Source organism: Triturus cristatus, chromosome 4_2, assembly GCF_964204655.1.
Source record: "Triturus cristatus chromosome 4_2, aTriCri1.1, whole genome shotgun sequence".
Classification (NCBI taxonomy): domain Eukaryota; kingdom Metazoa; phylum Chordata; class Amphibia; order Caudata; family Salamandridae; genus Triturus; species Triturus cristatus.
In genome coordinates this window covers 479,216,291-479,288,379 of record NC_140586.1, presented here as the reverse complement: position 1 = coordinate 479,288,379, position 72,089 = coordinate 479,216,291, and the positions used below count along the sequence as shown (strand labels likewise).

The 72,089-nt window shown below is 42.1% G+C and overlaps 1 protein-coding gene across 16 annotated transcripts; it reads right to left on the bottom strand.

Moving 5' to 3' along the window:
- Positions 1–34,309: 34,309 nt before the first annotated feature.
- On the bottom strand, positions 34,310–67,895 carry FUBP1 (far upstream element binding protein 1). Of its 16 annotated transcripts, none has more exons than XM_085601978.1 (21): positions 67,752–67,895; positions 66,432–66,543; positions 66,220–66,258; positions 64,023–64,062; positions 63,841–63,890; positions 63,661–63,732; positions 60,168–60,225; positions 59,521–59,683; positions 59,334–59,432; positions 59,145–59,246; positions 58,476–58,578; positions 54,445–54,545; positions 53,750–53,888; positions 52,365–52,534; positions 51,936–52,087; positions 51,769–51,848; positions 49,127–49,255; positions 48,616–48,690; positions 36,497–36,562; positions 34,994–35,181; positions 34,310–34,658 (listed from the first exon to the last, which is right to left on the bottom strand). In XM_085601978.1, exons 1-20 carry the CDS (start codon positions 67,851–67,853, stop codon positions 35,000–35,002), a joined length of 2,034 nt encoding a protein of 677 aa, XP_085458104.1. In that variant the 5' UTR covers positions 67,854–67,895; the 3' UTR covers positions 34,310–34,658; positions 34,994–34,999. The 16 variants fall into 16 exon arrangements, with proteins under 16 accessions (XP_085458104.1, XP_085458103.1, XP_085458106.1 ...); XM_085601977.1 differs by having other exon boundaries at positions 35,006–35,181; XM_085601980.1 differs by having other exon boundaries at positions 66,447–66,543.
- Between the last annotated feature and the right edge of the window lie 4,194 nt (positions 67,896–72,089).

Sequence of the window (72,089 nt, the reverse complement as noted above, 5' to 3'; positions counted from 1 at the left end):
CACCCTGAGAATTAACTCCATGTTAGTTATGAGCACACACATATTTTAGACCTTTAAAACCGAATGGCTTGCTTTTTTTGTCCCTAGAATAACGCCGATTTATTTGGCACTACGTGTCATTTTTGGAATCTGTTTTCGGTTCAATCATCTAGGCCTGAGTATTTCCAATGCCTACCTTCTCCAATTGCTGTGAAGCCTTTCTTTCTGTGTTTCCTTAATTGACCTTAAGTCTTAGTCCTTGATAATCCACTGAGTATTGATGTGCCTCCCATTATTGTTCAGTTCTGTACCTGCAGTGTCCTACTTGTTCATGTACCTGGAGCGACCTAGTGCCAATTGCTAATACTCCTCTGTCGATCAGACAGTGCTCTACTGATGTGAGCTTCATTGCCATATCCTTGTGGTCACGCACCTTCCCCCCCCCCCCCCCCCCTTACCCTGTACTTTTATTAATGGTAATTCCACCTACCTTGTCGGTTGCTCCTCCAATTGTCCTAATGAAGACCCGTTGTAAGGAACGAATCACCTTCTTCTAGTTTCTGGGGTCGAAACGTCGACTTTGCTTACATACGGACCTGTTCTTACCCATTCAGCCCAGAAGCGGAGAACTTATCATGCATTCATGACATCGCATTACTTGGATAGTTTAGCCAGTCTTTTAATACATTGTTAAACAGGTCGTTTTCATCTTTGTAAATATTGCAAACATCTTTACTATCACATCCCCATCCCTTTCACGAGCACTACCTCCAGCACCTTACTCACCTTTTCACTTTGGAGCAACCATTGAAATTGCAAATTTGTGATTAAATCTTATTAGAACATTGGAATGTTGGAAGCTCTATTGAAAACAATGGAGTGCTCCGGGCTTATAATGGCTGGTATAAGCCCGGAGCACCAACATTCCAATGTGTCTTTGTTCACAGCTCTGGCTGTGAACAAATGCTTCAGGGAGCCCGAGGGGATTTGAATCCCCTCGCGCTCCCTGAAGGCTTTATTTGTTAGAACATTCTGCCCTCTAGTGGCTGAATGTTCTAATAGCCTTATAGCCCTTCGTAGCAGGGCTATACCGGCTTTTAAAGTCCCTCTGCTTTGTTAAAGTCCCTCGCCTTCGGCCTTTAACGATGCAGCGGGCCTTTAATAGCCGGTATAGCCCGCTACGGCGGGATATAAGGCTATAATATCAACCTTTTTGATAAACAAGTTGACCTGGTCAATGTTCTATTCAATTATTGAGGGGTGTTTTCTAATTTTGCTTTCCTCCTCGAGAAGTTCACCGGTCAGTTGGACCTCCTTTAGTACATACTATTATTGGCCCAGGTCCAGCTGGATACTGGATATACCCTATTGTTATGTAGCAATCGGTAAGGGAATATAGGCAGAAGGAGAACACAAGGCCTATGGACAGTATCCATGGTGGATATTTTTTTCTCTTGTATCACATCATTCCTTTTGGTTACTAAATTGTATTCCAATTCAGTAACCAAAAAAGGTACATTTTTATATTACAGATGACCCTGCTACAATAAAACATCAGCTATTCTCTTTATTGTATTTTTCTCAAATATACATTTGTGGAGCTCCAGGACAGAGGATGCTGCAAACCTACGTTTCTACATGCATGTTAAGTGAACTGTCAGCATCACTGGAAGCAGCCATCTTCTATCAGCATGGGCTGCGCAAACATAGGCTGCGTCGTTCCTGAGGAAGTTGGAAGACACCACCGTACTTGTTGGCTTCGATAGGCAGGGCAGTGCAGGAAGCAACCCAGGGGATCTTCCACAGAATACTTTAGTGACACCGCCCCAAATACATGGCTCATATACCTGGGCAGATCTAAACTCCTGAGACATTCCCGAACCTGCAACCATAGCAAAACAAATCTCCACAAGTCAGGCCTTGGCCAGTCTATCATGATACACTAAATCTAAAAGTACACTACCTCTGTGTAAAGGTGGCAGGGATGTTTGCATAAGATAAGGAAAAGAATAACCATTGAAAAAATGCACTAAAAATAACATGAAATTAACGTGTTAGCTTATCATCCCTAGACCTGAAGAGAACTAGAATATAGAAAAATACCATCAGCCACAAAGAAGAGGGACAGAGGCTGAGCAAGTGCAATATTCAGTAGACTCTGGCAGACTGAAGAAAAATGTGACTAGTACTTGAACAGACCTAAGGATGACATTGACTGACCGAAAAGAAACTACATACCTGTATCAAGTTTTGCAGCTTGTGACTTCTGGATTCACATACTATGCATATATCCAGTCAGCTAATGGTTTGAATCGCAAAGTGTTACTTGACAACCATTTTTATGGGGGGAGGGGTGTTAAACTAGATCCTTCCAGTTTGGGATGGAAAATATGTTTGCAAAGTGTTGTGATTGTGTGTGATAGTTGACTAAGCACTGTGATTTTATTTTATATGTTATTTGCTACTATTATTTTTTGGGGGTAGTTGAACATGTACAACTTCCATATGAATTGTGAGCTGCTAATGAAGAAGGGCCTGTAAATCCTTTTGTGCTATATTTTAGCCTTCCCCTTTTGACATCAGACACCTGCTCTGGAAGAATGTTTGGCCACCATCTTCAGATCCCCCCCCCCAATGTCTCTCTTTTTCCCTATGGCGGCTTTCTCTCATGGAGGTTCCATACCCCCGCTGTCTACCTGTCCTTTTTTCCTTGTTTTCTGAGCTCCTCCTTTCTGTGGTAGTCAGTGGGTCACACATGAATCCAGAAGATTCTTCAAGCTGCAAAACTACTCCTACAGGTAACCATTTCAGTTTGCAGCATGAATTTTCTGGATTCACGTGCTACTCATGGACTATGTAGCAGTATTTCACCCCTCTTCCCGGGAAGGAGAGTTGAAATGAATTTGAGGAGAATAACAGGTGTTTCAATTACTTGTATGGCCACGCACTAGTGTCTTGTGAATCTTTGCCCTAATGCCCATGTGGCTGCCATGCAGATGTTCTTGATGGAAACATTAGTTATGAATGCCCTTTCCCCCTGTAGAGTGCACTCTTGGTCTTTGTGGTAATTCTGCACCAGCGCTGTGTAGAATGTTTGGATGGTTTGTGCTATCCATTTAACAATGGTTCCCTTGTTAATTGGTTAACCCTTGTTGTTTGGGGCGCACGCCTAGTTTCTTGATTTTTGCACATTGTACAAAAGTGCTCTTCTTACATCCCAAGTGTGCCAGGTACTTTCTGATTGTGTCTTAAAGAGTTCTGGTAGCTGTTGTATCTGGTTGACATGGTAATGAGTGATGACTTTTGGTAGGAGCAGAGTTTGCCAACCTTACAACTCCGTCCTTATTTATCTGCAAGTATGGTTCCAGTATTTTGAGATGCCTGTAGCTCACTAACAATCCTTGGGAAGGGGATGGCTATCAGAAAAGCAGTTTTTAGGGTTAGATGCTGGATATCAACTTTGTGCAAGGGTTCCAATACACAATGGTCATTTGTTGTGTCTGCACCAGGTTAATGTTCCACAATAGGAGAGTACCACTCTCAATGGGGTTATTTTCTTTGCCCCCTCTTGGAATCTTTTTATGACCGGTACTGTTAAGAGGCTTGTGCCTTTGTTCGCCCTAGTATAGGCCACTATGGCTGTGAGGTGTACTTTAACAGAAGCATAAGATAGTCTCTCATCCAGGAGTTGGGTGAGGCACTGAACCATAGGGGTCTGCTGTGCACATTCTTTGTGTAGCTTTTTTCCTATACCAGTATTTGAATCTTTATTATTTTGCCACATAGCACCTCCTTGTGCAACCTCTTCTGGCCTCCTTGAATATCTTAATTGTCCATTGTGGTAGTCCCAGGTGGCCAAGCTGTCCTCAGAAACCATGCTGCTACACTGATTATTGGCTCTGGGTAGTAGATCTGACCTTCCATCAAGATCAGATGGTCCTGTTGGAAGAGCAATCTTATTAGTTAATTCTGAGCCATCTCCACCAATTTTGACCATCAGGTCTGTCGAGCTTACTGTGGGGTGTTTAGTATCGGGGGTCATGTGTACTTGTTTACAGCTAGTCACTACTATTGGTATAATGAGATTGAGGGAAAAGTGTGGAAAAAATCTCCCTCCCCAGTCTCTTTCCTCTGGTGCCGGTACCTGGAGGTGAAACTATGGCATTTTGCCTTCATCTTGTCCCAAATAGGTCTATCAGTGATGGTCCCAAATTCTGATCAGTTTCCATTTGTGTGAGGGTTTCTCTTGCCTGCTCAATGTGTCTGCTCGTGTGTTCTGTAACCTGGGGAGGTGTACTGCCATCAGTGATATCCTCCTCTGGATGGTCCACCTCCAAATGTGCTGTGGCAAAGGGTGTGATTGTGTTCCACCGTCTGCTGAAATAGAACATTGTGTTTGTGTTCCTATCAGGACTACCTTTCCCTTGATGTGCCTTTGGAAAAGCCTTTCTTCAGCTCCAAGATATTGAAGATATTTATGAGTTTCACTCCTGTGATGTTAGGCCTCTTATGTTTAGTTTCTCCATGTGCACCCACCACCGTGTGTGGATGCCATCTGTTGTGATGGTCACTGAGGGAGATGGGCTTTTAAAAGGTCTACCTAATGTGCTTTTCTTTGTGTTCCACCACTCTACCTTTTTCTGTACTTTTGTAGTTACAACCACTAGATAATCCCACATCCTGGTGGCCTAGGACCATTGCGCTTGTAGTTACTCAGAAAGATCTCATGTGCAGCCATGTGTGTTATTAGGGAAACTGCAGCAAACTATCATCCCCATTGTTATACCTACAGTCCTCACTATCAGAGACCATACCTTCTGGTATACGCAAGCGTGTGGTATTAGTTTCACCGTTCTCTTGTCAGTCACGAAAGCCTTGGCTTCTATTGAGTTCAGTATTGCTCCCAGGAAAACTTTTGCCTCCGTGGCCTTGGTGCAGATTTTTCCCTCTTTAATGAGAAACGAATAGTTTCTTACCAGTCCGTGTAGTTTTGCATCTTGACAAATTTTCTGGATTGACATGCTGCACATTGTTCCGCCATCTAGTGGTTGGGTCCGGAATTGTTGCATTTCCTTTTTTTTTTTTAGGTCTCGCCTGAACCAGCGCATGGGCTGGGCTGGCGAGACTTTTTGTGAGGGTTTAAAAAATGCTACCATGGCCAGCCTAGAGCTACAGTGCATGTTTGCGGGCACGCGCTTAGGAGCAGAGGCTGGCAAACCTCGTCATGCTCATTAAGCGCCCGCGATCACTTTCGCGGCATCCCTTTGATGTTCTTGTTCAAAGAACATGTTGCTGTGTTTATGCTTTGCTGCGCCCGTTTGACTTACGTGCTTTCTCTTTCCACAAACTCGATGTTTGTGTTCCTTTATTTTGAGATGCTTTTAGTATTACTGTTTTGTGACTTAAAGAACATTAAGGAAATGTTACTGTGAAACTGGACGTTCAATGTTAATTTCTGATCGCAGCAGCTTCATGTCCGTTGCACCGTTCAGGGAGTCCTTTCGTTGGCGCTTTCATGAAAGCACATGAGAAAGCTGGAAACTTTTGGCACATTCTCTTTAAAAGCACAGCATTATGGCGACTGGTTAATCGATTAGACCTACGTAGCGCTTTAGATCTGAAAGCGCTATGGTGGGTGCAGGTTTGAGTGCACATCGGCTGCAATTGAACTTTTAAGATGATGGGCTGTGTATATCCATTATCAGTACTCAGTCTTCGCTAAGTGATCTTGTTTGTTTTGATGTTGTGTTAATGCCCGTTTGACTTACAAAGTGCTCTTTCCACAAACTCGATGTTTGTGTTCCTTTATTTTGAGAAGCTTTTAGTATTACTGTCACATGCACAACCACACACCCACCCAACCGCACACAACCACACACATCCAACCAACCACACACACAACCACACCAAGCATTGGCATAGCCAATAGGTCTCACCTTTGGGACCTTATAAGTGTTTAGCCACGCAACAGTTGATGTGTTTGCAGACAGGACTCCTCCTTGCTTGTTTATGTAAAACATGGTGGTTGTGTTGTCTGTTTGTATAAAAACCTACTTTCCGAAGAGCTCTTTCTGAAAAGCTTTTCATGCTAAGAATACTGTTTTTAACCCCAAGATGTTGATGTGCTTCACTGCATCCTGCTGTGTCCACAATCCCCTCACTTTGAGGTTGTTTAGGTGTGCTCCCCATCCTATTTGGGAAGCATCTGTGATGGTCACTGTCGGAGTTGGCTGTGTGAAAAGTCTGCCCTGTGCTATCTTTGCTTTGTTCCACCATGCCATCTCCTGATGAACTGTCTGTGTGACAACCACTAGATCCTCCCAACTCCCTGTGACCATTGTGTTTGGAGCCGTTCCTGAAATGGTCTCATGTGTAATCGAATCTTGGGAATTAAAATAATACATGAAACCCTCATCCCCACTGTTAAGAGGTTGCCCCTTCTGGTATAGACGAGTCTACTTCAATAAGGCTAATCTCCTCTTTTTGCTTGGGATCGCTTTTCCTAACACTGCATTTAATTCTGCACCTAAGAACATTTTAATGAGGTCTGGTTGTTGATGATTTTTCCCCCAATGTATAGAAAAACAAAGTTGAACTAGTTATCACCTGTTGTATATGCTGTTTGCAGAGACTGTAGGCGTTTGCTCTTACTAACCAGTCATCTAAGTATGGGTAAACATGAATTCCTTGCCTTCTTAGATGAGCGGCTACTGCTGTTAGGCACTTTGTGAACATTGTTGATGCTGATTTTAGTCCGAATGCAAATACTTTGAATTAGTAGTGTGTTTTGTTGACACACAACTCTTAACAGATTCTTGTGTCTTCTGTTCATAGGTCTGTGCAAGTATACGTCCTTTAAGTCTATGGTTGCCATGTAATCTCCTTATTGCAATTGAGGTAGCACCTCTTGCAGTGTAATCATCTTTAATCTTAGTGTTTTTATAAATTTGTTTAGAAACCTCCGGTCTAATATTGGGCGTAATGTTAAGTTTACCTTTGGAAATAGGAAGTAGGTGGAATAAACTCCATTGCTCTTTTCTTTGTGTGGTACATGCTCTATTGCATGCTTCCTTTGAAGTTCCTGCACCTCTTGGAGTGGTCAAGATAATTCTCTTTTTAAATGCATCTTCTTGTTTGGTCTCCTATTTAGAGCTTGTTTTGTTAGCTCTATGCAATAACCGTACTGTAATCCATTTGTCAGAAGTGGTGTCATTCCATTTTAGAAGGAAAAGTTTTAGTCTGCCTCCTACTGGTGTTCAATGCTGGAGGAAATGTAAACTTACAGGATGTTTTTGTATAGGTTGTTATTGTGGGCACACTCACTATTCTTGGTGAGTGTGCATGATTTCGAATGCAGTCACTTAGTTGAGGTCCGCCTCTTTGTGTCTGGCCTCTGCCACGGGGACGCCCTCGAAAACATTGTCTTCCTAGTTGATACTGCCAGTTCTGCTGCTGCCCCTGGCTTGCTCCTAGATATGTTTGTTGTGAGATAGTAGGTTGGTGGGCACCTCTACCTGCTGGTCTTCTTGATGCTGTGCCCTTACGCATGCCTCTGAATTGTAGGGTGCCCATGGACCTAGCAGTCTCGTTGTCCTTTTTTAATTGCTTGAGTTTGTCGTCAACTGCAGTTGTCCGCCATTGAATGCTGAGTTTATGATATTGCTTTGCACATCTGACTTGAAACCGGATATTCTCAGCCATGCATGCCTCCTTTGTGATGCCAATCATCATTTGTCTGCTTGATGTCTCTGCAGCAGCAAGGGCAATGATTTTTACCCTCTTCCACCAAGTGGCTAGCTCTTCTTTGTAACTGCTCAGGTTAGTTCTTTAACTGTTCTACCTCTGCCCAAAGTTGATAGCTAATTCAAATGCATTACTAAACAGACATGCTATGCGCCATTGGTTTGCTGCACTTCTACCTTTCTCCCGACAATGTACATCCTTTTGCTTTCCTTGTCTGGAGGTGGACCCACCGTGGTTGGTACATTAGCTGTTTTCCTAGCTGTGGAAGTAATAACAGAGACGGCTGGTACATACCCTCTAATTTATACAGGGTCTTTAGAAGAATGCTTGGACTTCTTTTCTGTTCTTGGTATGATAGCTTTGCATGTTGCAGGTTCCTTGAAGGCCTCCTTTCCCTGATCCAATACTTAGCAGCATTGGAAGGAATTGATTTCTTGAGTGTGCTGGCATCAAAGTCTCTAATAGAAAACATGATCGGGTGTTTCTTCCTCCAGCTGCACTCCATGTTTCAGCAACCTTTTTAATAACCTGATTATACATCCTGATGTCATCTGGTGGCGATGGCCTCGAAGGATATGTTTCCACAGCCTCTTCAGGTGATTCGGCATCGAGATCTCACCATTGCAGGTCACGGGTCTCTGCGATCTCACATGTGTGTGTTCTTAGTCTTCCCCCCTCTCCTCCGAAGAATTCTTCATTGAGTGGCTCGGGTGTTGTCAGAGGCATTACTTCCTCGACGACCTTCTCTACTTCTATTGTACTTTTCGGCAGTATCTTGAATTGTTTCAAGCTTTTGTCGAAAATCTTTTACGTTGTAAAATACTTGCCATTTCGGTTTCTAGCCTTTTCCTCTTCTCCATCTCGGCCGCGTGTATTTCGGCATCGAGACCTTAGGCGTTCCTCTTTGTGCTAGTCGACGCCGATCTGGCTGAAGAAGCCTGTTTTGACCGCTCCTTTTTCGGCGCAGAGGCGTTTTTTCCGACTGTCTTTCGCCGTCTTAGATCTTTCAAGAGTCTTTGCCGCCACGGAGTCCTTGTTCAAGGTTCCGATGGAGTGTTTGTCTTTGGGTCGTCGAGTGCTTCGACGCCGAAGCTCCTTTTGCGGGTCTAGAGTCTGTTTTTCGAGACTTACTTTTTTGGGGAAGTCGACAACTCTTACCTCCTTCGATGTCTTCTTCTCAAACTCCACAACTGAAACGTCTTTGTCCTTGTCACCTTCTGGCCCTGCAGCAAAGTTTTCCTGCTCTTCGCTGGAGAGGCCCAGGTCTCGCAGCGATGGTGGTGGTCACAACCACATTTTATTGGTTTTCAAAGGCATCAGCTACAATCATGAGCATTGTTCACCTGCAATCTAGTACATACGGTTGGCATTCCTGGTGCATTTGTTTAAATTGCAAACCCAACAAAACTATCCCCCTCCCCCCTTGAGTTGCATTTACGTGGATACAGTCTGATCTCCAAATACTGGTGGGTTCCTAGGTGTGGAGCATCTTTCCTATCTTACTACTACATCTGTCGACCTTATTCTTGATGTCTTTGTCCGTCCTGCTCTTCTTCTAGAACCACCCAGGCAGGAAATGCTCTAGGATGTGCTGGAGTTCCTGGTCTCTGAGATCTCCCATCACTGGTCTGATCTCCTCCCAGGTTTGTAGCGTGGGGCAGCTCCAAAACAGGTGAACAATATGTGCCTCTTCCTCTCCACACCTCTGGCATGCTGTTGCCTCTATGCCAAAGTATTGTCTAATGCAGGACAGGGTCAGGTACGCTCTGTGCAGTATATAGAAATTAATCAGTTTGAATCGTGCGTTCCTAGATACTTTTGGGGTCCCCTCTAAAAATTTGTCCCATTCCACCTCTGGGATCTGTTTACCCAAATCCTCCTCCCACTATATTCATAAGAGCTCTAGTGGCTTCTGTATATCTTGTTTTGCCTTATAAGGCAAGAAACTGTCTTGATTCTTCCCGCTGAGTGTGATACATACCTACATCCTGCCAGTGGCCGCAATTCCGGACCTCCTCCAACCCAATGTTGCCTAATCCTTCTGGTAAGGACCCGATGCCTAAGTGGCCTCCCGGCAAATCATATGCCGTCTGGAGTTCTTCAAACAGGAGTAGCATGGACTCCTGGTATAGGTCACTCATCTGTCAGCCCTGCCGATTCCCAGTCGTCTAACCACGCCCAGTGTGCCGCCTGAAGCAACCATCGCAGCATTGTGATCAGTAGGGAATCCTGACCACCCCACCCACCTCAGGTATCTAGACCAGCATCACACCACCACTGTGTTTTCCATGGTGTCATCAGACATATTCCGTCGGTCCCTTAGGAAAATCTCTTCCAGAGTTGTGGTGTCCAGCGTGGCAGGATATTGTTCCAGTTCTGGGTCGTGATTTGCTGCCAACCCTGGAATCATCGAGTACAACTGAGCAGCAATATAATACCCCTCAAAATCTGGAACCGTTAGCCCCCTTCCGCAGTCAGGCGCTGCAATGAGGTCAGCGTTACTCTTCTGTGCCCTGTCCCCAAAATAAACGTGATCAGTGAGTCAAGATCTTTTAACATTGCTCTCAGGATCCACACAGGTATGGTTCCGAAGGAGTACAGGAGCTCCACCAGCTCCAGGACTGCCACCCGTCCAGCCACCAACAGCAGTAGTGTACTGCAGACTCCAATGATCCGATTGCTCTACCCAAGTTTCCCTCTAGTAGCTCCGCCGTTTCATGATATAGTTTGACTCCCAAATATTGCAGGCAGCTGGGCTCCCAGTTTAGAGGAGGCGAGATCAGGCAGTGGAATGGCGTTAGATATCATGGGGTATAGGCTAGACTTCCTCCAATTAACCTTGAGGCCAGAGATGGCACCGACCGAGCTAGCATACTCTGCACCCCTCTCAGCTCGCCCTCTTTGTCACCAAGGAACAGTAGGTCATCAGTGTATAAAGTGCTGCACCTCCCCCACTCGTAAACCATTAGAATCCTGCCCTCTCGGCACCCTGCATGCCAGCGGCTCCATGGCCAATGCAAACAGTAGCATGGAGAGGGGGCAACCCAGGCTCATACCCCTCTTCACTCTCTGCCTGGGAGAAATGGTTCATTCAGTGCACACTCGGGCCGTGGGGAACATATGTATAGTAACTGTACTCATGCTAGGAATCCTCCTGCCAAACCCCCCCCCCCCCCCCCCCCAAAGAATTAAAGGCAGATAAATAAGGAGCCTGGCTGACCTACTCACAGACACCTAGGACCAGAACATTCCCTACTTCATCCCTGGGGGAAAAGGACACAAGCACTATGCCTTTATCCACTAACCAGTTGACCTATTCCTAGGTCACCCAGCCTCTTATTGGGTAGAACCTGCCCCCGACAACTAGAGAGCCTCTGCATCCTATAGGCTGCCCAGGCAAGGCTCCGCCCACAGACTAGGAGCTCAGGCTAGATCACTGAAGCAGGGCTACCCTGCCTCAGCCAACCCACTGCATAATGGCAGTGCTACCAGGCCAACTTACAAAAGCCTCCCGACAGTGCTCTTGGGGGAACCGCCTACCCAAAAGGTCACAGGACAAGCCCCCACAATACTAAAAGCCAGAAGGACAGACTATGTCGGGAGTTTGACAAAAAAGGGACTGCACCTGTGGGAACAGGAACATTGAATCGGTAACCACCTGGGGCAAGGGACATAGCTCAAGGAACGCTAAAATCTCCTCTATTAACACACAACTTGGGGCCCAAGGGAACTAAATCTGGAGAACTACCAAGGGCTTCAACAATTTACACCGTAACGAGCAGCAATGCTGCATACTGGGCTCCTCCCCAAGAACAACTCACCGCACAGTATACATCCACAGGCAATATGGACATTCTTAACAGAACAAACATTCTAATGCAATATATACAAATGCTGGCTTTATCACCACCAATGATAACATCTGGGTTCAGTTTGCTAGCACTCCCTGGACATTCAGAGAGAATCCACCATCACCACTTTGCAAGATGCCAACACATCTACAAAGGTCTTGAATGAAAAAGCAGTTTGCAGAATGGGGACTCTACGTGAGGGTAATGGAAGAAAAACACCCCGCCTAAAACTAGCCCCATGAAGGGCTGTCTAAAAGGAATGAGTCCCCACGTAGGAATGAGAATCTCCTCATACAAGTAGACAGTCAATGGGCAGAAAGTGGCCCTTCAAGTTACCTCCATTAACAGAAGCACACTGCTGCATACACAAGATGCCGCCTACTGGGACTGTGTCACCGCTAGCCTGGCCCAAAAGAAATCAACCTACTCCAGGCACAAAGAGAGCGAAAGATCAAAGCATGGTAAGCCAACATCAACAACAAAGTATCATAGATACGTAGATGCATAGATTCTACAAATCAAGGGAGTGCTTGCACTCTCTAACACATCAGATTTAGCAGGTTATGCCTAATTTCGTAAACCTAGTGTGAAGCCAGCAGAAGAAAAATCCTCTATTTGGGAGACCATCAGTCACCAGCTCCCTTTACATCAAACACTCCATAAACTTGACATTTATGCATCAGAACAGCCACTCTGAAATGTTTCAAACTGTCATCTTAAAAGGCCTAATAGGCAAAGCCGGCCTTCTGGCCATAATAAATGTCAACTTTAATACTCATCGCACAGGCATCTTGTATAAACTGAATCAGATGATTAGACTTTTAGAAAATCTAATACAGTACCCTGCCCCAGAAATTATCCTATTGGTGGGACTTAAACCTGCACCATTTGGGGGAGGACACTACAGGGATAATAGTGAATCAACAAGGTTTAAGGCTTTCCTGCAATCCTATGACAAATCTGTTCAGGCAACAGTCACAACTGCCACATATGGGAGCAACCATGCTGCCTTGTGTGTTAGACTAGACACATCAGCAAGAACTCACCACCATCTATGCCCCCTATAGAAAAACCAATGGCAAAGAACATTACAAACTCAAGTGGAGGATTATATGTTCAGCAGAGTTCAAAGGAGAGTCTGAAACCTGAAAACCAAGCAGGGTCAGATGGTCTACCACACCCTCAGAGCCAGCAATTATTTCATGCTGGACCTAGCTGTCCTCTGCTCTGTGAACACTGCTTAAATGGGAAACCCCCGACAGGAGCGAAATATAATAGCACATTAGGTTCAGTAACGGAAATTAAAAGCTTGCAGCAATTAAGGGCCATCTACTCAAACAAGCTGCTACACTATAATGCCCATGAACACCTAGTATGGGAGCACAGGAGGAAATCGAAGGAAGCAAAGTGGATCAAAAGTTTCAATTTGATGGAAACAAACATCAGCAATATGTTAATGCCTCATGCCACTGGGACAAAAGCAGAGGGAACTAGTGCGTGTGTCCTTTCCCCAGCAGATGAATGAATTGTACATTAAATCACCTTTAAAGTCAGTCTCACAACACTCTCCCTGGACAAACCAGCTAAGAAAAACGTAGCATATGTAACAGACACAGTGATGAGACAACCCTCACAGGAACAATTACTATGTACTGAATTTGCCATCTGTAAAGTCCTTACTTTTTTTTTTTTTTTAAATGATCTCAATGGAGTTCCTGGGTCATTATTCAAGGAGGACTCAGCTTTTTGGCCTTGACAATAGCACCACTGTATGCTGAATGGTGGCTCTTCAAAGAGGTCAGTCATGGAGAGATTCTCTACTCCAGCCTATCTATGTTAAGGAATCCAACACTGACCCAAGAACATACAGGCTAATCATGTTGCTGGACAGAGGGTGACAAATGCAAACAAGCATTGGCATAGCCATTACATGTCCCCTTAGGGACCATACAGTTGTTTAGCCAGAGCTATTGGCTTTGCCAATATCTTTAAGCTATGTTATAGAGCAGCATGGCAAAAAGCTATGGGTTGGTATTCATTTGCACCATTACATCATATATCATATATCATTTTTTGGAGGAATTTACATTTCCTATTGGGTTACCCAGCTTTTAGTTGTACCTTCTTCAGGACAAGTTTAAATCTTGCCTCCTGGGTGCAAATCTTTAAAGAACCATGCAAACGGAGGTCATGGCCTGTGTAGATGTTAGCCATTCTATATTTATGGGTATTGTTGCGTGACAGAGTACAATAAGCAACTCTTTGTGCATCACCTAAAGATGCACAAGGAAGAGGGTAGACTATACCAAATGGTCTCAGAAAAAAATGGGAATTGTTGGAGGGAGATGCGTGTCCAAAAAGCAAAAAGTTCTTTTGCCAGTGCTCCAAAAATCTTTCCTGAGCAGGAGTGCGCAAGTATACTAAATTAAAATAATGATGGGTGGTACAGACACTAGTACTCCTAGATGTCCCTCATGAGTGACCTGGTTTTACCTTTGCTTTGTGAAACTTGTAGTCAGTATTGTGCTCATAAGGGAGAAAAAAAACAAAACAGCAAGTTCCGGAATGCAATGGGAACAATCTGGGTTGGATGAACAGTTCACACTTGACAAAGCAGCTTGACATCTATTGTTCCAAAGGCAGTGGGACAGGAAGGAGACAAGGGTCCTAATGCAAGCACCTATTGCCACTGGTTGGCGTTTATGGTGAAGTAGGTCCCTCATACCCATGTACCCCATGCTGCTGCACCTGCAATATTACTTAAGGGAGAAGTGTTTGTTAGTACTGGGTGTTTTAAACAATAAGAGTAGCAGTGGATTAACTCGACGGAGGTTCTTACCAGGTTTGTCAAGGACTGTATCACAAACGCATTTTCGTAAGAAATGTAAGGTGGCATGGCTTGGTTTGCAAGGAAATGTTGAGGGAAGGGTTCAAATGTAAACTGTTTTATCACTTTTTCTAATAATGTGTCTGTTGATTTAAACATGTCCAATGCAGAAATAGGTCATTGTCCGGCCATTACGTGCCTAGTAACAGAAAGACATGTTGATAGCAAATTAATTCACATTATTAATAATACCTTGCTTTTGCTTGTTATAGTTTCATTGATTTCAAAAATGTTTTAACACCTGTGAGTGCTTGGTGTACTTTGAGCAGTTCACAGCATATGGAAGAAAGCTCAGGCCTCCAGTCAACAAAACCTTAGTCAATCAAGGGTATGCAGTGTGCTATAATCTCCAATTGGGGAGGTGGTGGGACGTAGGCATCCTTTGTGCTACAGCCAAACAGCGGAATTAACAGAGTACATTAGAGTTGGAGGCACCATGAAAGGGGGCCTGAGCAATTGCTTACCATGGCTCTGCGCTAAATGTCTCTGCTCACAAATTTTATGGTGCTACTTGATAATTAGTGAAACCTAGTTCTAAGTAGGCGGTCTTGACCTGGAAGGATGGTGGGTGGGGAGTGAGATGGGCACAATTCAACACATTCTACAGGTCTGTGTGCTAAATTAGTTTGGTTTCATTTACTAATTTTTTTTTTTTTTTTTTTTCACATTTTGGAGGACTGGCGCATGTGTCACTAGGGAAACTGTTTACATTGTGGCTTCCTGGGCACTTCGTAAAGCTCGGTGCTCTTTCCCACCACCCCCTGTAAGGATTCCTCATTAACTCCAGCCCATCCAACCCTTTATTCTTTAAAAACAAACTGTGTATCTCTCAGATCTTCCAGCCTCTGCCCTTGCCTATAAGCCTGCTCTGTGTCTATAAGCAGCGCGGGCCTCCATTACCTTTTCTGGTAACTCGCAGCTACTGTCGCTTGCATATGTCAGGTTGACATCAGATACGTCACAGTAGGCAGCAGTAATCAGCTGGGTTAAGTACAAAGGTGCAGGCAGAGCAAAATCCTTGCAGAATACACTCAGTCGAATCGGGAAGCAATGCTCAGAGGGTTCAGCATCTGCTACATAGTTCGGTTGTTCACTTCAGCTTAGGGCTAGGAATTGAAGTCTACAGGGTAGGGTTATGTTATACTGAACCGTTGTTTCATACAGAGCAGCTGTCGTGCTGGGCGGGTGGCATTTAGCGCACCACTGTGTAATAATACGCTGCAGAAGGAAACACCGTCAGTCCGGTCCACACCATCATGCTTGGAAGTGCTGTGTCACACTTCACTGCATAACATTACGGTTAGTGTTCAGACTTTTTACGGTCAAGTGAGCCTAGTCTGTGAAGACAAGGAAGCCTTGTAAGGTGAGCCAATCCCTCCCCCAAGAACTCTAAGGAAGCAAGTGCTGTGCTGTTTATAGGATAGTACAGGTCAGAGGATGTGGCGTAACGGCAGAGCTGCCAACTTTGTCAATAGGCAACCCAGTTCGCGTCTTTGCATCAGCTCCACATTCTATGACTCTGAAAAAAAATCACCCGATGCGTGCCGAAAATGAATGTGTTCCTGTGTAACTGGCGCTTATGTAAAGCACCTCAGGACCTTTGGTTGAGTTTCCGCTATATAAAACGATGCATGTAAAAAAAATCAACAGGAAGGACAGAGTGAGTGTTTACAACAGTTTAGAGGAAACAGATGGCCAACCAGAGAAGCAACCCAGACGGCGACGCACAGAGGGAGAAGCCCATCACTGTGCTGTCGGAGGAAGCGTGCAATGGCTATCCAAAACCATTACGCAGTGAAATCGCCTGGGCTGTATCAAGCACCCAAAGAAGGGACACTTAGAAGCAACAGACCAATAGAAAGGCAGTATTTCTGAATGGCACAACATAGAGCCATGTATTGCCATTGGTTCTGACACATTGAGTGACACAAGACCAGACTAATCACAAGGGACATATGGTAGATCCATGTTAGGTTGGGAGATACGGGCATGCTTCCCAAGCCTCGATGTGGAACCCACTGATGAAGTTAACCATACTAGGTGTGTGAGGGTTTGTGAATCTGTACATGATTTAAAGGATTGTGGTCTTCCTTCGAATAGTACGGTATTCATTATATTTCATGTACCATATACAACAGTCTTTTAACTCAATGCACCCCCTCTTTAGTATTTTAGATAAATGTGTCGTACCTGTCCTGCATGTGGTACCTCACACAGGCCACCAGTGCCCACGTCGTGACCTACACGTCAGTCCAAACTCGTGAATAATGCAGACTAGCGAACACACAAGTTTGATAAGACCCGCGGAATGCGGGAGCTGTGATCCCATGTACCGGATGAAATAGCATTTCCCCCCCCCCCCCCCTCCTCATGCTGGGTGGTGCCAGTCTCCATGGAGAGGAGTTAGCATTATGTGGTAACCTGAGCTCCTATACTGGATCCAAGCTACTAATAAAGTAGTATCCTACATGGACTCTATATCTTCCTTTACAACACATTACCATACCACACTCAGCAGACCCAGTCTCTGTAGTAGAAGGTGCCATCCCAATGCACAGATTCAAGCATCGCAAAGTTCAACTGCACTGCCACTTGCTACTTTGTGAATTAAAGACTATTGGAATGGTCAGAGAAAAATATGTTATAAACAATAGTTGGACTTGCACTTCGCGAGAGGCCCTCCTTAACCTGACAGCTGGTGCTGTTTGGAAGGAGGGGGGCGCTACAGGTAACTAGCATTGCTAAGGTAGCAGCTGGTAGACTCCCCGGCCTTAAGGAAGGTTACTGTAAAGATTGTGTAGTACCCCCAGTCATGAAGCACTATGTTTGCATGTTTTACCTATGTATAAAGCTTGGCCAGCAAAATGGGGGAGGTGGCCGTCCAGGGGAGCCAGATCACAGTTGGTCACCGTCAGCACAAGTGAGAAGAGGACACTCCGGCAGCTCCTTCCTGCTGGAACGTCCTTACTTGGCCACCCTGGAGTGCCCACCTTCCAGACCTCACAGCAGCTGCCCAGAATACTAGTCCCCTCGGTTCCAAGCTCGTCCACTCCTCTCTCATGCGCTTACAGGCCATCTGAATCTCGCTTTCGTGAAACCGGCGCACTCCCTGGGATGACCGAGGCGTGTGTGCAGTAATGACCATGCCTGCCTGGCCGTGGGCATCGCATGGCTAGGATGCTGAAAACTTAAACGCACACGCCGCTGCTCACTCCCGAGCCAATACTCCATAAGGGGAAACAACGTGGGACATGCTGCACTTATCAGCCATTAACGCACGCATTTTTAAATGACACACAAGCCAATCCAAAGCAAAGGAGGATTCAGACTCCAAAGTAATTGCAACAGACCGCCTACAGCGCAAGTGCTGTTTAGGCTCCCCCCCCCCCCCCCCCCCCAAAAAACCCTGATGAACAGAAAGCTGAACTGTATAAAACACTTCCCCCAGTACAGAGATCTGGGCCTAAATAAATCATTTTGCTCACCTGCCATTCCAGTTTGGACCCAGCCATTCGCAAATCAGTCTTGACCCTGCTCCATGGGATAAGTCCAACTTAAACTGCCAGGGGCAGTTCTACCTCACCCAGAAACAAACATCCTGGGACCAGTTTGGGGGTACCACCCCATTAGCCAGGCTAGTTGGACTCCAATGGCTTGGTGAGCACAGGGCCCATGTCTGGGCATACCCACCACACTCGCAGTGACAAAGGGCAAAGCATACAGCTGCTTACTGCTCCAGGAGCTATCGAAATAGGCTTGTGCAGAAGGCCTTCTACCAAACAGTTTCACATGGGGGGTCAACGGTGGACCATACTGTTGCCCTACCTGGCCATCAAGTAGTAGCAAATACATCACTCCCACTGTTCGCATTTTTTATCAACTACGCAGCCACCTTTGACAGAATTGCCCAGAACATCTTATAGCAGACATTAGAGTGGTGGGCCATGGGCCCCAAACTGCTACAAAGCAATCACGTCCTTATACACCATGACTTGGGTAAAAGATAAACTCGCAGGGGGGGAGACACCCACTGCTAAGATGAATACAGATCAAGGATTAAAACTAGACTGTGTGCTGGCCCTCATGTTAAGCAACCTTTACACCACATATTTGGGCCCAACTGGAGTTGTCCTAGTCACCCCATGAATCAGCGACAAGAATCCAACACATGCAGCTGATTGTGTTGGACCATACGCAATGTCCTGAACACAAATGAGCATGTGGACAACAGGAGCAAAACAAAAGGTAGTGATGTTTGGTAGATCTCTAAAGTCCAATAGATGGTGGCAGCAGCCACAGTGGCTGAATTGTGTACAACACTATAGCTATCAAGGAGCATGCCTTGTACAAATAAAACAACGTACTATGACAGTCCAACACCATTCAGAGGCTAGTCTATGCCAAATTTCTCCCAGCACTCAATTACACTCAGCAAACATTACCAGGTATGTTGGGATGCACCCTAGAAAAGATCCAGTGTACAGCCTACAAGAAGTGATTCCACCTCTCCGACCCCACACCAATCTGGAATTTGGGCTTGTGCCTCAAAATCCAGCAGCCCTGGCAAAATACTACTTTCAAGTAATGGCCACCAACACTATGAAGGCTTTAACAAAAACTATTCCCACAAGCACAGACCTTGCTGTAGTGAAGAACATTTGCAACTCGCTGTGGAAAACTCAACTATACTTGTATCGAACCTTCCACAACTATCATTCACGAGTACTGGATATGGAAACACTTCTAGCAAAGTCCCCTGAGTCACTAATGGCACCACAACAGAACTTCACCTCAACCAGGCAGTGGGTAAAGTAAGCTTTAAAAGTAATTTTATCAGCAAGACTAGCCCTGCTTTCAACCAGAGCCTATAGAAGAGAATCCTTAGCACATATACTACTCTGCTGCATGCCCATCAAATTTGAAGGTTTAGGCAACGGGAGAAATGGTCAAGTTTGAGGAATTCATAATGCAAGCCCGCAATCTGTTAGAGCACACAAGTCAAACGGATCTGTATTGTCGCAACACACCCTGCATGGACACCTTGCCGTATTTTACAACTCGGCTACTTATTCTTCTGTGGTATCCCAGGACTCTGTGTGGCTTTTAGAGTTGCTCCTGTACAAACTTTATAAGCTGTACAATCCCAGGCACTTTAATTTCATGCCTTGTGCAAATTACGTTCTACTCTGTTGTCTGGTCCCCATGATTCGCAGCTCATTGTACATATACTTTACCTTTATGACCTGTATTGCGACAACAATTGCTGGTCAATGCCACCGTCAGGGCCCCATAAATTGCAGTACCATGTATTCAAATATAGCACACAATCTAGTATATAGGACATGTACTAATTCTTCTGTGATATCCTAGGTGTTATGTTGGGCCTAATCTCGGGCTGCTCCTGTACACAAACTTTACCTACATTATCTGCACCTTACAAGCCACATACCATTAGGCACTGTACTTTAACTTGATGGCTTGCACCAACACACCTAGTAAGACCAAGAGCTGTTCTTGCATATGCTAACCCTCTTAGGAGTGGGTGGTTGCAGATAATAGAGTATTGTGCTAAGGCTTAGAGCTTTGGGCAGAGTCCTCCCAGGGTCTCAATATTTTTTTCCTGCTGTTTAACGGCGTACACAAGTCTAATATCGAGCTCTCTGCAGACTGTAACTTAGGTGTTGAAGTAGGCCTTGACTTGGGCTTCAGGGTGAAAGTTTCTTACCTTGTCAGGGGGGCAGGGATTTCAATCCTTAAGGTGGAAATTCTTTCAGTTTGGATGGGAGACTGCAAATTCAACATAAATGGTGGTTTGTAAGCACTCGTCAGTGTGGTAGGAGCATGGGAAGGATAGGCTTCATTTACTTGCTCAACCGCAAACTATGTCTGCCAGAGAGCAGGGCTTTTCTACTACAGCAGATTGCTTTGGGACCTGTATGTTCCACCAGGGCATGGGACATCAACTTGGTTGACAAGTTTTGGTGGTGCAGTAGCAATTTCACTTCTTCCTCAAACCGTAGGAGGTAAAGTCCTCCAGCTCTCAATTTGCCTAGCTCAGTTGTTCCCAAACTTTTCACTCCTGAGGACCCCCATTGAGTCACTACTGGAATCCAGGGACCCCCAACCAATTTATATGATTTAAATCTCAAACAAAACTAATTCGAAGAAAAAAAAAAAAAAAAACACGTGCACATCAAACAAAGACTCACTTGAATTACTAAAGATTTTCGATTTTTATATTAAAAATATTTGCAAAAATTGAAAAATCCTAATGGGAAGGTTGGTGCTGTATCTTGCGACTAACTTTTCATTGTTTGGTTTTATTTCGCCGCCTGAGGCTCCTGCTACTGCCAAGGCTGGACTGGAACCCAAAACTGCTCTGGCAAATGTTGTCAGACCAGTTCCAGTACTGTGCACAAGTGCAGCGAGTGAGCCTGACCACTACAAAGGGGGCTTTGGGAGCTCTCCCCCAAGAAAATTTGGGGGAAAATGGTGCATTTTACAACACATTTGTCATTATATATTAAATTGTATTAGCTTTTAAAGTAAACAATGACCTTACTATGCACCAGGATACAACAATCTTTTGTCAATCTTGAATGACTTACAATCTTCAATGATTCCCTCACTACTACCCTCCAACAGTGCCTCTCATCTCGCCATAGCCCCACTGTCACATGCATTCCATAGCACCTCTCATAGCACTTTATATCACACACAGAGAGACCATGAATCATATGTGTGTAAATCAGTGAATGGAAAAAGTTACATAAGGCAAAAGGGACTGACTACAAGGTGTAGGATTCACATGTCATCCATACTGGTAGGCATTTTTAAGAGTGCTTGGTCTGGAGAAGCAGAAACTCAGGATTCAGAATATAACAGGGATTAGCATTGACTTTAATAAGGATTTATTTCTACCCAAACAAACCTTTTTAGCAGCATCGCGATAATGAAAGACTGGGGAAAAAAAAAAGCATAACTTACTAACTTGTACTGTGGAGTTTGCATGCAGCTCTTTGATGGCAGTTCATAGCTCACTGTGCTAGACTACGATTGGAACTTGTGAACTGCACAACAACAAAAGAATCTGTGGCAAAAGCAGGAACCCACTGAGCTATGCACAAAACAAAATACTGTTTAAAAAAAAAAAAAAAAAATGCATGGGAGACATTCTTTGTAGCAAGCATATTAACCACCAGCGCTTCCTAAGAGGAGTCAACACTGCCACTGGACAAAACCTCCATCTCTCTACAGCAGGTACATTAATCACCGGAGTTATCTTGACACTTTTATTGCTACTCAAAAGCTGCTGATTATTCAAGGAACTTTGCAGTGCTTTTAAAACTGCTGCCTGGGGACCCCCTAGGAATGTGTCATGGACCCCAGTTTGGGAACCACTGGCCTATCTGATGAGCCTCTAGCGGTTAGTGGCAGAGACTTTAGACACCCGATGTCAGATGTTCTACAATCTTATCAAAGGAAACAAAACAGGCCTCGCAGTTGGAACCCACCCCACCCCTCCTGGGAATAAGCACTCATTACATATGCTGTGGAGGTCAGACAAAGCATATTTTCCATAATAAATTAGTCTTTGGTGTGTACGAGCCCTTTGACAAAACTTTGCTCATCAAATAAATACAACAATACCAGCAATTAAGTGTACAGATGCTCAATACTAGCGATTGTCATTCTCTTAAGCTGCTGGACCCAAACATAAATGCCATTAAGACAGGTCTATGTGTTTGACCCTTCAACTCCAGAGCAGCTTATCATGCTCAATGCTGGAGAAAATCTAATATGGAGCAGTCGTGCTGCTGCACTGTGGGACAAGGGACCAGTCAAAACAGGTAGTGACTTAAACTCCTTCAAAGCTCAGCAACTCACTAACTTCGTCCCAAATCATGTGCCTATATAGATCCACCCCCCCCTCTACCTGTGTGCACACACAGAATGTTTTCAGCCATGTACACAGGTTACTGATTAATTGCAATAATGCATCACAGGTAGCTATACTGAAGCATACCAGTGCAGCCCTTTGCGGTGTTCATGGCTAACTTGAATAAGTTATTCTTGCAAATAAATTACTTGCTAGAACCTCCATTTTCTCAATATGCGTGCTATGTTACTTAGTCTGTAAAATCAGTGCTATCTGTAGTCAACATGAGGATAGTGTATCTGTGCCTTAAGAAATCCCGAAAATATGTACATGTATCCCCCTCATTGAATGGGCTATGGAGCATAGGTAAGAAAAAGCCTATGAGTGTTGTCACCTAGAGATATAATTGGGGCACCCAGTTTTATAGTATTTTCTTACATTTCCATCTGTATTCATCCTGATTTATTTTGTGTTTTGCGAATAAATGCAATTGTAAAAATGTACATTTCCACATTTATTTAACACTCATACTTTGATGTCTGTCCTGTTTTACCTATGTAAACCACCAAATATCACATAATACATCCACTGGTAAATACTAGGATACCAGAAATCTATACGGCATATGCAATTATTTAAAGGAACTTTATCCGGGTTTCCCATGCTGTCCAAATGCTAAGCTATATAATTCATTAAAGACAGCATGAGAGGCACTCAATAGCAGCACAATTTTGAGTATTTATCCACCTAAAAAAATAAACGCTTGTATTTATCAGTAAAAACGTAACAGGGAGCCTTGGATATAGGGCATACGTGTCTGCTTTTGAACTTTCTCTCTTTGTAGCTACTGGTAAAAAAAAAAAAAGTAGAAAGCGTTTTCCCCCCCTCAACTGTAAATCCCTGCCTTACAGCCCTTTTTGATGCTGTCCAATGTATGTGTTTTCTGTAGATAACATGAAGGCAGGTTTACAAAGCTTCTCAGATATTAAGCGCCACGCATGTTGGAAATTTAAAGCATTTTATGGCCTTCAAAATTCCTTGCCAGAAGCTTTCCAGAGCTCAATCCCAAGCCGGTGCATGATCAAGTATCCTGTGGCCATATTATTTGCTGAATTGTCTAGTAATTAGATGTTCCTCAAAAATCCATAAAAAAAAACTACATCACAACCGTATCACTGATTTATTGTTACATATTTGCAGCAGAGATGGGATATTTGGACTAAGACTGTAGTACAATACATTTAAGTCAAAATAACAGGAGCATAGGTAAACACTGCCAAGAAACAAGTTACATAATACGTTTTATGACATACGTTACAAAGGTATTTTTAAAGCTTTTTACTGCATTCCAAATCAATCTAAAATATATGGAGTACATTGTCACAACTTTGCACCGAACACCACAAGGATGTTACAAATGCAGTTAACAAATTTCACAAAGATTACTAAACGCAAATTAAAAAGTTCTTTAAAATTAGGCTCCCATGCATAAACCTGTTCCCCTGTGCTCCAGAATGTGAAGATCTTACCTCTTCCTTTATAACAAATTCCTGGTTGAAGCATTCTGCTCCGTGCCCAAACGTTTTAAATAACTCAAGTGTACTTAAAACAACAAAAGTTGACTTGCAAAACTGCATTACGTCCAGAGAAAACTCAGCTGCCAACTCACAATATTCATTCTTACTACACAAGTCCTTAAGGTTTCTGGTAGGCTTCTCTTACATCTTATCTTGCAGCTCGATTTTCTCTGCAGCCTGGTAGGCACCTCAAATCTTAAAAGCCAGGTTAAAAAAAAAACCACGAATCTGAAAGCTTGTGCATACAGAAAGCGGTTTCAAGGCTTAAACTGAAGGGATTTAGTTTTACACAACAGGCTCACAATTGGGACCCCATTGCAGATGGTTTACTTGGAACGGAGGTCTGTTCTTAATTGCCAGACTTTAAGGTATACTCCGGTCCACTCAGTACTAGTGCCCTGCCTTCACTTAGACACCTTTTGGGTCTAACTGTGTTGCGGTGGGTCATTAATGTATTTGAGAAAGGATGGATCCCATCTGTGTGCTCTACATCTCTGGACCAGGCAGCCTCAAGAAATTACTTCTTTAAAGCCTCAGAATAGTGGCTCTGCTGCACATCCAAAAGACCAGATTGGCCCGATTCTTCCCCACCCATAAACACATACCTGCCTAAAGACGTCAGGAACCTCTAGGTGCTACATTTTGTAGCGTTCCCAGAGCCGCTCCCTTAGGTATTAAAGGTAGTGTTTTGCATCAAAGTGGTTAAACTGCAGTTGCAGCTGCCTTGTTCTGGTTGAAAAGGCCCAAATTACACACCCTGGCATTCTCTATGTACAGCAAGAATTTGATGGCATCCTCAATTGCGCTCTCAAATGTTTGTGGCACCAGAGTTGGCACTAACACGCAAAGCAGATAGCAGAAGAAAAGAATTGGTGGTAGAGTCTTTGACCTAACGCAGTGTGGGCTTTGGACCCCCTCCCTCACCCCCAAAAATCATAAAGTCCACACCCAACACAAGGTTGTATGCAGCCACATATGCTACAATTATTAATGCACACTGCCCATTGGCCCCAGTATTCACACACTGGGGAGAGCTGTCTAGCCATGGAAGGGAATCACTGGAACTTGAAAGAAAAAGACATGCCAAAAACATAGTCAAAAGATTTAAAACTGGTTTCTATCATAGTACAAAAGTATTTTACCATGACGTAGCTAATGCTGGGTAGATTTACATTACCTAAAGAATACCAATTAAGCTTCCCCATGCCGATTGAAAAGCAACAATTCTTGGTCTAGCTGTATAATAGAGAATTTCGAATCTAATTTGTTGCATTACTTGTATTATTTATTCCTTGAGATATGCACTAAAACATCCAGATGCACCTTAGTACATGCAGCAGATTCAAAACTGAGAACTACCTAGAATTACCCATTACAGTTTAACACATTACGTTTTCACAAAGCAAATTCACAATGGCAACAAAAAAAATACTTCCCAAACCATTATTTCACAGGAAAATATTCTACAGGAATGTGCTCACACATTTCAAATAATTTACATGACTCAACTCCTTGCAACACCCTTTAACTGTTGGGAAATGCTTGCCGATTGCGTTGCAAGATTACTTGGACTGTCAATGGCACTAAGACTATGGAAGGGACTAATGGTACACTAAAACATGGGAGGGCGGTAGTGAGTGGGTCAGGGGGATAGATACCCACAGTAGTCAGATTGGGAAACCAATTTTTTCCAGAAGCGGCAGAAACCTAGTTAAGGGAACCCATTCTTTAAAAGTACGGTTGCCAGCCACTAGAAGCATGGTGGTCATCTGAATTACACAATTCCTGCTTGTATTTTATAACTGGTATTGCATGCTGACTGATTACACAAACATATTGGGGAGGGTGTCGATACTGTGCTTCTGAATATTGAAGTTTAACCTATATTGAGAACTGAATGTAGCCATTAATCACTTTGCTTGTGAAATTTCAGAACTGCCTCGTGTGTACGTTCACAGGTATACATATGGCACTTTTCACTGAGACTTTTATACCCTTTGAAATAAATTGACTTGTAATGACAGCAGCCGTTAAGGATCTCCAGAGGTTGTAATTGAACACAGTAGCATTTGCAGATTAAATGGCAATACAAACTACTGCTTACCTCTACTAAAAATGGAAATTCTACCAATGGAAACAGGATTGAAAGTGCTTCACACAAAAAAAATATATTACTCAAGAATGGGGCCCACCGTGCACGAGCACTTGTCCATCCAAGAGCTTCAATCACTCACCAACTAAAACATCTAGGGCCTCATGTAGGTAGCCAAATACCGGTCGGTAACGGCCGATTTTCGGTAATTATACCGTTACCGACCGGTATTTTGGCTATTGGTATGTAGGGGGACAATTATTGGTTTCGGAATTTACCGAATCGGTAAAATTACCGATTCGGTAATAATACCGAATCGGTAACTTTTCCGAATCGGTAATTTTACCGATTCGGTAAATTCCGAAACCAAAATCGAGATGTAGGGGGAGTGTGTGGGTGTTTAAGAGTCGGTATTTACCACCAACTTATAGTTGGTGGTAAATAATCAATGTATGTGTTTATGCATTTTTACGCGCGTAGCAGTGTGCAATGTGGCATACATACATGCCCTTAGGGCATGTATGTGTGCCACATGTGTACACATGGCCGAATCAGGGGTGCAACAGGGTGTCAATGTGACACCCTGCCACCCTTGCATGTGTTCACCACATTACCGAATCGGTATTTACCGATTCGGTAATGAGGCATACCTTCCCATCAATGGGAAGGGATGCCTCATTACCGAATCGGTAAATACCGATTCGGTAATTACCGAATTGTAACGAATCGGTAAAAAATACCGACTCATTACCTACATACGAGTTACCACTTCTAAAATACCGATTCGGTATCGTTCGGTATTTTAGAAGTGGTAGCTGGTATGCTACCTACATGAGGCCCCTAGTTCCTACCCCACTGCCACCTTCCAATAAGGGGATGTAGGTAAGTGTATTTAAAGATAAATTGCTGCAGAACAAGTTCTGCTTACAGACAAGATTAGGTGTCTACCATAGGGGGACAGTAGGACTGCATTAAAACTTCCATATTCTGTGGTCCAACTCCTTCCTCCCCAACTGGTTAGGGAAACCAATGATGTTAGGGCTAAAGGATGTAGAATGGAATGGCTTTCTACTGGAAACCACACAATCAGGCTATAAGACGCATCCAGACCTTGTACAAAGCATGAAGAATAGCCTATGTTGCTGCCCTATAAAAACTTTGATGCCGTATCAGATCTTAGAAGGCTAACAGCACTGCTTTTAGCTTCACTCGACAGCTGCAAGCAACCAAAGGAGATATTGTTGCAAATTAATAAGGAAAACTAAGCAGCTTTGCTAGGTACAACTAAACATACACTGATGTGGAGTTCTAGCATCTAAAGAACTACATTTTAATTACTTACACTTGACAAGGTCTGGATGGAAGGGACAAGTTTTGCATTACAATAATTCGAGATTCACAAGTTCTCTCCAAGCTAGCATTTATCAAATAACCAGATCTAATTATACTGTACAAATAAGCTAGTTAATATGATAAGACGCAACAGTCTGTGGTGCCGCTGAGGAATTAATTCGTCTGGTAAATGAGGACACATAGGACTGAATACTTAAGTCTTAAAGTACTCCATCATATCTCTGGATTTCGACCCACCAAAGTGGAGGTAGGTTGACATAAATAAGGCTTGCGAGTCTCAGCCGCCTAAAGCGGTCTGCTGCTCATGACCAATCAACGGTCAGCAGAAGTAAAGAGTGATGGGTTACCCACCTCCCTCTGTCCAGGGGAAATAGAGGGCTAATGACATTACTTTTAATGAAGGTTTTTTTTTCAAGTTCGCCAGTGCAAAATTCCTAATCAGTTCGGAGTAGAAGGGCATGACAAAGCAAGTACATCTTCGCACTTTTAAAACCTCCCATTTGCAAACCACTTTTTGGCTAGTGTGTTCTCAGATTATACAAACTATGCAGCTACATTCATAAAGCTGGAGTCCTTGCTCCTCATTACTATATTATGTAGCTTAGGAAACAGAAAGGTGACTTTATCAAACACTGCCTAAAATAAACTTGTTACCACAGTGTAGGTCAGACTGCATAGAAACTATGTGTTAGTGAGCAATTAAAAGACCTCTGTAGTACTGATGAGCACAAAGCAATGTGGTGTAAACTCTTGATGTATTCACACAAATGCGCACGCAATCACCTAAGTCAAGTTTCAACTGGCATGTATTTAAACTGCAGCAATCTTGCTTAAACGGTGAGGGAGGACTTTTCAATTTGATGTTAACTAATCATTGTACAAAATAACGCTTTTATATCAGTGGATCAAATAAGTACACTTACTAAATTCTTCTCCAATTCTTTTCTCATCTCTAAAATTTTGAGTTTATAAATGAATTACACAAACATGTTTCAGATATTAATAGCCTATGCCAAACGTTGCAAGAAATGGAGGAAGCATTACGCAATTTGTGTTATCTTGCAAAAGGCAAAATCAAGTCAAATAACATTTTCATAATGGCTGGTGTGAAATTTACACTTAACTGAATTGCTGCATTACATGCATGTCCATATGGTTAAGCAACTCAGCCTATGTACCAACCGATGCCAATTAATTTAACAACTTTACAAATTTGGACAAAAAACACGACCAGACGCTATTATGCCATTTATTGGTTTACATTTATTGATATATAGCATCAAGATACAAAATACAGATCAACTCCCATATTAAGTACAATTTTTCAAGCTACTGCACTTTCAAATCCATACTTGAAAGGATTTAATGGTTACCTCAAATCCAAGCTCCATCTCTAGGTCACTGTGCTGTCCCATCACAGTAGCCTCTTAAAGCCAATCTTCTTTTGTTACACGGGTAATTTCTGCAAAGAACACTTTGCAACCAAAAATGCATCTTATGTCTATACAGGAAAATGTCACTATGCTGTCTAAAATTTCATTACCAATATCTGGACACTCAAATAAATCTGTCTTACGATTACAAATGCTGCCTTTTTGTAAACTCCTTTATAAAGTGTACGCAATGAAGAGGCACAATTTAATACTTAAAACAGATGCCTAGCTTTGATGCAAAGCTATCAATGCAATATCATGAGCTATTAAGCTGGAGGAATAAGAAGTACATACGGTGAAGGTTAGTATGGACAATTACCCAAATGCAAGCAATGTGGACTTGAAATATGAAAAAGTGAAAGGTAAAAACCGATATACGATGGCAGCCAGGAACAACCTTTAAAACCTGGTCAAAGCAGTTTTTTTTAACCCCAAACCAGAATGCACAGTAAAAAAACATCCTCTAATTACTCATTAAAATAATCCCACTAATGGGATTTGGTGATACAAAAACTGAAGGACACGAAAAGGCAGATTTGAGAAAGTGTTACCACTTAGTCATGTAAAATACAGACTAGGCAAGTCTGGCAGGCTTTAAAGGATAACTGTAAAAAGGATTGTGTTGAGAAGACCATGTCAATCACACAAACCTGAATTTAAAAAAGTGGTTCTGTGCCAATTAACCTTCCTTGATATCCCAAACTCAGATTACAAATTAAAGAAAATGTTCAACTTTCAGTTCAATATTCAGGTACTCTTACACCAAATAGCAAAACTACTACACGAAATTTGCTCAAGCTTGGTTTACTATAAAAATCTAACTATTTGTGATCATAATTACCACAGTCATGTTTTATTTGTATAACTATGGGGCACAATTACAAGAAACCTAACAAAGAGAAGGGTCTCTCTGATAAGGTGGAACATGCTGCAAGTAGTTTGACACTTATAAGTGCAATAAAGAATACATATTTTAGCACCTAAAGCACTTACACAGGGTTGAGAAAAAGGAAACGTAAGACTAACTTGAAATTTACATGTAGTGCACCACACCAAACACTATCATACCCAAGGAGCAAAAACAGACTGAAAAATCTCACTTGCTTCGCTTAAATTGGATAATGTGCCATGACATGTACAGCAGATAACGATTTTTTGGGTGTTTGTTGCATTTACTGGTTCAGCTAACAGTACAGTTAAATATGCTTTGTGTACAATAAATTGTTAACTAATAAGGAATCTTAACGGTTCTCATTAAAACAAGAAACAAGAATACTTTTGGAAAAGGTGAAAGAATTGAATGGTTAGAGACAAGTTTACATCACTGAGTTATAATCAGCATGGAAACTGCCATTCAAAACGTATACCTAGGCGACTGCAGCAGGCTCTGAGCAATTACCATGATCATGTTGTAAGTGAGATCATGCAATTCTTTCAGCTTGGTTTGATGAAATATGGTTAAAAAAATCATTTCCCCGCCACTGATAAATGAAATAATTTCTACTGTTCAGGAGTTTAGCAGATTACGAATGAGAAATTTAAGAGTTTTAAGGGACGCAATGATTAATACAACAGGAGTAATGGCAGAGCGATAACTTAGCTCAGGGAACAAAACCTATATTGACAACTAAAAACAAAACTAAAACTTGGGGAAACAAATGGGAGCAATTATTTGGAAAGAAGCAGCAAATAACAGGAATTGAAGAGGTCACTGCAGGTAGTGCAGCAGCAGAAAGATTACTGGCAAACTGATTAAGTTATAGTAAAGAAGTAGAAAACATCCCAATAAGGACATTTGTTCTAAAAGCTTAAGAAAAAAGGTTGCGTGCAAATAAGAGAAAAGTACAACTACACTTAAAATGTAGAATACAGAACAAGAAAAAAAAAATGTAACAATATGTTCCAAGATGTATATCAAAATTACCAGTACAAACTGATCACATTTTTCTTACATTGCTAGCTTTGCCAAATAGGCTTAACCCCATTTTAGAGACAGACCATTAAAGGTAAAATGGAGCATTAAAATATAAAAACAAATTTTAAAATACAGTTAGCCATAAGGATTAACATGGGATGATCAAGCCGACGTTCACTATACTTCACCTTCAATGTTACTTAAGGAGATCAAAAAAACTGGAAGATAACTATGCAACTACCTGTTTTGCGTCACTCAATTGGTCCATCACAGAATCACAAGTTTAAATGTAATTTGTACTGAACACAAATTTACTTTCACATTCAAAAATCAGACAGAAAGACGTCCTTCAACATTTTCAAAAGAGTACATACTCTAGAAAGTAGGTACCTGCAACTGTCGGAACTTGTATTCAGCTTTTTTCTTTACGACTATGGATTACAAATGTCAAATCTTGGCATCACCAATTAAGCATAACATGCCAGAGCAATGTACATATAAATGGACTTGCGCAAGTCCTTAGGACTTACAATAATTACACCTTAACGATAATTACACCTTTTAGGGATAATCATTATGTGCTTGCAAAATAGCTTTAAAAAAAAAAATGAAGTAAACGTGTTTTTTGCACTACTGATCAAGTGTAACTTTTTTAAAGTTTTCAGAAGTGATCATAAGGCATACAAATCGCACTCTTTAAAAAATGTTGAAGATTGATGGTCTGTAAAGACTTGTAAAAAGTAAATCAATTAATGCTGGCCCGGTAGTGCCAGGTCATCTCCACACTGCATTGAAATACTCATAACGTCAGTGTAAGTTTTTCAGCGCAAGCTTTAGATATTACATTAAGACTACTATTGTAGTTTAGTGACTCACAATCTTCATGTATGCCCTCTGTTGCAATTAAAATAAATTCAGTAATGGAAGAGTAAAGAAATGATTTACAATTAACAAACCTAGAAATTCAACACTGCACAAAAAAAGTGCTACTCCTAAACATTGCCTACAACTAAGCTACAAATTAAAGCAGGAACATTGTTCCACAAAAAAATAAAAATAAAAGCAAAACCATTTCACAACTTCAGTAGAAAAGCAAAAACAAAACCATCAATTTTGACTTCAAACAGGTCATGAAATTATGGTCAAAAGAACAGCACTTCGTGATCAAGACAGGAACATGACACCCTACAGTAAGTATATCAAAGACAATTCATAAGTCAGTTACGAGTTTGCCAATTTTACCTTCTACATGGAGCCCTTCTATGGTCCATGCGCATCGGCTCACCAATGGCATACACTGAAAGGATTCCTCCTTATGGGCAGTAACTATCTCAGGACCTGAATTCTATGAGCTATGATTTGGTGCTTGCAGCATCTTCAGCACTGTGTGTGAAAATGAAGGCAGGAGTTTTGATTTTGTTTAAATTAACAAGAATAAAACAGGAATTTCTCAAAAATATGCAAGTTAGAAATTAGGCATTAACAGAACCAGTGCCACTTGGTTCTTTAATTAAAAAGCAAATCTATTGATTTTAGGCTACAAATCACATTTGAAACATTTAACTTGCAGTGCTTAAACAAAAAATTACCAATTAACTACTGTAACATTTCAAGTGAAAAATACAGTCTGTTATTCCTGCAATCTTCCCCAGACTGATAAACGTTTGATATATCAACCAATTATAATTCAGCCGTCTCAGTGAAGAAACAAGCATGCATTATGGTTTAAAGTTAAACTTTTCCACCATTTATTTTATGAAGCTTAGTACTTCTGTATCAGTAACTTGCTATATTATGGACACAATTTGGCTGCACAGTAAAGTAGAAGCATAAGAACAGTGTCAGTTCAGAAAAACACTGCAGCAGTTTTAGAAAAAATGCAAATCAAGTACAAAAAAACTTGTCATAGTTGCAAGAGTTTAATCTTTGTTTGGTAACTGGCACTTTTGTTGAAAGGACCAAAAATGACAATACATATGGGTTAAGCAACAGATTTCTTGGTGAACACAACCACAAATCTCAAAGGTACAACATTAATGTACTGAAATATGTACTTGTATGCTTCCCTGGGTTGTGCTTACCTGTTGCTTTTTGTAGCAGGACCTAAAAAGGTGGAATGTCTGGAAATGCACCTTGAAGCATAAATATTTGCAAGGTTCGTAATAGTTTCACCGGTTTAACGTTTTCAGCCCCCAATAAACCGAAATTGTGCTTTCGGTTGAAAAGTTTATACACTACTCTAATATAACAGTGACATGCAAAATATCCAATTCACTTAATTAGCAGTGAGTTATCGAGAAAGGGTAAAAGCCTTCCATGCTATTTTTGCGATGTGGCTGCAATAGATTTAACAAATATGAAAATTCTTAAAAATAAAAAAGGAACCACGTGTAACGAGCACAAATCTGCATTGAACTAATATAATTATTCAAGCCCAAACATCCAGTTTCTCTGAATGGCCTGTTTAAAAGAATTTCAAAACAAATGCACTACCAATACATACGGATATGTCTAAAGGATTAAGTGATGCAAAATACATTTCTCTACAAGAGAAACAAAAACCGCTTCAGAATCTACCTAACCTGGAATTTCAGAAAATAAGCATTTACAGAAGTCCTAAAATCACTTTAATCCAACTTTCAGAACTAGTTTGCTACACCTTTCTAAGCATTCAAATACTTACCTACATATAGATTTGAAAGCTAGTTAATTGCATAGTAAGTTGCCTAGCAAGCACTGTATTCCAACATTATTCACACAAAGCACGGCAATTGAACACTGACAAAAAAGTACAGTTTGTCAATCTGATGTACTTACAGTGCAATGCTCCTTGAAGGAACACAACCAAGGTTGTAACACAGCACAGGCCTCCTCACCTACTGAGCTAGTCCTATACTGGCTGGATCAAACCTGCACTTCAACAGACAATGGCAAGACAGACTGAAGTTGCATGTGAACTAACGTATGCAGAGTGCCAGTAAATATGCAAAAGCATACACAAATTGGTCATGGGAATTCAAATACGTACGGCGGCAAAAGCTTAATGCGAACGAATAAGCATATATAAAAATCTTAAAACCGTTTAATCCAGAATTTCCAACTCAAAAATCCCATTTCATCCAGCCAAAACAAAGACAATGGGATATGTTAAGGTAAATTATTCTACATTGAATACAAGAGGAATAAGTAGCTTAAGGAAAAGCAAAAACATTAAGAAATAAGCAGCGCAATTTAAAAAAAAAAAAAAAAAAAAAGTACTTTACAACATTTAGTAAATTAAAAAAAACACAAGATTTAGAAAAACAGTTTTACTGGACTGATACAGGTGTGTATAAAATTCTTTTACTCTTATACAATGAGGTCCGGTAGATTATGCAAAAATGTCACTCATGAGAACAAACAAGTTAACATAAAGATTACAGTTACAGGCACTAGATGCTAAATATATAAAAATAAAGTGTACTGTTTATCTACAATGTATTCTGCAGAACAAAGTTAAATATAAGCAACGCTGGCGGGGAAATGTTGAACTCTTCCAATGAAGTGGACTGGAAGCCACCAACTTCTTTAAATACTCACATATCCAACTTACCGACACAGGAGGTTTCATATTATTTATTGTAAAGCACAAACAGGCATTTTTTTTAAAAGTGATAAAGTATACATTGAAAAAGTACATTGTATCACAAAGCATTGACCACATAATAGTTGCAAATACATTTGCTGGAATGTGTACATCTACACTAATACTAAAAACAAACCATTTTTGCATTTCTACACAGAAATATCACCTCCTATCAGTAGTGATAGATATTTGTACATTTTCAAAACACTTTGAAACCAAAACAAAATTAAGATCTTCATCAAGGCGTCTGCATCCATACATTAACAAAGGTATTTCCCCACACAATGTAGCAAATACTGTATTGTCCACTTCTTACATTTGGCCCTGTGCAGAAGAAATACATAAGAGATACACAAAAAGTTAAACATTAACAACCTCCGCACGCAAACTAACTCAGGAGAGAATCCTAAAAGAAAAATACTGAGGTTAACAGAAATGCAGCAAAGCCTGTTAAACCGTAAGCCCTATGAAGGCGGAAGATAGAGGAGGGAGTGTGGGATATAAGGGTATGGGAATGTATGTAGTGAGAAGCGCATCAAAACTTCGTATAGGAAGTGAAATTATTTAACTGCACCTCTAATTAAAAATAAGTTTAACAAATTACTAATAGCAAGTTAGTTTTAAAAAAATAAGTAGGTAAAAAAAGTTGCTCAACTTACAAATATTTATACCTGCTGAGCCGGAGGGTGCTGTGGCATGCCTTGTGGACTCGTCTGTGCATAATATGCTGCTTGCTGCCTGTAGTACTCTGCCCAGGCTGCACTGTAGTCTGGTTGGGCACCTGGAGGGGCGGGGGCTGGAGCTGGAGCCGGTGCCGGAGCCGGTACAGGTACAGGAACAACTTGGCCTAAAGCACAAGTTAAAGATTAGCTCACTTTCAACCAGTTACTTTAGAGGGTAAAAAAATAAATTCTAGGCTAGGGTTACAGTCAGAAGCATCAATTGGGTCATTGATTCCATAGTTTAGCATCAGTTAGCCTAACTAATGTTTCTCTAACAGACTTTGCAATACAATATTTCACATAACATTTTATGAAAATCTACCAAGCAGTAACGTTGTCAAACTAAAACCAAACCTCCTTGGACACCTATGACAGGTCAGTTAAAACTGCATTGTGTATGTAAAGTAGTACTACGGCACAAATCTGGATAATCCAACTTTTATTACTTAGAACAATGATTCTTCAGCTGCTCCTGTGGCGATGCCCCCACGCCTCCCTCAAAAAAATTTGTATTACGGCCCAATTTAAACACCTACACATCATATAAAGGATTCATTTTTGGTCCAACTAACAAACGGGCTATTTGATCCAGCTCATATGATGATTGTTTTGTCAAACAAAGGAGCAGAATTTTGAATTTTATTCATCCAGGCCAACCTGGTCATAATTAATTTAAAAATTGGTTATCGAATGAACCAAGGCACCAACTGAGGATGCAGCACCACAGTCCAAATTTAGGTAGGCCAGGACTTTCACAATCCTGACTCGTTGGTGCCCAGATTCAAATATATGAATTCTTTTCTAGAGTAAAGAAAAGTGAAACTAAATTTGTATCTATATGTTCTGAAGAGCTTGAAGATTATTGGGATAGCAAACAAACTCTGCACTCAAAAACTGGGGGGAAAAAAAGATTCAATTTGCATGATTAACTAATGGCAGGCCTGAACAAACTATATTTAATAAATTCAACAAGCACACTGAGCTTGAGCAACAGCCTATGTGGCAGTATGCATATCTTTGGAGTCATTACCCGAGGATAAAAGAAAACACAAGACTTCATTCCGGACTATAAGAACCATCACCAAAATTGTTATAAAAGCAAGTGGATTTCTACTCCGAGGTTACTGTAAAAATGGCCTTTGGGGAATAAAAAAAGTTCCCTTTAAGACAACAAATACAGCCTGGAATCAGGCAGGAAGTAGGAATGGTCTATGCCTTAATTAACCAGGTGGTAGGCAGGTTAACTTGCAACCATCCAGACCGGAATTGTGCATTGAACTGTTTTGCAGTTTTGAACTACTACTGCAAAAAAAAAAAAGTCTACGCTAGCAAAATGCTTGCCAAATTACCACTAATATAAATTAACACCATACCCAAGAACTGCTCAAGTACGGATTGAAGAAAAGTCAAAACACCACCAAATTGAAAAAAGGGAATTACCTTGTTTTTTGTAATATTCTTCCCACGCTTTTGAATAATCTTGTTGTGGCTGCTGACCTTGTTGTCCTAGCAAGAAAAATAGGTCATATGCTTAAAAAAAGCGCTTCAAAGTCACAAAATTGTAACTTTTGTTGGCACAAACTTCTGCCCCTCCAAATCTGACTCGAGGGCAGAAAATACCACCCTTGCGACAAAAACGCTTAGAACAATTTTACAAGTGGCAGTACCAGTCAAGGAAGCAACCAGTTTTAGCCCTAAAACAAGCTTTTTATACCACTTCAGTTCAGGAGCGTTTTTGTGCAAGTGTGGCACATATTTTAGCTCTAGGGCCAGGGGTGAAGTCTGATTTTAGTAGATGGCTGGACTACAGCACACTATCAGTTTCAAAAATCTTTTATTTCGATACTAACTTAAATGACCTTAGGTTCAATTTGGACTCTGGTAATGCATAGTAACTTTCAAACCGCCCCAAATTCCCGAGGGACCCTTCCACATGGCCAATGTTAACTCTTGATGTAGCACGAGCATGTGAAGGACCAATATGGTGGTATTCCGTCTTTAAAGCAGCTCCCAGACAAACAAAACGTATTTAACTTGATAAGGGTATTATCAAACAATAGTTCGCGCTCATCTGTGCAAATGGGGAAAATGTTTAAAACGAGAGGTGGGACAACGTGGGTGTAAGGCGGAGGGAGACAGAAAAGGTAAATCAGCAACAAAGAGGGTAGAGTACTGCCGTGGCAAGAGTTGGTTTTATTCAGGACCCTGCACATTTGAGGTGTACAAGTTTTTCCAAACATTTTAGCTGTGCCATGGATTACATCAGCATTCGGATCATAAAGAAAAAAACAATCTGAAACTATCACTCATCCTTCGATCAGAACCAAGACATTTGCAACAGCAGGAGACATCTTTTCTGCATGTTCAAAACCTCAACTATCCTTCGCAGGGAAGAATCTACAAAGATTTTACAGGCAAAGAACAAGCACTAACAAAGCTAACTGGTCTTGCCTTTGGGACCCATTTGCTTTGCCAATTGCTTTTGGCAGTATTGGCCAATAAAGTGCGATGGCAGTCAACTTACACTGCACGCGCCTCATCAAATACGCATACCTGCAGACGGACAGGTGCGATTTGCTTTAATTTTATTTACAGATTCATTGTGGCAAACAATATTTTTAGCCCAAAAAGGACCAATTAAGAAATAAGAGTTGTAACGGGGAGCAGGTAGGGCGAGAGCACAAGAGGATGGTAACCCCACCGAAAAACAGGCGAAAGCAACAGAAGTGCAGGGTGGGAGAGATGAGCACACTGACAAAGCAGTGTTGGTGGGAGGAGAGAAAAGTACACCAATTTGAAAACATCAGGGCCGAGAAACATGCAAGCACGAAGCAGGAAAACATGCACTTTGACTGCTAAACCAAAAAGGGCAACAGTTTGAAATACTTAACCAAATCCGTAAAACTGCAAGCCAAATATTTTATAAGGATGTGCAAAGGGGACACATTGCTTAATTAAAATAGAATAAATAGATAAGCCAGTATAAAGCGCAAGTGTCCCTTTAGTATTAAAATCTAGAAATAGAGATTATGTAAGGGTAAAGGACCCTCAATATGGATCCTAAAATAAGGAACGAATGTTAAGTCAAAATTGTTGTGAATTAATGGTCTGCATATACGTTTTAACAACTCCACAGGTTTGGCAAGAAAAGAAACAATTACATTAGGCAGCACATACAGGATTAAATAATAAAAATTAAAAAAAATATCTAAACACTGTGGGTGGAAGTGAGCTCTACATATCTAATCTGCTACAACAGTATAAGTGCTAAGGCTGAGGGAGGGCTATTTTTAAAAAAAAAAAATGAAACATACACATACAAACGCTAATGTCGTGTAAATGGGGTTAGTCTGTTTTACACTTAAAAGGTTCTTCGATCACAACAGAACTAGGTGGGCTGGTAAACCTCAAATTAGGACAGGGAACACAGAACTCTACCACAAACAAGCATACTTAAGGAACAGTTTAACTTACTAAACTAATACAAATTATGTTCCTAGCGGTGGTAGGAAAGTTATGACTCATTAAAATGAGCATACAACCTTCCTCTAGCAGCACGACTGTTCTGTTCAGAGAGGTCTTCTTTGCCTTTTTAAACATTAAAGCAGAGCTAGAAGAGCTGCTAATGTAGTGGTCAAAAGTATTACAGTAAACAGTTACTGTTAGTCGTGTTCGTGGGGGCAGCAGGATAGGTAAGGTTATCCCATTCAAGATGATCGTCTGATGTGAGCACTATTCAGGAGAAATCCAACAGCCAAGAACAGAGTGGGAGAACATGAGGGGGACAGAAGGAAATCTGATGCACCCTCGGAGTACTTCAGCAAATGAAAAAAGTGGTCTAAAATTTAGTGGACGTTGTAAAGAGGGTTTGCTCCAGGGTAGCCACAAAAAGATAAGCAAGTGAGTAACAATAACGCCAACCAATGGTAAGCAGTAGGCAGGCTTCAAACCTACTGCCAGATCTTGGTAAGCTGAAAACAGGTCTTGCATGCACTGTGGTAGGCTCAACGTAAAATCCTGCGGTCTTTCTATGCCAAATGCTAGTATTCTATGCACTGTTACAACAATACAAACAGCTTTAGAGTTACTTAAATATCTGACTCAGATGTATGCCAAATGAACCAAAGCCTGCATGATTGCTAGAGTAGCTACATATTACATTCTCAGTGAAAGCTACGCGATTTAGGCAGGGAGCCTCTAGGGGGTCAGGCAGAGTCACACTTTAGACAAAGTCCTTTAAATGGTCACATTGTAGTGCATTCTACTTTTCAGATAGATTCGGGAAGTATGGTTCAGGCCTATGACATGAAGCTTCAACAATTTATGCTGATCAAATAACTCATTTGGTAGGGACACTGCCCTGTACTTTCTTCTTGGGGAGAAGATGTGGTCTTACGACTAGAGCGGTCGACTTAGAGTCTGGGGAACCGGGTTCCAGTCTCGGTAGGGACACTCAGCATCCTGTGATTCTGGGCAAATTACCTATTCTCCCTGTGGCTAGCAAAAATGAATGTGTCCGTCTATAACAGACCAGGTGCTCATTGTTAAGTTCTCCGATACTGGATATGTTCAGGTCTAGTTCCGCACTATAAATAAAAAAAAATATCTATAAACTACTCTATAATTAATGGCATTATTTCCCCCATGGGCCTCGGACATCTGCTGTGGTCAAAATGCCCGCTGACAAGTTAGATTTCTAAAGTATCTAAAGCAATGCGTTTACTCATTGTAGCTACTCCTACATTTAAGCAGGTAAAGCCAGCTGACAGGACTAAAGCAGGACACTGCATTAGAGTGCATTTACCTTACTGTGCTTGTAAGTAACCAGCCAAGAATTGAGCAAGAGATTTGAATGAAACTTCACTTTGCCTAAGCCCTACTTTAAGGCCACCTCCGGTGCTAGTTCTCTGAGTGCATTAGGCCATCAACCTTAATTTGTATCAGAGGGACCACATCTGTATTGTTGCAGGTATGTGGCAGGAAGGTTAGTTTGGATGTCAATCTACAAAGTTAGCAGTCCGGAAAACACTTCAAGGTAATTTATTCTGTATTACTGGATAATCAGAAATGCAGGTGAGGAGGACGCCAACCAAATAATCTTCTGGAGCACCTTAATTTCATAACAATTCACCTCTTCTGTGCTACGCCCTTTCCCCTCCTGTGCCGGGCGTTTCATTAGTGGGTGGGGTTCATGACGAGATAGTCTCGTCATGGAGCACGGTCGCGCTGTGCCCATGACGAGACTCGTCATGGGCACAGAAGAGGTTAAGACAACCAAATTATTCAGAAACCTGCTTAAAGTATCCAAAGTCTATGAAGAGAGGGCAAATATATAGCTTTACACTGCAAATGACTGGTAAGCAAATGTGACACTGCAAAAAACCCAACATAAATAGCTTTGCCATTTATATAGTACATTATAAAGATAAAAAACCAACAGCAAAATGGAACACGATAAGCCACTTAAGAACCATTTGGGTCAATTTTCTAAATGCATTAGGTTATGATTCACCCAAGAGAGGGAGAACGTGTAACACATTAGGCCAGCTTTTTAGAGGAGGCATGACTCCGTGGTGCTGGTACATGGCTGCGATTTCTGCACACAAAAATATGCAGACCTCTTAACCTAAAAATATGAATTCTGGACTTCACCCGTTACTCCTTCACATGTAAGCCAATAAGGAGCTTGGCCCCCATGCGAAACATCAAATGTACTTTCATCATTGAGCCAGACCAAACATGGTTTGCTAGCAGACGCAAAGGTTATGGCCGAAATTTCGCAACCCTTGGTGAGCGATGCTAGAGTAGACCAATGACGTGCATGGTCTGAATACAGCACAAGAATTATAAAACTAGTGTCCAAGTGAGCTCTAACATTAACCAGCACACAGCGATAAATTATCAAACCCTTTCAATTTTTAGCACGTTGAGATAAATTATCCTATGGCAGCTTATTAAAATCTATACATTTGTAAGGAAACTATACATGCACATCAAGGAAATCCAGTAAAAAAAAAAAATCTTTGAGCAATGAAACACTGATCTCAAATGGGATGTTGATCCACAGGCCATTTCTCTTGGAACTATGACAATCCTGCGCCATCAGCCACATTGTATAACGATGTGGCTAGAATAAAGCAGAGCATTTGTAAATAGTTGACAAAACTGATAAAACCTTGACTTCAACCTGACTGTGAACCTTGTCAGCGATCAATCATGGCATTTGTAGAGCGCACTACATACCCGTGAGGGTCTACAGGCGCAAGGGGGGGGGGGGCCTGGTACTGTTCGAAGAGCCAGGTCTTGAGAAGTCTTGTGAAGGTCAGAAGGACTCTCGTCTGCCACAGGTGAATGGGAGGGTGTTCCATGTCTTGGCGGCAAGGTGGGAGAAAGATCTGCTGCCGGTCACTCTTCGGATGCGGGGGGGGGGGGGGGGGGGGGGGGGGGGGGGACACACGATGTAGTGATCAATGACACTTATGAGCTATGACAATTGTACTAGTCTACAGGCTTACAATAAGTATTCCAGACCCCTCTTCCCACTTCCCATCCAGTTAGTCTGCTCCGAGCTATAAAGCCTTCTGTATGTTTTCGCCTCTCAATCCCCTCGAAACCAGTCTTGTGAAGGCAAATGCTACTTACCAGTATGCATCTGTTCTTGGCATGTAGAGCTGCAGATCTACACTGTGCATAGATTGCCATCTGGAGTTGGGCCCGGATGTTTGCAGTTGAGGTATGTGACTCCTCCCTTGGATCGTATTGCGCATTGGCTTCGGCTCCATCCTCAGATTTTCGCCAGCAGGGCATTGGAGCGTAGTAAACAGTGAAGATGCCCATGTGTGTTGTATCTAAATAAGATAAACTGGAACAGATAAAGGTAGCCGGGGAGGCGGGTGGGCGTGTGTAGATCTGCAGCTCTACATGCCAAGAACAGATGCAAACTGGTAAGTAGCATTTGCCGTTCGAGGCATATGAGCTGCAGATTACACACTGCATAGATTATATAGCAGTACCCATCCTTCGCGGCGACCACCAGTATCTGTTGCAGTGGTTTGAAACCATGTTTTGAGTACAGCCTGGCCCACACTAGCTTGTTGCTTAGTTTGCACATCTACACAATAGTGTAGAGTGAAAGTGTGCGGTGTTGACCATGTAGCTGCTTTGCAGATATCATCTAAGAGGATGTTCCCTAAGAATGCCATGGAAGCCCCTATCTTAAGTGTAGAGTGGGCTTTAGGGGAAACAGAGTGTTAGTTTTGCCTTGTGGTAGCAAATCTGAATGCATTTGACAATCCACCTACCTATCCCAGATTTGGAGATGGGGTTGCCTTTATGTGGGGGTGAGAAGGAAACGAACAGTTGTTTTGACTTAAGAAAGGGTTGTGTTCTCTCGATGTAGTAGAGTAAGGCTCGTTTGACATCTAATGTGTGGAGAGCTCTTTCTGCAACGGTTTGTGGTTGCGAGAAGACTGCAGGTAGTTCCACGGATTGGTTTAGGTGAAAGGGAGAAATGACTTTAGGGAGGAACTTTGGATTAGTACGGAGAACCACCTTGTTATGGTGCATTTGCAGAAAAGGTTCTTGAATGGTGAGTGCTTGTATCTCGCTGACCCTTCTGAGTGAAGTGATGACTACAAGAAAAGCAGTTTTCCATGTTCGGAATTGAAGGTCACATTTGTGTAGAGGTTCAAAGGGAAGCCCCATTAGTCTGGTGAGAACGATGTTTAGGTTCCACACAGGTGAGGGTGGCACCCTTGGGGGAATTATTCTTTGGAGGCCTTACATGAAGGCGTTTATGGCAGGTACCCCAAAGAGATAGATGTTGCCTGTTTTGTAGTTAAGCTGCTATGGCTGCAAGGTGGTCTAATAGACGTGTAGGCTAGATTGTATCTTTGTAGGTGTGGTAAATAGCCTGTGATGTGTTGAATGGACACAATATAGGGGATTGAAGTTATTGTTGTGACAATAGATCACAAAACGTTTCCACTTAGCTGCGTAGCAAGCTCTAGTGGTAGGTCGTCTAGCTTCTTTAATGACGTTCATAAAGTCAGGGGGAAGATTTAGGTAACTGAATTCTAAGATTTCAGGATCCAGATCGCAAGGTTGAGCTGGGTCCGGGTGCCTTATCTCTCCATGGGTTAAGAGGCGTGGCGAGAGGTGTCATTTTTGGTGTGGTACTACAGATCGTTCCAGCAGTGTGGTGTACCACGGTTGTCTGGCCCAAGTTGGAGCTACTAGGATGAGTGTGAGGGAGTGTTGTAGTTTGCGCATCACTAATGGAATGAGTGGGAGAGGCGGAAAAGCGTACGCAAATCTGCCCGACTAGTTCATCCATATCGTATTGCCTTTGGACCATGGGTGTGGATATCTGGCGGCGAAGCTTAGGCATTTGGCGTTTGTGGGTGGCGAAGAGGTCTATCTGTGGATGCCCCCACATTTGAAAGTACGGGAGAAGAACTTGTGGATGAGTTGCCACTCGTGGATCTGTTTGTCTGTTCAGCAGATCCGCCATTGTATTTGGATTCCTGGGACATGTTGGGCTAGGAGAAAAATTTGTAGAGGTATGGCCCATCTCCATATGCTCTGTGCTAGGTGAGAGCTGCGGAGGGTGTGCCGCCTTGTTTTTGTATATAGTACATGGCTGTCATGTTGTCGGTGCAGACTGAGAGCTGCGAAGGGTGTGCCGCCTTGTTTTTGTATATAGTACATGGCTGTCATGTTGTCGGTGCAGACTAAGACGGCCTTGCCAGAGACATGCGTATGAAAGGCCTTCAGGGCTAAGAATATGGCTAGTAACTCTAGATGGTTGATGCGGAGCAACTTTTGTTGAGGCGTCTACCTGCCCTGCATGGTGTGATGTAGTATGTGAGCTCCCCAGCCAGAGAGTGATGCGTCCGTTGTCAGTACTATTTGAGGAACCGGTTCCAGGAACGGTTGTCCTTTGGAAAGGTTTGTGGTGGTCCACCACTGCAGAGAGCGATGGGCATGACCGTCGACAAACACCAGATCTGTCAATTGACCCTGGGCCTGGTTCCATTGGCGGGCTAAGCACGCTTGGAGAGGACGCATCTGGAGTCTTGCGTGAGGTACTATGAATATGCAAGAGGCCATCATTCCTATAAGTTGCATGAACACTCTAGCTGGAAGAGTGTTCTGGCTGAAATTTGGCGCGGAGAGCCTGAATGCTTGCTATCCTGGCAGGACTGGGATAGGCTAGCGCTTTTGCGATGTCTATGGTGGCACCGAGGTATTGTTTTACGTGGGATGGTTGCAGATGGGACTTCATGTGATTTACTGTGAAGCCCAGGTCGTGAAGAATTTGGATAGTGGCGTGAGTGTGTTGTACACACTGGTTGTGTGTGTTGGCTCTTATGAGCCAGTCGCCTAGGTATGGGAAAACATGGATGTGTTGTCTTCGCAGGTGCGCTGCCACTACCGCTAGGCACTTGGTAAACACCTGTGGTGATGTGGTGACTCTGAAGGGGAGCACCTGGAATTGATAGTGTTGACTGTCCACTACAAATCTGAGAAACTTCCTGTGAGCGTTGTGAACAGGAATGTGGAAATAGACGTCCTTGAGGTCTAAGGTGGCCAGGAAGTCGTTTTGGGAGCAGTGGAAGTACCTGCTAGAGTGTGACCATGTGAAAATGGTACGAGTGTATATAGTGATTTAGGGGTCTGAGGTCTAGGATGGGCCTTAGAGTGTCGTCCCTTTTTGGTATGAGAAAATATAGGGAGTAAACTCCCATATTTTGTTGGTGGGTAGGAACTAGTTCTATCGCACTCTTTTGTAAGAGGGAGATTTCCTCCTGCTTTAGTGCTAAATGTTGTGACATTGGGGTTTGTTTGGGTGGAATGTTGGGTGGGTGGGGGTGGGGGGGTGGGGGGTAGATGTTAGCTCGAGGCAGTAGCCTGACCAAATTATTTGCATTACCCATTTGTCTGAGGTGATGGTAGTCCATCCAGACAGGAAGGAAATTGTGGAGTCTGCCCTTGACCGGAGTGGGATGGTCTGTGATGGATTGGAGAGGAGTCATTAGGTAGGGGTGGAGGCAGAGCTGGGGGGTGTTTGTCTTGCCTCTGCCTTTATTATTGTTGCCCCTGTAGCCGCCTCTTTGGTAACCCCTTGTAAAGGTGGATTGGGTAGGGGCTTTAAAAGGAAGTAGAAGCGGTGTCAGAGGAGTAGCCCCTGGAGGTGCTTCGAAAGGAAGAGCAGTGAAAGGAGCGGCTGGGATGGTGCAATTTCCCATGGACTTTCATTTTTTTCTAGGGCCTCATCAACTTTTGGGCTGAACAGATGGTCCTGGTCAAAGGGGTGGTTCAGGATGGAAGCTTGCACCTCTGGTTTGAAACCTGAAATTCGAGGAGACATTAGGGATGTCTGGAATGTTAGTCGTCCCATGGGTCTGGGGAGCCTGTAGGAGTGGGGTCCCCTGTGGGTTGGTCATGGGGCTCGTCCCCTGTGGCATCAGACATCATCCGGAGAGGGTGTGGGGGAATGATGAGGCGGGGAGGGGGTGAAGGTATTCTCAAAGGGGAGGTAGCAAAGTCTTTCCGCTATGGAGGTGGAGCTGGGGCAGGCTTGTCCAGCGGTCTTTTTGATGCTCAGCATCAAACGTCAAGTCTTAGGGTCCTTGACCAGTGTTTCTTGTAATGGATCAGGCCTAAATAGTTGTGATTGGCCGATCCGTCGGCGCTGAAAGCGTCGGGCCGTAGGTTTTTTTAAAGTCTTGGAGACTGCATCAGTTCATTGTTTTGAACTGTGCTGCTTCAGAATGGCTGGTTGTTTACTCGGCTCAAGATGTCTTCGAGGTGTGGGTGTCGATGGCTGTGTGATTTTTGCTCGGCTCCGGTACGGAGGAGCTGGTGCTTGTTTTCGGCACGAGTGCTTCAGTGTGGAGATCGGTGCCGAGGAGGCCATTTTCTTTTTCAGCGTCGGTGCGGAGTAGTGTTTCTCGGCACAGACGGTAGGCTGCGTGCCGATAGAAAAACTGGAAACTGTTCGGAACCGGAGCGCGAAGCTACATCCGAGCCCAGGTGGCAAAAAAAATAAATAAAAATCGAGGATGGAGCCGAAGCCCATGCGCAATACGATCCAAGGGAGGAGTCACATACCTCGCGACATCCAAAGACGAAAAAACTGCAAACATCCAGGCCCAACACCAGATGACGATCTATACACAGTGTAATGTGAAGCTCATATACCTCGAACACTATTTTTCTTTGTTCCTGTAAAATCTAGAATCTGCATACTAGTCTGCTAAAAGGCATGACCTTGCACTCCTTATGAACCCTTTTTATCCGCTATACCAGGGGGTCTTTTTAACAATTGCCAGCTCTTGGCCATGGATATCAGCGAACTATTCGGAACCAGCCTTGCTGCCTTCTGCATTGTGCAAGTGTCGGTACTGCTAGCCTATCGTAGACGTGGCAGTCAGCCTAATCAAATCCATGTCTCATGTGTAACCAGGTGATTGAAAGCACGAAGTCTGCAACACAACCATCACCATGCAGCAAAGGCGCTAAAACCTCCCTATTACTCACTGTAATCTACTTGCTCTCATGTATACTCAAGTTAAATCAATGAATAAGATTAGTAGAGATCCACCAAGTTCATTTTTGCTCTACCGCGTCAAGGAAACTGCTTAAGCAATAAAGTAACACCTACTTTACATGAATCAATATACAATTTCTTCAAAATCAAATCTAAACAATTGTTCATTAAACCACCATTTGTACTAAAAGGAAAAAAAACATGAATGGGAATATCGGCCCGCCCAACGCTCTCCATCATTCTATTAGGTACCCACCTACAAAGTGGAATTTGCTGAGCACTAGTTACTTCGTTGCTTGGACTAATGCACATTATCCTAACCCTCCGGATTCCGGACACTTACAATAGATCTTGATGAATTGGTCTTGTCAAAATGTTTTGAGCCTACTCAGATCTAAAACAAATTAACATTTTGCAACTGACAACTGGGCTCAACCATACCAATGGGCATAAACTTGATGCAAAATTTGCTAACGCTTTATCAGCAAGATACACCTAGTCAGGGGTAGTAAGCGCTTTATCAATTCAATTGCAATCTTGTCAATCCCATAGCACCCAACATTGGCGACCAACTAACCACCAAAATCTTGTCAGATCGTGCAGGGAAATTTGCCCTATCCGTTTGCAAACTACTATTCACCTCAAACATTTGTCTTAGTGTAACAGTTCTTTCATAGGCCTTATTCCACTTCTAATCAAGGAAATCAGGATGGCTGATGCACGGAGAGCAGCTGACCCTTAATGCTTTCCTTTCTTTTCAAAAGACTGGAGTACGAAACAAACCCACAAAGCCTTTGGGAACCGTTAAAACTAATCAGCTGGCATGACTCAGTCCCACCACTTGTTCAATGCTTACCCCAGTCCCATACCCTCCTTTAATCTCCCATCTAGCCTCAAGTTCTAGGACGTCCCACCTTCCCAATAAGCTGAAAAAACTGGGCGAGTAACGAACATGGGAGCTATTACGGACTTTAAGCCCAAGTAGTCAAGTAAATCTACATGATCAGATGCCTTCACAAGATTCTCATACATTTAAGCTCCCATCTCCTTAGTATTCCCTCATCTTGAAGGAGCAAAAGGACTGCTTCACTATGTGGAATTCGGAATTAAGCCTGGGTAAATTTTCAATTATGCCTGCAAGATTCAATGAAATATGCCATTTTTGCCTGTGTGAGATAGGCTTGCGTAGGCAGTCTTGAGACCTATTGACTCAAGCCAGCAGTCTGAAACACCACATATTCAAAAAACTTAAGGGACAATCGAGAGATAGTTCACCCTGCAAATGCAATCTCACAATTTTCACTGAACACACCCTCCAAGACACCTGGTGGGAAGACAGCACTTATCTAGGTTGGCTCCTTGAATCCGGTATCAAGAGGCATGTCGCATCATGTTAGGTATAGGCCTTCGACTTCACAACCTCTCCATAAAGGAGAATCAACATCAAATCTCCCTCCAACTATATACCTTGAAACTGCGTGTAGTAAACTAATTTGCAGCGATTTCCGTCAGGGTTATAAAGCTTTACTAGGAGAATGAAGACTGCCAAAAGGAGCTACTCAGAGGGAAGAAATGACAATTTCGTGGCTTGTTCTACGGTATCACTACCACGTACGACACCTCCCCACACATTTGGCAGGGTATACTTTTACAAAGCAATTGAAAATAGCATATGCAGCGAAATATTTTAACATACGTAAATACATTGGTCAATATACAAGTCAAATGAGTGCATTTGTTTACAATAGCACAATGTTGTGCCGCCTGTTAACTCAAGAGAAGCAAATACCGGCTTAATTACAAGCCAAATTTCTCAAATAAGAGATAATGCTATAAGATAATAGGTCTGAAGGAGGATGCAGCCACACTGATTTAGTGAAGAATCATATTAAAATAGTGGTGGTGCAGTGCCGGTGAAAAGCTCATTGTAAGACCCAAATAGAAGGGATAGGCAAATAGAAGTGCTGAAAAGAATCACTTAAAACTGCTTAATTGTTCAACATACCCATTTTTTTATAGTATTCTTCCCACGCTTTTGTGTAATCAACCGGACCAGGTTGGTGCATATTTTGTTGATCTCCTGAACAAAAATACATCAGATGAGGAAATTAATCATTTTTTGGAATTCGGCAAGCACCACCCACATGTGATCATACTGCTTACTAGATTATCACATTATATCACGACAAACATGCACATTCTTGGAGCAATTTAACTTCTCTACAAGACAATGTTTTTGGTTAAGGCGTTTCCCCCATCTGTTGGAATCACCCACCAACAGAAAACAAGCCTCTTTCTAGAGTCAATGGAACCTTTAGTCTGAAGCAACTTTCACTTCGTTAAAACTATTAACAGTTTGGCGCCATAAATGGAAGTGTGTCCATATTAAATGGTAAAAGTATCAACACACCCAATGTTCTGCACACATGGCATCAAAGGGTTAAAGGTATGACATAGCCCACTACTCAGCCAGTGAAGGGAACGAGGCTTTCCTTTTAGTAAAAGGATTTTGCTACCTTGTCCATTAGTTTGGGCTGTACTTGGTCCACCAGATGAAGCTGCAGGTGGCTGCTGCGCTTGCTGCTGATAATACTGAGCATAATAAGCTGCCCATGCTGCCGAATTAGGGTCGGTTGCTGGTTTACCTAAGAAATTAAACATCACACTCTTATAGTGTAAGGTATTGTTCAGAACATTTTCCTAAAAAGCAAAGGTTTGCAAAATTCTGTACATGTGTCTATTAAACACTGACAATATGTATAGTGATACGTTTATAACATTAAACAAAGTAATGCTAACAATGGCAAATGTATCCAACCAGGATGAAGTGGGGAAAACAAATCCAACTCCCCAACCCACTCCCTCCACCACAATACTTCTCCAACCCTATCAAGCTATTGACTACCGTACATTCATGAATCCAAATAAAGCATTTTAGAAATGCTCCACTTGCTTGGTTGACGTGTGGCACTTCACAGAAAAGGTTACTCAATTGTAAAGACAATAAGACTCAGTCGGAGTACTACTTCCCACACACACACCTTTTAACAAGGATGTGTTAGAGAACAAACTAGGCTCTTAAAATAATACACCTTCTGCTGACCTGACAAGTTCTGATTAGAACACTACATGCCCCATTTAAAAAAAAAAAAAGTTTAATTCTTGAGCTAAGAGCAGAGACCGCCCATGGTTTACATACCCGTTTAACAGGTCAATCCTACAGACACAAATTTGATCCAAGTACATATTTAGTCAAATTGTGCAGCCCTGGTAGCTGCTGCAAAGTTATTGGGGCATGAATATTAAGAAAAACTCAAGGCATAACCACTTTCGAAAGTCGTTTAGATTTACTTAAGGAATACATGAATACTGAAACATGGTTCCTACTGTCTGTAGGAAATTAAAAATGCATGAATATATATATATATATTCAGAAGCCATTTGACCGACAGAAGCAAACAGCCCTTCCACTAAGAGCAGGGCAATCAAAGCAACTGTTGGGAAATGCATCGAAGCCAGATTTGCATTCACAACAAATATGTACTCCGAAAACGCCTAAGTGACTACACAGTCAGTGGGTCTGGTGGCTGCCTTTTTATGGAACCGACGTAATGCAGCCAGTCTCATAAGAGCTGAATATTGACCCTTTGTGGATTAAAGATTTTCTATGGCCTCAGAACAGTGATAGTTCAGTGCTCTAGCCCCCGCAGCCCCCCACCCCCCCTAGATTCTGCTTAACAGCAGTATTTCTCCACAAGGTCACGAAATCTAGATTAGACAATTAGAGTGGGTACTCTCGGTTTAAGACCAGTTAAAGAATGTACCTTGAATGAGTGAACCATTCATCACATCGAATGGCCAAGTATAAGGGCAGCACCAACAAAAGTTACTTTAAAATGGTATCAAGAACTTCCGTTAGGAGAAAGGCAATAATAACACAAGTACGGACCTTAACAGGACAACCCAAATGCTACCCTAAAATTCAAGGCTGCCAAGAGGTTTCCATAGTTTACCATTAATATGGACCCAGTGCTTACTATTTTAGAATACAAAATGTATTATAAAAAAACCAGTGCTGTGTTTGGTCACAATATCTGCAGACAAGCAAATAGCCAAATTTGACATACAACTGAATCACCCATGGCTTGCTCTGCAGGTTCTTGGGAATTTTCTTTTCCCCCACTATTGTCTTCTTGGACTCGTTACAGATGACTTGAAATGACATCGTGCAGCAGCACTGAGACTTCGCAAGTTTTCATCAAGGGAGTTTGGGGACATCAAAGAGGTCTTCACATTTACTCCAACAACGAAAAAGATAGTAATTTTCTCCATCCAACAGATGGGGGAAGCCTTTTTAAAAAAAATTACACGCTTTATTGTATTGACATTTGTGGAGGATACACAAGTCTACCAGCCACGAAGGAGAACAATGGCAAAATGAAGCATCTTCATAATGACATCGAGTAGTTATACAACATGGTTGAGCATTTCATAATCCCTCTATAGTGTGCCTAAAGCAGCCACAGTCAGCTTAATTTGGTGTTACCAAGTGATAAACCTTGGAATACATGTTTCATACATGCTGATGACAGTCACTAGATGCAATCTGTACGCATAACTCCTTCCTCAATGGCGGATGTGCTACAAGTTTAGGAATCTTAAATATTTGAAGCTGGTCGCCTGCTTGGCATATCACTTTAAATATCAGTTTGTTTTAAACTTATTTGCATGAATTTAATGATCCAATGACCGCACATCACTCGTCATGTTCCATGCGATTAACTGAAATACACTTTTCTATCCTCCTGCTAAGTATATAGCGCCACTTTTCTAAAACGAGAAGCAGTTTCAAGTATTACTGTTGCTTCTTTAGGCTTACGGAGCATTTAGGTGCCTGACTTATTTTAAGCTCTAAACCAACACCATGCTAATCTCAGATTTTAAATTAGTGCCACATGGTAGTCATTGGGTTTATGGACGATTCGCTTAGTGAGCCCAATGACCTAAGATTTAAAAAGCCACATAATGTGACAGGAGTTTTGGGGCGTACATTCCACAGGCACATTTTACAAGACTGCAAAATAAAGCAACTAGTTGCATCACTTTGATATAGATGCCCCTGGTGGTAAAGGTTACTTAAACGAGCTTAAGGAAGTACCTGGATCCGGCTGATTCTGGGGTTGCCAGTGTGGATACGCATTTCCCCACCCCTGGGGCGCATATGGGGCCGGAGGACCGCTGAAAAATATGGTTGAGATAAGTGAATTGAATAAGTCTGTTCAGTCAAAGCACGACCACAACACCGAAGTTAAAAGAAATACTTACTGTGGGGAAGGGCCAGGAGGACCAGGATTGTAAGGCGATTGGTTGTAGGGTCCCATTGGGTTACCAGGGCCAGGGGGGCCAGGAGGTCCATGTGGGCCCGGAACACCATGGGGGCCATGTGGAACAGGCGGACCTAAAGGATTTACTGGACCCTAAGAGGGGGGTGAAAGGAAGGAGGCAAACCATACAAGGTAAGTAAGAGAAAATCTAAAAACATTTAAGTTAAACTAGTTTTTGGTAGCAGTGCATAACGTTAGAGCTGTATGACACGCTAGTAGTAATATACCCATCAAGGTAATTGGAATACATCAAGTCTAAATACACCAACAGAACAATTGCTTATCTTCTCTTGGAAAAACGCCCCAAAATGATAGAAAACGAACAGTATCTGATTAAGTGATTGTATTAGTCTGTTACGCTCTAGCTTACCGTACTGACACCAATCTTCTCCTCGATCATTTGTCTGGCATAGTCTATCTGCTGTGGAGACCCTCGAATGGTAAACAGCTTCATGTTGGGATCTGCATTCGGTGGAGGATTTCTTTGCAATTCAATTCTGGCACCAGATTGCTGACTAATGCTTTTTATCGTTTCACCACCTAAAAGATTAAACATCTTGAAATAAATCTCCTTTGCCAACTACATTTCCAACATAAAATTGTTTTGTTCAAGGACCCTTAAAAGTAGTTTGGAAAAAATTCTGCACATCACATTTTACACCCCAACTGAACTAGCCTTCACCCTCAGGTCTTTTCTTTCTGTGATTCATGTCAGAAAGCAACAGGCTCAGCAGTGCCTGGGCTTTGGTCATCTACTCCAGAGCCCACAGGCACTCTAGAATCAGGACAAACCTGCAGTGGCAAACCCCCCCCCCCCCCCCCCACGCTTGTCATAAATATCCACTCAAAAGAGCATGGTTGGGTGGTGGCTGCAGAGTAAGACGCGGCTATGCCAGTTTAATGAATTAGTGGCTGTGATGCTCCGATCTGAAGGCACTCCTGCTTCCAGAAGCAAAAAGAGCAACTGAATTTCTTGGTTAGACAGACATATGTAAGGGTATTCTGCAACAACAAGACTGGGGGGGATGGGAGAGGGCCATAGTTTTGTTACGGCGCCTGCCCAAAATCAGTTAAAATTGCTTTACATAGGCATGACGCTGAAGTATCAAGCCTAATTCAGAGAGCACGTAGAGTACAGCATGAAGACTAAAAAACAAAGCGTAAAAAACAAAATTCCTATTCTTTTACCCATGGTACTACAATTCTTGGTATATCAGTTGCACAAGAGTACACAACTAAGATACACTACTAAGGTGGTCCATTAACATTACAATTAAAAACTCTGTAGGTAATATCTGAATCTCTATTTCATAGTAGAATGGTAAATCAGTAATTTTTTTTATTATGCACAATTAAAGCCTTTGCATACACTTGAAATTAAAAACATTACTTATTCATAATTCAATAGGTGAACAAATTAAAATACTCATCTTACATGGTTTTAATAATCACATGGGCATTGCGCTCTTTAACGGGTCTAAGGTGCATGTACACCAGGGAGAGCTAGGCTGGAAGTAACTATCCAGTTATGCTACCATCCTTCCATATCCTTTCAAAGTGCATGTTTGTGCTTACAACCAACGTTTTTCTATAGTGCCTGTGCGACTGCAAGGTGATCCGCAAGTGTAAAAGGCAATCAAGTAGAATGCAATAGAATTAAATGTCTTACACTTAGGTGGAGCAGGAGAACACTCTTTACAAGAAACATGTTAGCTTTCATTGATATATAATCTTAAATAAATTAAGCTACATTACCTTTCCCAATTATCAGTCCAGTTTTTATAGTAGGAACAATAAAATTAAACTCTTGTAGTCCACCAGGAGGTCCCATGTTCCAGTTACCTTGACCTCGACCTCTTCCTCGACCACCAGGTCCAGATCCAGCGTTACCTTGCTATAAGGAAGAAAAAAAAAATGTTACAATTTGTAACCTTATGCTTCACCATATCTGGCAGGATTGTTGGTTAAATAAACACTGAACAAGAGTCTAACCAGGTGAACCTTGCTTTACCAGTGTCAATAGGCGAAATAAATGAGCATCCGTCCAAGGAGAAAGCATTTCAATGTTAATTAGCCCTCATTCAAGCTCTAGAATAGGTGCTAAAGCGGCGAGAATGGGCTTGATGATATGCCCTTGAGAATTCCCCTAGAAGTCCATGTTCTGGTGTCAACATGGGCTTCTAGGGGAATTCAAGGGCATATCATCAAGCCCATTATTTTAATTTTAACGCCGTTTCTTGATAATCTGCCCATAAACACTGATTTTCCTAACATCTATGGGGTATTTTTCAGAGTACAAAGGCCAAACCAACTGGAGCAGCAAAATCTTGGGAACAAACTTCAAATTGCAACATATAGCACCACTGGGTGTTTAACAAATCACTTAACTATTTTAAGATACAGTGACTGAATCCTAGTTGTGTTATGTAGCAGTCCAACAGGGACCATACCTGAACACTTCGAAGGAGGTCGCCGATGATCTCTGCAGCATGTTGGCATCGATCTTGGGGTCCTGTTATTTGTGCTATTCTTTCTGGAGTTGTTCCATCATCTGAACAGAGATGCATTGTTATGAAGTGGAAGCACAAGCACAGAGTGAAACGTGCAACACTACATAAAAACATTAGGGGCAGCGGGCTCTGCAAGAACATACATTGTATGTGCACCTATCCATCAGAGTAACGCGAGTACAACAAATTAAGGCTGTGCCAAAACTGCTATGATTTGGTCCTTCTGCTGAAGATATTCTACAAAATTAGGGGCATATTATCAAGCATGGTGTTAAAATTATCGCCGCTTCAGCGGCAGAAATCTGCTGCTAAAGCGGCGATAATGGACTTAATATGCTGCAGAGAATTCCCATAGAAGCCCAGGTGGACACCAGAACATGGGCTTCTATGGGAATTCTCAAGGGCATATTATCAAGCCCATTATCGCCGCTTTAGCGACAGCCTTCTGCCGCTATAGCGGCGATAATTTTAACGCCACGCTTGATAATGCCCCATAGTGCTCTCAACGGGGCAGAAACATTTTCCCGGCATAAGTACTCCCAAAAGATAATGTAGAACTGGGCAGCAATCCAAGAACATTTACAAAGCTCTCCGTGATTTGCAAGTAAATGTCCGGGTGCGTTAATTTTACCCTTGGGCAGAGATCTTAAATCTGTGGGGCTCGCGATGCCATCTCGGGGGGGGGGGGGGGCGCACTCCTCCAATCTTTCCTTAGGACCCCATGCTTTTGTTTTGCTAACACTCTCCTGGGGGGGGGGGGGGGGGGGGGGGGGGGGGGTGGTTAATTAATGGAGCTGAAATGCTTCAGCTGCAGTGGGAGGCAGGATATAGCTCTTCCCAGAAAGGAGACAAAGTTTCCAGGGATGTTTAAAGGCATGGGCAAGGTGGGCTCTGGCCCAGGGCCCCAGCCTTTTAAGGCGGGGGGTGGGGGGGTGCTGAAGGAGCCAGCTCTGTTCTACAGAGCCTGGCCCGCGTGGGCGTGACATTATTTTTAAACCACAATGTTGTAAATAGCGTTTTTCTATCATTCATTTTTAATGTGCAAGAAGAGTCTATTAGACATTTTGCAGCCAAAAGTTGTGTGTCATGTAACATCCATAAAAAGTTCTTTTAGATCAATACAGGACCTCGCATATGAGAAATGGGAGGGTGTAACAGATTATTTGCAGTAATATTAGTGAAGTGCTGTTGTGTTACATACTGAAAACACACATCACTATCCCTGAATATCATATGTACACACATTTAGTATTTGACCAAAGAAGGCATGAAAGCTGACTGAATCATAAAATCAAAGCTGATCCGAACAGGTGCCCCCAAAACACATTTGGTCCAGGGCCCTCAAAATCCTTAAATCCCTGAAAGTTTTTTAAAATTACACAAGCAGGCGCGCAAAATGCCAGCTAGCCATGTGGTGTTTAAACACCATGCAAATTGCTTGTCTTGACACTAAATATGGTTATAAATAAAAGTAGTATGTACTCATTTGTAATGTGACTTCTGTTCCCTTTTATTATCATTCATGGATCATTCAGGCAGCTCTAGAAAACAATTAAAAGTTCTATTTATATTTGCTGTTCAAAGTATGCACAGACAAGTGCTGAAAATACAGCTTTAGGTGACTGCTTATTTTTATACCATCTGTGACATCAAAATAATGAGCTGGCTACCCTAATCATAAGACTGGAGATTTGCTGAGGGATCAGCACACTTTATTTCCTCCACCCTGATCCCTGGTTACTGCCATAATAGCAATAGTTTAACACATTTGAAACCCTACGCTGCAGTCAATAACATGCTGAGTTATTTCAAGTGTCTGGGATTGCACCTTGTATTCAGACAACTCGCTCCTCATTCTCGCCCTTCACTTTCACCCTGCACTCACACTGATCGATACTCACACCATTCACCCACTTACCCTCTCCTCACAGTGATCACCATGCCCTCACACCATTGACCCATTTACCCTCCACTCACAGTGATCACTTTGCACTCACAATGTCTTGCACTGTTCACCCTGTACCTCACCCTGCAGTCACACGAGCCCACGACTCAATCTGCACTCTTGACACTTCACTCAACTGTCCCCCTCACTGTTCAATCTGCAATCTCACTCAAATAAGCCCACCACTAACCATACATTCATTCGTCCCACTCTGCACCAACATGCGCACCTAAATTCATATGGTCACCTCACACCCCTGTACACAAGCATGGGCATGTCCTGCCCCATAAAGATGTGTCCTAAATTACAAAAGGAGACATCTAAATGCACTGCAATCCAGCCTTCCAGGGGCTCCTTGATAGACAGTTCTGTTTTTGCCTTGATGGCCTGGAATAATTCCTTAACAGATTCTTGGAAATACAGTTTTGTTTAATCTCTTTTTAATGGGATTGATGTGAGGGAGTCTATTACTATTTGCAGAGAAATGGGTTTGTTTCATGCAACAACCATAAAAACGTTAACCATAAAAAAGTTAGCTCCAAGCGAGTCCTCACATATGAGAAATTGGAGGATATCAGATATTATTCACTGTAAAATTAGTGGGCTGCTGCTTTGTTACAACAGCGAAAACACATCACTATCTCAGAATATTAGATGTAAACGCTTTTAGAATTTAGACTACAGTGCCTGTGCACCGTTAGTAGCCTGGCTAAATAGGGTATGGCAGAGTTGAAAGTAAATCATTTAAACTCAAAGCTGTACTGAACAGGGGCCCCCAAAATAGTTTTGGCCCAGGGCACCCAAAATTACCAACATGTCCATGCCATCACAAAGTCTGTCAGACAAAATTACCCTGAAGTAAGATAGACATTATTAATTTATTAATAGTTCTATTTTTTTTTTTTTAAACATAAGCCCGACATGTCCTAAACTCCCACTGCTTCAGGCAACTTAGGAATTCTCAATTAGGTGTTCGTTCAACGCCCTCTGTGGACTTTCAACTGTCTTCGGATCCATAACTGGTTGGTGGGCAATTATCCCATTATAATGCTGCCTTAAATGTTGGTTAATGATTTCTAGAGAAGAATTGTTTCTCGGGTATGAGCTAGGGAGTGCTCGAAAAATCTAACACTGTCTCCCTAACAGTCCCTGTCTTGGCTGAAAATGTCTGCAGAATATTCAGCTTTGGGAGAAACTGCTATCGAAACTCTTGCCTTTCAGCTCGTCCTATTTATGTGAGATTGGGTTTTCAGCACTTGCGGTGTTAAATAGTAAGTACCGTTCAAGACTGGATGTGGAGCGCAATCTGAGGAAGGCAGTAGCAAAAATCTATCCAGCCTGATCATCTCTGAAAAACAGGCACACTGTCACATTTAGGTTGAGGGTGTCAATATCAACCTATGTCATGTGTAAAACAAAAGCATCCTAGTAAAAACAATCTACGCACATTTTATCTTGAAGTGGTGTTTTGAGCTGCGTAATAAGCCTGTCATTTCACCAAACCCACTCACAAACCTGCAGTTTACTAAACACTTATTGTATTGAACATTTGCTGGATATGCCCTGAATATGCGCGTGGTGGTCGATTCCAGAAATTTCAGGTGGTGGGGGGCCCCCCCCAACATCTAAAAAATGCTGCTGGTGGGGGTGGGGCCCTCAACATACAAAAGTTTGAGGACCTCTGCCCTAGAGGCTAGAGACATTTTACCCCCTATGGGTGTGACGTAGTATTTGATGACTGCTGCTACCAATACCTACAGGTGTGTTTATAGGCAAGAAAGAGGGTGAAACTACAGTGCACCGTTAGATTACAAAAATATTGATAGTAATAGCCTTCCACCAGTCACTAAGTAAAAATCAGACCTGAATATTTTTCGGATATCCAATCCAAGCAGACACTGGACAGCATGTACTTAGAGCACAAGTAATGTTAGTGTTGATAGGCTACCACCGATACTCATTCTGCTTTTTAATTACCCGAGAACACGTCTACAGCAAATAAAGGTACAAAACAGTCGACCTTTACCTGGTTTAAACTGTATCCGCACACCAGCGTCATTCTGTATTTTTTTTATCATTTCGCCACTTCTTCCAATCACAATGCCGACAGCAAAACGTGGTATTGGGACCTAAAGCAAAAAGAATGACAGAGAAATCCACTTTTACATTACATCACAAACACGGCTAATTTCAGTGCTTCCGAGTCCTACACTAGCAGCTAAATACGTAAGTCAAAATCTCGGAGGTCTGCACAATAGGAAACTTGTCGGTTTAACTTATGCTTGGGAGTTTGAAGGTAGTTGCACGATTCCAAATGAACTGGAGTTAAGTCAATTCAGTGAAGTCTTGGCTGGGAAAACCCATGCAACTCTCCACGTACCACCAGCATATAGTGGGGCGAGATGACACTTCATTAGCGTCTAAGACGAAACAGGCTGCTTAAACATAGCAGGCGTTAAGTTAACTGCTTTAAGTTCCCCCAAAAAATAAAAAGTCTTCGAGTCTCACCATCTCTGGTGGAGTATGAACTAACACTGTCGCCTTAGAAGGGAGGAAGCTCAATGACAAGAGTGACTGTTAATATCACAAAGAGGAGATACTTGCTTAGAAAGGAATATTACTGTTTTGGGCAAACCTGCAACAAACATGCAACCATGAAAAACAAACGGGCTAGCAGATTTGGTAGTCAACTCACATCAATTCCTTCATTTCCGCCAATTCTTGAGCCATATTCGCTGCGTGGTTCCCGAAACCCTTGTTGGTCTCTTATTAACTCCATCACCATATCTTTAGCTTGCTATAATAAATCATGTTTAAGGTTAGATTTAATAAAGCTTTACAATCGTACAGAAAATTAGCTCTAAAAACTTAGCAAGCTAATTACTTGAACTTTATATGGGTCTCCCGTGATCCGTAGAGGTTTGTCTGCACCGGTGTTCTGTGGTCCTTCCTGAATCATCACCATCTTGACACCTGCTCTCTCCTTTTTAAGGACATAAGAATATGTACCATAAGTAGCTAAACTACTAGTCGACTCGAATTTTAATAGGGAATATTAAACGTTAATATACCTGAAGTTGTTTGATCGTCTCCCCGCCTTTGCCGATAACAAGACCAGCTTTACTAGACGGAATTAACATTTCATGGACAGCATTTCCAGGGCCATCACCATGATGAAACCCAGGTGTGGGTCTTCCCTTCTCAACTATCTGATCAAGAAGCCTTTTTGCAGCCCTGTAAAGTGACGTGGTCAGATTTACTGAATTGTGAACATTCAAATTACTGAATTATTTTCATGACAAAGCAATAATCAAAGTGCTAAATTGCCCTTTCAGGCCATCCCGGTTAACAGCTCTGCAAAATCTGGCAGTGAAATATTTAAATAATGTAGGCGTTCAAATTTGATAATAAAGGCAATCAGTAATGCAAAAAAAAAAAAACACAGCTATTAGTTTCAAATGCATGAAGTGTGGTTTGTTAAATGTTACACGTAAAAAGACAACACGGATGCTCGCATACAGATTGCTCATGTCCATCAACTATGAAGATACTAAAAAGGTATTTAGTTATACACCAGTCCAGTATAGCCATTTCAAGTATTCAACATATATAAAACTTACTTTAATTAGATCGAGTTTGCACACAAAGCAAGGCACAGATATGCCACCCATCACAGAAAAAAACTATATACAGACTGATTTAAAACGCCTTTACTTACTGAACGGAATCTGAAGATCCAGTCAACATGCATGACCTTTCAGGAAGGCCGCCACTATCTAAATGAAAAACAAGCAACAAAAAACACTATTACCTAGATTCAGAGTAAATTTGCATGTGCAGAGGGAGGGTGAAAATGGGGGACACAAAGCATGCCAACAACCTCAAATCAAATACATTTAACTAGGTATGGAAGGATGTTACCTAGCCTGTAAGCATCTGATCTTGGCATGTACAGTAGAATCACAAGCGTTTCACAAGTCCACCATCTGGTGTTGGACTCAGATAATTACAAGATGTTTTTGTTCCAAGAAGTTAGTCATGAGGCTGTGCTGCGACTCCACAGGTAACACTGCACATGGTCAATGTTATCTTCAGATTGTTTTGCAGTAGGTAGGTGAGAATGTATGGATGCTATGCATCAGCAATGTGATGTCCATGCAGTAGTATGCCGCAAGTACATAAAGCTTATCAACTGCAACGGTCTTTAAACCAGCAACAGTGGATGCAGACCTTCCAGCATCAACAGGACCCAAGTAAGTGGATAAACCATACTGATAACTAAATCCTTCTCTTCTATCCGCCCACTTTTTTTCCCCAATACAAACAGACTGACAGTTCACCACTCAAATTTCTTACTTCAATATACTACTTCACCACTAATCCTTTGTAGGTTACGCAGTAGTGCCACTCGTTGAAAAAGCTTCAACACCCCGTATGGGGTAGTAACCGCTATATAAATGCAATTACAATACTTTAGAACTGCTTGACCAACATTGGCTTGTTGGCATGCAAAGACAGCCACGCAATGTTTTGTGCACGTGTGAAGTGGACCACGTTGCTGCTTTGCCAATATCAGCAATAGGAAGGTTCTAAGTGAAGTGATAGTTCCATGCTGGTGCAGGAGGAAGCCCGGAGAGGAAAGATTCCCAAGTCCTTCCATAAAAGCTTTAATAACATGGAATGTGAATTTTACAAATAAGGCTCCAATAGCTGCAAGCGTGTAGAAGTGCACGCCAACTCTGTGGTCTGCAAATGCAAGAAGTAACGGTCTGTTCTTTTGCATCAAAAGGGTTGATATTTTGTTTGACAGAACAAATCTTATCTAGTAAGCCGCACAACATTGCCTTGTGGTAGGTTTATGAGATACTTAAAGATGTCCATACGTTCTTGTGGTAAGTTTAAGTACCCAAATTCTAAGACTACAAGAGCTAAATTGCAAGATTCATTTCCTTGGGATGTCTGTTCCTTGGCTATGTGTGTGAACTTAAGTGAGCCATGTTTCCAGACCACTAATGGAAAAAGTGGGAGGAAGAAAAGCGTATGCAAATAATCCTGACCAGTTCACCCATAGAGCATTGCCCATGGATTGTTAAGAGCGGATACTGGCTTGCGATGTTTGGGCATTTGGTTTAGTTGCAAACAGATCCATTTGTGGGGACCCCCCAGCGAGTATGGTAGGAACATGGGGTGTCATTTGTGGACTAGTTACTGTGTCTTAGAAAATCAGTAATTTGATTGCTTGTCCCTGGGACATGTTCTTCTAGTAGATGAATGTTGTGATGTATTGCTAATCTCCATATTTTCTGTGCTAACAGACAATTGGAGTGTCTCCCCCGAAGGCTTTCACTGCTATGTGAACATCTTGCAGCTCTAGGTAATTGATATGGAGATTCCTGCGTTTGTAATCCCATACCCTGAATTGTGAGGTTTTGGAATAGTGCACCTCAACCAATTAGGGAAGCATCTGCTGTGAGAATCATTTGTGGACTGGGCCTTGAAACAACTAGCCCTTGGATACATTGTGTATTCCACCTAGTGAAGTTGACCCAGTAACTGTCCATTGATTAGAGACATTCTTGAAGAGGTCCCATGTGGAGTCAGGCATGTGAACTATTGAAATAAAAGATGCCATGTCGCCTAAATGTTTTGGCCGAAATTTGGCAGTGTAGAAATTATGTTACTAGGCTATGAACCCTGTCTGCATGGCTCTTATGTGTCACTAGTAGCTAGTTGTAGATGTGACCTCTGTAGGTTGATGGTGAATGCTAGTAGTTAATTAAATTAGAGGTTGTCGAGTATTTTGCTTGCAAAAGCGGAGGCGGTTTACTTTCCTTAACCAGTCCTCTAAATATGTAACTGCATGTTTTGTCTGCGTAGAAGTGCTACCACTACTGCTAGCATTTTGTGAACACCCATGGTGCTGTGGAAATCCGAAAGGAAAGAACCTAGAGTTGATAATGGTTTCCATGGAATTGAAACCTCAGATATTTTAAGTGAAAAATGAACAGGTATATGGAAGTAGGCGCCCTAAAGTCTAAAGCAGCTTTGACATCGCCATTCTGTAGCAAAGGAATAACCCCCTGAAGCAGGACCATATGAAAGTGTTCAGATCTGATGTAATGATTGTGGTCTTGACATTGAGAATGGGTCTGAATGACCTATCTTTTTTGGGGGAATAAGAAGTATGGCGAGTACTCTAATCAGGTTCCCTGAAAATGTTTTTGAACTGGTTCTATGGCTTTTTAGTAGTAGAGCAGTTATTTCTTGTAGAAGATTCTGATGTTGAATTGACAGTTTGCTAGATGGGATATCTGGAGTTGTAATGAGCCCAAGACAGTAAACATGCTGGATAATATCCAACACAATGATCTGTCGTGATTGATTTCTAAATAGGGAGAAAGTTCTCAAGACGACCTGACAGGTGTTAAGTGGTCAGGGGGAATGATATGGAAGTCATTGTTGGGAATTGCTGAGACACGGTTCCCTCAACCCCTTCCTTTAAAACTGTTTCCACTGGTGATCCGAAAGATGGGACTTATCAAAAAGGTAGGTTTAAAATAGCTTGTGGTACCTCAGGCTTAAATCCTGAAACAGCAATGCATGCCTACGCAATACAATACTAGTTTTTATATCTCTAGCAGAGGTGTCAGCTGCATCTAATGCACATTCAACGGAATTGTTGGCAATGACATTTCTCGATCTGTAAGCCTCTGGACACACCATACATCACTTTGGTATAGTATATACAGAAGCAGCTTCCTACAGATAAAGTGACACTGTCAGAAGCGAACAGAGACAATACAGTTAGGTGGAGATATACTAGAGAACCAGAGAGAGGTTGAAGGAGTCTCGAACCGAGCGCAAAAGATCACATATTAACCCATAGGCGTGAGAAAAACAAAACACAGGCTGGTGTTGATGACCATGAGCAATATTAAGCAGAGTCACAGCCTCATGTTTTGAAGAAAACTCCTTGGAACAAAACAAATTGTAATTAGCCGAGCCAAACACAAGATGGTGGACGTGCATCTACAGCACACATGCCTCAAACAGGTTCATATGGCGTCTTGATTTTTACCAGTACATAGAAGCAATTTTCTAAAGTTACTGTTTAAACATGTTTAACTTCAATTGTTTTCAGAAATAACAGGGCTGCACAATCTGACAACTTTTTACATAGGCAACAATTTAATAGAAGATAGCAATCTCACCTGGCGCAATCTGAATTTTGCAACCCGACTCTTGCTGTATCCTTGATATTTGTTCACCTCCTCTGCCAATAACTAAATAAGAAAATGAAACTGGTAAGACCAGCTGTACCATGAAAGCAGGCTGTTACACACAAAAACACAGGACTAGCCGTATTTTTGGTAGTACCGATTGACACTTACTGAATCCAACCATCCCATCTGGAACTTTGTACTCTTCAGTCACAACAGTCCTGAGTGTAAAGAAAGCATGGGGTTAACTATCACAGCACAATTTTAAATTGGTTATGACAATCATTTTTGGTTATTGTGTAGCCTAAATGTCACGCAATCTTAATCCACTTGAAATAATGTACAATATTTACCTCTGTTGGTGTGCTGACTGCATCTGCCCACCACCAAAAGCTAGGAAGAAAAAGAACAAAAAAGTAAACAATGGAATGAAATCTAACCCGTGGCGATTGTGGATGAAAGAGGGTTATCCCCGCCTACCTCCACCCCACTGTTTTCTGCTGTTCCTCTGGCTTTAAATCTTCCATTCAAGTATCTATTCAATAGGGTGCCATTGTCATTCCATTTTCAGGTGGCCCAACATCAGTGAGAAATACAGGAAGTGGGTAAATAAGCCCCCTAATATACCTTTGGACAACGGTAGGATCCTTGGTGGTCTGTACTCCCAGTGTGATGTGGAATTTAAATTGTTTGCCGAGCCAGATTGGTCTAAAAGAGCAGGTTCCTAAACAAGATCTAGATGTGACCCTTGAAAAAAAATCCATTAATCTAGAAGCAAGTTGTTGCAAAGTCATCCTGGGCACCCCCAACTTGTGCTGACTGGTACTGGTTGGAACTGAGACCCTGGGCTCTGCCTAACCAGACCCAATGCTATGATGAAGGCACACAAACAGAATACAGTGAAAACGCCTGGGTACACAAAGGTATCCCCTATAAGGTGTCCCTAGTATAGAATAGTGCAGGTAAGTTAGGTGGCCAGCATCCCTTTCTGCACTTGCATGTGTGCACTGCTGGAGCCTAAGGTCAGTTTAAAATGTAAATTGACCCGAAACTCTACTTGTGTTTGGGGGTACTTAAAAATGAATAAACTACAATGTTTGGGCATGGCAGGTACCCTCAGGGTCTCCCCTAGGTGTTCCAGGGGTCAGGAACTTCTAAGGATTCTCCTTATAAAAGAGGTGTTTATATACCCTGGGGTTACCGAAATTGCACATTTCACTCCCACCATTGTAGTTAAGTGCCTCCCAAAATCAACTTTTGTGCTAGGGGCACTGAAATGAGGATCTGTAATATTTTAATATATTCTGACCCCCTGAAGTCTTTCGTAGGCTTTCCAGGGGTGGGGGTCCTGCAGGTATAAGCAGAGTCCTTATGAAACCCGTTTTATAGAAAGCTGTTGAAATCATTTTTCCATGACAGATCCCCAGCCCATAGGTTAATATTGGAAAAATGTTAGTTAAAATCTGAAGAAAAGTGATCAAACTAAAATGAAGGGACTCGGTAGAATGATATAAATCCAACAATATGATACTGTTGAAATTATAAAATGTGCAGACAAGAAGTTATAAAGACTAAGTAAGGAAGCCTCTAGGGGAGGAGAGGTTGCTGGGCATAGGAATGCCAGAGCCACTAGTGTTCCTCAAGGGAAGGGGAAGAAAAGATTAAGAATTTCATTTACAACCCTCCTCTTTGAACTAAAGGCAGATGCTAGGCTCAAGATGCAAGGGGAGAGACTATGGATATTAGCTATCCTAGGGGTGTGTTTAGCCAGCTGTTTAGGAGCATAATGGTTTCTGGATTAGCATTTTGCCACACTTTGGAAGATGGTCATGTCTGGTGTGGTGCCCTGCACCTCATTGTACAGGGGTGCCCTACCGCTTGACCCCAGAGAACACCGAATAAGCATCTGAGAGGGAAAGTGCCTCTCAGATCTGCTTTTAAAACCTAAGAGAATCAGAATGGCCCATGCTGAAGAGCTTGACATGCATTAACCAGGGCAGCAATGAATATTGCGCATTTAGCACCATCTGAAACTATAGCTCTGTGAATCAAACCTGCTTCAAAAGGGCCAAAGAGTGGACTCCCTGCAAGCTACAGGTTACCAGAACTCACATGGACCATCACCACAAAGAATCCCCAGCCTGGAGTATTACCAGTGGATTTGTAAGGGGTATGTCCAAGTCGGTTTATTTGCATATCTGCCACTACCAATAATCCACTTTCCAACACAATTATGTTGGAAACAAATTCTAAACTTTTAACACAATAGGAGTTGATTTTGGTGCACTGAGTACGAACAACCCCCTGATGGGTGGCTCATAGAGGCTCGTTATTTACAGGAAGTACAGGGGGCAAAAGCTAGAGCTCATAGCAACAAAGAGGGTCGGTGTGGTTACTCCTCCACTTCTCATTTCTCTCTTCTGGCTGATCCGAGCAGATCATTTTAAACTGACCTGCCACTCAAAAAGATACTCAAAATTATTGCTCAGACAATTTCAATGTACCCAGCGTTTTGGAATTAAGTTCCAGACAACACAAAAAAATACTTACAATCATTTTGAGGTGCAACTTTCTTAGGCTCGGGTTGATCTGCGAAACGAATAGGGAGATTTCAGTGAGCCAAGTGGACAAAAAAAAAAAAATGAAGGTATCGCTAGGTCTTTAATTATTATATACTTATTTTAGTTTAAGACTCGCAGTTAAAAATACGCATTACAAAATTGTGAACATTAAGCTATTTAAACCCCACCCCCTTTCAGTACCGTGTTCATGTGTACCTCCGTCATCAAGAGGGCGCTTCTGTCCGCCGTAGCCATAGTCGTTTGAATTCACAGTGGGAGTACTTCCGGTATCACCACCAATTTTTGCTGCAATCTAATAGAAAGAGAAAAAGTACAATGTTGAGCTGACTGAACGGGAGACAAGACCATCTGCCAAAGAACGTTGTGCTAACTTATTTCTAATATACACCGAACTTAGCACAGATTTAAAAAACACAATAACAAAGCTGCAGGAAAGCAAGCTATATAGCCCGGGTAGCTCATTGGGGGGGAAGCGAGGGAACTCAAATGAAAAACATTAAAAAGCGCAGAAAAACATTAAAAAGCGTAAAGTAACCATGGGTAGGAGCATAAGCAAACGTACCCTGTACAGATTTTAACTAGATTAGTTGGTAACTGCAGAGCTCGTAAGAAACACCCGATAGATACATAAAAGTGTAGAGGGACACGTTCCGAGAATGCCCCTTCGAATAGCCTATGTAATCCTCGAAGTTTATGCCACCATCTGGGATAAGCCAATCAATCATGTTGCATCCAACAAAAATAAAAACAGTAAGACAAAATAAATGCAACGGGTGGGCGCGTATCACAAAGCCGCGCTAGGTTAAAGAAGCGTACGTTAGCAAAGGGATTTCTCGTGCACATCAACACCACTAGGCCTTCATTTTGATATCGGTTACTGTGGTAGGTTGCACAATTACACCGATCAGTAGTCGAACGTTTGCTGTCAACAGGAAGACACGTACAAACTGAATCAAATCAACGACAGTCGTTTATCAAAGATGTTGCCAACCTGCTGCTACATGTTCGGAGAGCAAGAGAAGGGCCGTTCAACTAAGTCCTTGTTCTAACCCACCCACAGCTAATTTCGAAACGAATATCTACCCCTAAAATCAACCGATCAGTATATTGTAAGTGTCCGTCTACGCCAAACAAATTCCGGATTTGAAAAACAATTACATGAAGGGGTGTGCAAAAGTCAGACGCCGCCCAAAACGACAGCGCAGGATCAAAAAAAAAAAGGGGGGGGGGGGAATCTATGCGTAGTAGGCAAAGGCCCACTATTAGCACACCTCTTCTCCAAACCCACAGAAGGTATGGCGCCGTATTGCGGCTTATTCCTTTATTACGTATACACGTAGAAGGGACCGGCTCACCACACAGCGATACAGGCCTGGTAGCCTCTGCGATCCACACCAGTCGTTTCACCGCACATGCGTATTACCTCTCCCCATCTAAAAGCCCTTTCGCAGGGCCGCGAACACGTTTCCGTGCGTTAACACCCCCGACTAACCAACACACCTGACGGGCTCGCTGCAGCGCGTCCTTGAAGGCGTCATTGACTCCCCCGGGAGGTCCCGCGGAGTTGGCGTTGGGTGGTGGAACGGTTGAATAGTCAGACATAGCAGCTAAGCTCCTTCCTCTCTCACTGCGTTCCGAAGAAAGGAATAAAATGGCGGATGCTAGCCGCCCTACACATTCCGACGAGACGACGTGAACCAATCTCGCGAGGCAGCACAGAAAGGGACGAGATGTGAATTGCCCAATCGCTATCTGTATTAGCATTTGACGTAAAAGAGTAAGTAGAAAAGTAAGTCTTACGTTGAAATAGAAAGAGGACGGTAGGTCAGATCCAGTAAAATAGAAACCTCAATTAGCTACACCCCTCCCCTAGAAAAAAGCTAAAATGGTGGAGCACTTCTGAACGTTCCCGGTTGGAGGGAAATACGCCATAGATTAATCCGAAATCTAAGTACCAGCGCTTCACGGCCAAGCCACAAATACGTTAGTTTTTAGCTACAGATAAAGCAACTGCTGCGGTTTAGAAGACGAACGTAATCTAGTTTATTAATGCTCTAATTTAGTGACACCAAGCTATGCTTGCCAGCTTTCCCAACGACAAATACCGGCCATGTATCCACGTTTTAAGATTTAAGATTATGCAATTTCCCGCTGACCACTTAAATAGAACTTTACGTAAAATTGTAATTTAGTGACACCAAGCTATGCTTGCCAGCTTTCCCAACGACAGATACCGGCCACTTATCCACGTTTAAGATTTAAGATTATGCAACTTCCCTCTGACTCCACTTAAATCGAACTTTTACGTAAAATCGTCTGTATTCATTTTGAACATAGCTTTTCTATAATTGTTTACTTTAACTATCAGTAAGGGGTCACATAGCTACCAAGGTTTCAGATTGCATGTGTGACACTCATCATTTCAGTGTAATTATGAGTGACACTGATGGAACATGGTTTTTTGTAATAAAATCTGTTTGATGAAATCCGCTTGTTGGTGTGAAATAAATACAAATGTTTGAAAAACGATAACTACTAAAGTTAATACAATTAGTGTACAACTTGAGAAATGTGCAAAGGCACGATAATATGCTCTATTTTTTTAGTTAGACAAATAAAAACACAGTGAGGATTAAATGAAATGAGTATAATTTACATGTAATGTGTGTCATTTTGTCTTTCTTACTGCAGGAATTAAAACAACAAGGAAAAATGCGTTATTCTTCGAAAAAGTATAGTATAGGACTTCTTTAGAATTTATTATTTCTTTTGCTAAATAAATGGCGGCCTCATAATATTAGGGGATATGTTCACGTACTCCTGTCCTGTGATTTGTAACACAATGCTGACCTTAGCTGCAGACCTTCATATGTTACAAGTTGTTTTCTAGAGCATAGATATTTGCTTAATTCTATCTGAAAGTATTTCGTTCATTCCTGTTTTAGTGAGAGTAAAATTATGTTTGAAAGAATTACTGTTTCATTAATAAAATACATTCGTAACTAGGTTATTTCCACTTCCTTCAAAAGAAGTTGTATAATGTATTAGACAAAGAGAGTACAGAAATTATGGGTAGGTCATTGTTAGACCGCCACACCATTGTGTATAGCCAATGAAAATGTTTGTGGAAAGAAGAGAGTGCAATAAATTAACCAAGGAAAAGAAGTAGCAATGTATAAAGATTTTCGTGGGAAGGTGCTCTTCGGCTTGTTCTGAAGATTTCTGGGGACTTGTCCTGCGTTCTTGGTATGCTGCATGCCGTGCTGATTCCTGATACTCTGACTGGCAAACCTGTTGAACCACAAACTTTTCTTGAGACTTTGCACATCATCGGCTGATGGTGCTGCCTCCGCTATTCCTAAAGGCCGTGGGGATGGTTTCCTACTAATGTTTGCTGAGCATTAGAATTTTCCGTTTTTAGGTGAAGTATTTTCACTGCTGCTGTGTATTTCTCTTTCTCTCATTCCTCTATTCTTGATGAATCTAATATTGTGATTTGAATCTGTTATCCGGTATTGTGATATTCTGTAACATTTGCGAACTAAACAATGTCGTTCTATTTGGACTTTTGTGATTGACCATTCATCAATCTGAATAACAAAAGAGATAATTTAAAGAAAGCTGTCTGTCTTCATTCATGAGATAGATAAATATTGCCTAAAATTTGGTTTATGATGTTTAGCGTATTTCCTCCATCCTTCATGGGGAAATAGCATTTCCGTGGTTTCAAATACACAGTCTCTTTTAACTCTACCAAAGATCCGTCGGAGGACCTATGTTACAGTTGTCAGAGAAATAATGTCTTATCGGCCGACATTATAGTTATGTTATCGTAGTTGTTATAGTGTATGCTTTGGATGGTAAGTGATGTTATTTCCCACCCGCTTCCTCTACATCAACACTTTCTCGCAAGCAAAATCAAGCAATACAGACTAGGAAAACAATGGGAACACCCATTTGAGCAACGAGAAACTCTAAGAAGGTCTCAGAACTGCTGCAAAGCACCAGAAATGGAATGGCACCTCAGTGCCTTCCACTGGAGGACACAGTGGGCAAGCGTTTTGACAAAAAATAGCAACAGCAAGGTGCTGACATCAGGATCCACATGAGGGCACTCATAGCTGCTAGGTTTTCAGATTGCTTATGTGTTGCCTTTCCTTGGTTTCAGTGTTCTTATGAGACAGTCAATTGGCCAAATTTGTGACAGTTAAAGTGACACTTTATCACAAGTAAAGCCAAGCAACATGCATAGAAAAAATGCTAAACCCATTAAAAGCATATGGCAAGGGATATACAGGCTTGCATTCGCTCTCACAGCTCTTGATTTAACAATTTCAAATCCATCACATGTAAAAAAATATAATAATAAATACAATTTGTCTTGCACAAATAAAATAAATCATTTCAATGCCATGTGGCTAAATGTCGATGTCTCTCTTTTGTAAATACATACATTTCAATTAGCAATCAAACAAGTAATACATCTCCATCTAATTGCCTAAAACAACAGAAATGAGATTCTAGCCATGTGGCTAAATTTCAAATCCAACCATTGCCAAGTGGCCCTATGATGGTGGCGTGTGTTGTAAGTAAGACATAATCATCCATTCAGTGTTACTGATAATTGTTTGAACCTGAAAGAAAAACAGCAAATGCGACAAATTGTGTAGGGACAGTACCAGTTTCCTTACTAAAATACAATATATTCTCTGGCAGTCACTCTACCTTCCTGTCACTCTAGATGTGGTTCCCTGTGCACTTGTATAAATCCTGATCTGGGATTTCAAGCATGTAGATTTTTTTCCCGTGATAAACCATTGAACCAATATGGTCATTACACCATGCTATTTGAAATGCTATACTTTTGTTTGAACAACAATTTCTTTTGTTTTCAATGAAATTTGTTTTAGCCAGCTAACGGAAACAGCGATGGGAAGCTTTTTCGCTCCTTGTCATGCTGGGATCTTCATGGGATGGTGGGAGGCCAATCATGTGTGGATTGAGGGGAATGAGAAATGGACGAAGTATATCACATTTTGGACTAGGTATACTGATGATCTCTTTGTTATCTGGGAAGGTTCCAGGGAGGATCTAGATCGAGTTTCTAGAGCAAATGTCACACAACAATTTGAATCTGACCTTCACTCACAAGATACATCCCACAGAGATGTTTTTTTTTGGATGTTACGGTTGAGGTCATGGGTGGGAGAATCAACACCAGGCTGTATCAGAAAGAAACTGCAGGTAACAGTATTTTACACACAGATAGTCACCACCCTCAGAATCTTAAATAGGGCATCCCGTATGGGGAATTGCTCCGTGCCAAACACAATTGTAGCACAGTGAAGCCATTTGAGGAATAAAGGGACAGGATGTTTGACTGGTTTCGAGCCAGGTGGTACCTCACCAAGGTTTTAGAGGTAGCTAGTGTGAAAGCTGCAGGTACCACAAGTGACGCTCTTCTGGTTAAGAGACCTAAGAGAAAGGAAGAAACTATTGTGAAATTGATTATTACTTATAACAACGAGATTCAGACCATCAAAAAGATGATGCTAAGCATTGGCACTTGCCAGAAGTGACCCGGCCATAGGTAAGAAAGGGGCCCCTTTCCTGCAGATCACCTATTGCAAACCCAAATCTTTGCGTGACATACTTGTACACAGCTACACAGGCATACACAACAATAGAGAGGGTTGGTTACAAGAAAAAAGGTTTATTTAAGTGCGGCAGATGTATAGCCTGCAAGAAGAGTGGTACCATCAGAACCTACAAAACAGCTGCAGGCAAACAGCTGAAGATTAACAAATCCATTACATGTAGTAGTGGCTTCTGCATATA

Bases quoted from the DNA above. Each gene is read 5' to 3' on its own strand.
- FUBP1 (XM_085601977.1), bottom strand. From the start codon at position 67,853: ATGTCTGACTATTCAACCGTTCCACCACCCAACGCCAACTCCGCGGGA. The intron at 59,247-59,333 runs GTAATTAGCTTG...GATTTATTATAG, and splicing joins GAGACCCATATAAAGTTCAA to CAAGCTAAAGATATGGTGAT. The intron at 36,563-48,615 runs GTATGTTGAACA...TTTTCTTGCTAG, and splicing joins AGAATACTATAAAAAAATGG to GACAACAAGGTCAGCAGCCA.